We start from the raw sequence: 72089 nt of genomic DNA, 5'->3' as shown, positions 1-72089 counted from the left end.
AAGAAAGAAAGAAAGAAAGAAAGAAAGAAAGAAAGAAAGAAAAAGTTTGCAAAAATTTTCTCCCATTTTGTAGGTTGCCTGTTCACTCTGATGGTAGTTTCTTTTGCTGTGCAGAAGCTCTTTAGTTTAATTAGATCCCATTTGTCAATTTTGTCTTTTGTTGCCATTGCTTTTGGTGTTTTGGACATGAAGTCCTTGCCCACGCCTATGTCCTGAATGGTAATGCCTAGGTTTTCTTCTAGGGTTTTTATGGTTTTAGGTCTAACGTTTAAATCTTTAATCCATCTTGAATTGATTTTTGTATAAGGTGTAAGGAAGGGATCCAGTTTCAGCTTTCTACCTATGGCTAGCCAGTTTTCCCAGCACCATTTATTAAATAGGGAATCCTTTCCCCATTGCTTGTTTTTCTCAGGTTTGTCAAAGATCAGATAGTTGTAGGTATGCGGCGTTATTTCTCAGGGCTCTGTTCAGTTCCATTGATCTATATCTCTGTTTTGGTACCAGTACCATGCTGTTTTTGTTACTGTAGCCTTGTAGTATAGTTTGAAGTCAGGTAGTGTGATGCCTCCAGCTTTGTTCTTTTGGCTTAGGATTGACTTGGCGATGCGGGCTCTTTTTTGGCCTCATGCTGCTATAAAGACACATGCACACGTATGTTTATTGCGGCATTATTCACAATAGCAAAGACTTGGAACCAACCCAAATGTCCAACATTGATAGACTGGATTAAGAAAATGTGGCACGTATACACCATGGAATACTATGCAGCCATAAAAAATGATGAGTTCATGTCCTTTGTAGGGACATGGATGAAATTGGAAATCATCATTCTCAGTAAACTATCGCAAGAACGAAAAACCAAACACCGCATATTCTCACTCATAGGTGGGAATTGAACAATGAGATCACATGGACACAGGAAGGGGAATATCACACTCTGGGGACTGTTGTGGGGTGGGGGGAGGGGGGAGGGATAGCATTGGGAGATATACCTAATGCTAGATGACAAGTTAGTGAGTGCAGCACACCAGCATGGCACATGTATACATATGTAACTAACCTGCACATTGTGCACATGTACCCTAAAACTTAAAGTATAATAAAAAGAAAGAAAGAAAGAAAGAAAGAAAGAAAGAAAGAAAGAAAGAAAGAAAGAAGGAAAGAAAGAAAGAAAGAGAAAAAAAGAAAGAAAAAAAAAGAGAGACAAAGCATGGCCTGTAAGTTGACAACCAACGAAAGAATCACTACAGTCAGAAACTGCCCTCCAATTTGGAACAGTGTTGGTGGCTCAGACCATTTGGTTGCTTACCTGGGTTTCTACTAACTTTGACAGTGTGAGGTTTTCCATATACATGCACAACCCAGCTTCTCAGAGCTCTGAAAATGGTTTCCTTTTACAGTTTGCACTCTCTGCTCATAAGTTTTATAACAGACATAAATGTTCATGTCCTATGTGGCATGGTCAACAATTGTGCAATGTGTAATTTCACCATTTGCAAGGATACTCAGTGAGTGGAAATGTGAATTTATACTATTAATGTGCATTGCACCTGTTGCCTGATGTATTACTCAGGATAAAACAGAACTAATAGAATGTGTTTGTGTGTACATGTAGTTGACCCTTGAACAACACAGGTTTGAACTTATATGTGAATTTTCTTCCACCTCTGCCATCCCTGAGACAACAAAACAAACCCCTCTGCTTCATCCTCCTCCTCCTCCTCAACGTGAAGACAACAAGAACGGAGACCTTTAGGGTGATCCATTGAAAATGAAAGTTTAAAAAAAGAATATACTTGCTAACGTCATAAATAAATAACTAGTAAATGTATTTTCTCTTCCTAATGATTTTCTTACATGACATTTTCTTTTCTCTAGCTTACTGTGTTGTAAGAATACAGTATTGAGGCTGGGCATGGGGGCTCATGCCTGTAATCCCAGCACTTTGGGAGGACAAGGCAGGTGATCACTTGACATCAGGAGTACGAGACCAGCCTAGCTAACATGGCAAAAACCATCTCTACTAAAAATACAAAATTAGCTGGGCATGGTCGCACATGCCTTTAATCCCAGCTACTTGGGATGCTGATGCAGAAGAATCGCTTGAACCTGGGAGGTGAAGGTTGCACTGAGCCAAGATCATACCATTGCACTCCAGCCTAGGTGACAGGGTAAGACTCCATCTCAAAAAAAAAAAAAAATACAGTATTGAATACATATAATGTAAAAAAAATTATGTAAATCAACTGTTTATGTTACCATGAAAGCTTCTGGTGGACATTAGGCTCTTAGTAGTTAAGTTGTGGAGGAGTCAAAAGTTACTGGTGGATTTTTTCTTTTTTTGAGACAGATTCTCACTGTGTGTCACCCAGGCTGGAATGCAGTGGCGTGATCTCAGCTCACTGCAGCCTCTGCCTCCCCAGCTCAAGTGATTCTCCTGCCTCAGCCCCCTGAGTAGCTGGGACCACAGATGTGCACACCACACCAGCTAATTTTGTACTTTAGTAAAGACAAAGTTTCACCATCTTGCCCTGGCTGGTTTTGAATTCCTGAGCTCAAGAGATCTGCCTGCCTCGGCCTCCCAAAGTGCTGGGATTACAGGCATGAGCCACCATGCCCAACTGAGTTATAGGTGGATTTTTTACTGTGCTGCGGGGAGTCAGTGCCCCTAACCTCTGTGTTGTTCAAAGGTCAACTGTATATATAGTTATATATGCTTTTATATAAGTATACATATACATATGCAAATGTTTATACTAGTATACATATTTTACATATATATGTTTATATGTATAACTATATAAACAGTTACATATATAAATATATATGTGTTGTGTGTATATGTATATAAATAAGCGTATATGTCTTTGTATATATATAAATAAATATATATGCATGTAAATATAAATATATACATATAAATATATAATACATGTATATACATATATTTATATTTACATATACATACACTTACATACGTTTACATATACATACACATATATACTATATATGATATATACACACATATACTATATATACACATAAATGCACACATACATATTTTATACACACACACATATATATTTATTTACACACATGTACACAAAGTTTTGAAGAAACTGGCTTATGTGATTAAAGAGACTTGGTAAGTCCAATGTCTGCAGGGTAGACCAGCAGCAGGCTGGAGACCCAGGGAAAAACTCATGCTGCAGCTCAAGCCCAAAGTCCTCTGTGTGGAGGCAAAATTCCTTCCTCCTCCAGGGCCCACAGTCTTTTCTTGTCCTTCGGTCTTCAGCTGATTGGACAAGGCCCACATACCTCATGGTGGGCAATCTGCTTTACTCAAAGTCTATGGATTTCAGCATTAATCTCATCTAGAAAATACCTGCATGACAATGCCTAGACTAGTGATTGACCAAATACTTGGGTTCCATGAGCTCACCACACTGTCACATCAATTTAACCCTTGCTCTAAATTTTAAAATGTTTTGTATTGCAAATGTGCAATTTCTTTGCTTGTATATACGCCTCTATGTAGGACACTTGTGCTCCACACTCAATCCTGCAAACTGCACCTTGTACTCCAACGCCACCATGGCCAGTTGCCTGCAGCTTCTGCTGTGTTTGTCAGGTGTCTCATGGCTGGCCTGTCTCGGGTGTCTGGGTGGCACCTTCTCCTCCTGCCACCTTCCTTCTCTGCAGACTTTTGCAACCAAGCAAGAAAGACACAGAAGAGAAGAGCCTGAGATGGAGTAAGGACCCCTCTCTTTGGAGTCTGTGGGATTCCCCAGACATGGAAATCTTGAGTTCCTTGGAGGGAAATTCCAGGCATCTAGCTGGCTCTGAGAAGTCAATGAGCAGCCTGATAAGCAAGAAGGTAATCGTAGCTTAAAACAATTGCCAAGGAAGAAGTTAGAGTCACAAGATGCTTGGCTCCCCTACAAGAACTAAATATAACATCTTAGCAAGTGTCTCTGAGTTGTGTTTCCAGAAACCCAGACCCCCACCCAATAGATCTACCACCCTCTCTCCAGACTTCAAATAAGGGGAACTTGGGGTTACACTCTGAACACCATTCCTTGTTCTCAATTTCTTCCCGAAGGGCCTGGGTGTCACAGCCCTGGGTTAGGATGAACTGTCTTTCCTGCTGATCCCAAATTTTAAGACAAAGCTTCTCCTGCTTCATGAGTTACAATCAGAGAGGCTTTAAATCCACCTAGACCTGTAGGCCTCTGCTTTGGGGTTTCTCACCATTTTAGGTCAAACCAATATATAACCTCCATGCATTGACTTATGACTTTGCCTGTAACCTCTGCCTCCATGAATTAAGGAATTCATACCTTGAAGCCATCATGAAGGCCAGGGTTTAATCAAGAGCTGCCCAATTCTCCTTGTTTTGTGCCCTGCAAATAAACACCCTCCTTTCTCCCACTGCAAACCTCGCTGTATACATCTGGTCTTACTACACTGGGTGAGCAGACCTCAGTTCAGTTCCAAAACAAGGTGATGCAGCCTCTACACATTGAGAATTGCAGTGAACATCTGATAAGCCAAAATAATTGGGAATTAAAGAATGCAATGACTTGCACAGTGAAGAATGTGAGACCCAAAGTAAGGTGTTAGCTGTGAGACCAGCCATGACATGATTGTGAAATATTGGAGCTTGTGGTCTGCACTCAGAGGCGATTTGCAGCTTATATGGAAATAAAATTCACCATACGGTAGGGTCAGAATAGGTGGAGCATTTTGGATCATGGGGTGTATGTGTATGTATGTATGTGTATGTGTGTATATATGCACATACATGTGTATGTGTGTATATATGCATATATGTGTATATGTGTGTGCATGTATATATATGAGTTAGCATGTGTATCTCTACCCTACTAGGTCACAAACTTCTTGAGGCAAAATTCATTTTCACATATACAGAGCAGAAATATTATTCTCTGCCCACAAAGTCACCCACAGAATTCAACATTGCTCAAATATTGTGACCCTACCTTATCCAATTTTATTATTCACATAAGTTGGTTCACGCACTTCTATAAAGCAGTTCAAATCCTTAATGAATATCTACGTCTACACAAAGCTATACATACACACACACACATACATGCATCTACATCTAGACAGGCATAAATGCATATGCACATATATCACAGATAGATGATAGACAAGTAATAGGTATATAGATAATAGATAAATGAATAATAAATAGATAATAGATTGATACACAGATGATGTAATGGATACATAATACCTATATGAATGCATGATAGATAAAAAATGATAGCTAGGTAGATAGGTAGATGAATGGATAGATAGATGATGGATAATACATAGAAAGATAGATAACAAATGAATGGATGGATGGAAGATAGATGGAGTAAATATATAACAGATAGCTTGATAGATGGATGAGATAGATACATAGAAGATGGATAGATAATAGATAAATAAATACATGATAGAATAGATACACTATAGCTAGACAGATAGATGGTAGATAGATGATTGATAAATAGATACATAATAGACAGATAAGTAGGTAATAAAGAGATGGATAGATGAATAGATGATACATAGATAGTGGATGAATGAATGGATGAAAGATGGATACATAGGTAGATGGAATGATAATGGATAGATAGATAATAGATAAATGGTAGATAATAGATGAATAAATGGATGATAGAACAGTTATAGCTATAATAGCTAGATGGATGGATGATAGATAGCAGATAAACAGATGATATGTAGTCAGAGAGATAGATGACAGGTAGATAATAGATAAATGGATAGAGAGATGAATAAATAATACCTAGATAGATAGATAGATAGATAGGTAGATAGATAGATAGATAGATAATAGATAGATGAATGGATGATAAAATGTAGATAGATAAATAATAGACAAAAGATAGATAGATAGATAGATAGATAGATAGATAGATAGATAGATAGATAGATATTAAAATAAAATGCAATGTTATGTGCCAAATACTTAATGCAAAGAAGTGCGGGAGACAAAAGTGTCTCCTTGTTGGACTTCTGGGCTCTGTGTATATCAGATATTCTCTAAATTATGGGAGGGGGTGACCCAATTTCATATTAACTCACTCCTCATATGTTAATGCTTCCAACTCTCCACTCAAATTCATCTACCTATCTGCCTATTATCTACCTAACTATCATCCATCTATTTATCTACTCTCTATCATCTATCATCCATCCAGCCATTAGGGTATCTATTCTGTCTATCTATCATCCTTTTAGATGTGTGAGACAAGGGAAAAGGGAAGAAGACAGCAATGGTAAGCCCAACAAAACTCAATGAGAGCATGTTTGCAATAGGGGAAGCCATTCATAAGAAATTTTTTAACTTTGTTTTTCTAAATAAGCAAATGCATGAAGAGCTCTAGATTGCTGAGGCAAGGCAGGTGACAAAAGGAAAGGCCTGCTTAGAAAGAAAAGGTAGACAGAAAAAAATAGGGCTGCAGGACACCCAGAGATAAACTAGTCAAGACGCACTTGTCCTTAGGAACCAAGAAACACTCATTAATTTATTCTACAGCGACTGTTTCTCTAGCAAGTGGAGAGACAGCCATGATCCGCTGAACATGGCTCCAGTAGCAAGCCCAGCTCTGGGCCAAGTGACCAGGTGAGCAAAAGTTCCCAGAATGTCTACCTCGTCCTTTATGGGGACAGCCAGTTCCTCCACACCAAGCCTGTTCCTGCAGTTCTAAGTCTCCAACTACTCATCTCTCCTCCCAGGCATGTGCCATCCTATACACACCTGCTGTTCTTTTCTTTTTCTCTCTCTTTCCTTTTTCTTTCTTTCTCTTTCTTTCTTTTTCTTTCTTTCCTTGTTTCTTTCTCTCTCTCTCAATTTTCTTTCTCCTTCCTTCCTCCCTCCCTCCCTCTCTGCCTCCCTCCCTCCTTCCCTTTTCCTTCTTTCTTTCTTTTTTCTTTTTCTTTCTTTCTCTCTTTCTTTCTTTTCTTTCCTTCTTCCTTCCTCCCTCCCTTCCTCCCTTCCTTCCTTCTTTTTTCTTTTCTTCTTTCTTTCTTTTTCTTTCTCTCTTTCTCTTTCTTTCCTTCTTTCTTCCTTTCTTTCTTCCTTCCTTCCTTCCTTCCTTCCTTCCTTCCTTCCTTCCTTTCTTTCTCTTTCTCTCTCTTTCTTTCTCTCTCTCTCTCTTTCTTTCTTTCTTTCTTTCTTTCTTTCTTTCTTTCTTTCTTTCTTTCTTTCTTTCTTTTCTTTCTCTCCTTCAACAGAATCTAGCTGTGTCATCAGGCTGGAGTGCAGTGGCACAATCTTGGTTCAATGCAGCCTTTGCCACCCAGGTTCAAGCAATTCTCCTGCCTTAGCCTCCTGAGTAGCAGGGATTACAGGTGTGCACCACCACACCAGGCTAATTTTTTTTGGATTTTTAATAGAGATGGAGTTTTGCCATGCTGGCCAGGCTGGTCTAGAACTCGTGACCTCAGGTGATCCACCCACTTTGGCCTCCCAAAGTACTTGGATTACAGGCATGAGCCACCTTGCTTTCCAACACCTGCCTTCTGAGGCATTGAAGATTCACCATTGCCTGTATGTATTAGAGTTGCAGGACTAAATATAAGACTTCGGGTTAACTTAGGATTTATGATAAAAAATAATTGAAAAAATATATTGTAAGTACATCCTACATATTTAATAAGTTACACTAAAAATAATCCATCATTAATCTGAAACTCACTTTTAATTGAACATTCTGTATTTTCATTTGCTAGACCTGACAATCCTAATATAGAGCATTTTCATTTTGAGAAGTAAAAGATACGTGGATTCCTATGACTCCAAATATCTGCCCCTTTAGCATCTATATGTGTGTGTGTGCGTGTATGTATACATATATGTGTGTCTGTGTGTCTATGCATCTAGCTATTGTGTATCTATTCTATCATGTATTTCTTTATCTATTATCTACCTGTCATCTATCTATCCATTTTCTATTTATCTATCATCTATGTATCTATCGCATCCATCTACCAAGCTATCCATTATATATTTATTCCATCTCTTCAGCTATCTTCCATGCATTCATTCATGTATTATCTATCTTTCTATCTATATATCATTCATCATCTATTTATCAATTCATCTATTTTTTCTCTACCTATCCTCTATTTTTCTATCATGTATTCTGTTATATCATATGTGTATCGATCTATCATCTATTATCAATTTATTTATCTATTATCTATATACCTATTACTTCTCTATCCACCATCTATCTGTCATGTATGTGCATGCATTTATACTTGTCTAGATGTAGATGCATGTATGTATGTGTGTGTATGTATAGATATATGTAGCTGTAGATATTCATTAAAGACTTGAACTGCTTTATAGAAGTGTGTGAACCAACTTATGTGAATAATAAAATTGGATAGGTAGGGTCACAATATTTGAACAGTATATATTACTGGGATGACTTTCCTGTTTTCTTCAAATCCCACTTTGTTAGGAACTGCTAACAAGGTCAAGTGAGATTCCTGAGCTTTAGCCATGAGCTGCATCTTCCTTCTTCCCTGGGTCAGAAGATTCACAGATGATCCCTTGTGCCCACAGGAAACAGAAGATTTTATTTGAAATTAGAAATGCAGACAGAATGTATCTTTAGAAATTCATCAACATATGGTATGCTAAAATATTAATCTTATCCTCCTTTGATCAGCTTCATGTTTTCTAGTGGTTTTGGAATACATTTCTTTGCATTTGCAAACTATTACATGACTCACATTTGGGAAATAAAAGTGACATTAGTTCAAAAGATTCAAACTTCCTTATTTTGACTCTGAAGTCAGAAGTAACCTTTGGTGATCTATAAACCCTCTGGATTTTTATCCAACTATATACCAAGGGGAAAAAAACTGACATTTTTAAAGATGTTTTTATTTGAACTCTTCTTACAGAAGAAAAATCTGCATTTATTTTACTATAACAGAATATACCATCAGTGCAAGCATATAGCATTTTAATTGAGTATGCAAATGCTGCATGGTTATTCCAAACGGAAGAGAGGTGAATGGAAAAGAAGATAAACATGATTTATAGTATGTCAGTGCCTAAGACTGTTATCTTCTTAAAGTAACCAATAAAGAAGAGCAAGTGTACCTACTTACATAATTTTAGCGAAGACCTTGAAAACTGCAACAATTTAGAGCAAATGCATATTTGAGCTGTTATTATGCAGGTAGATTAAAAGAAGAAAATAGTGGTGGTTAAACACAAATATTGTGATCAGAAGCATTTAAAATTGAATGAAGCACATGACAAGCAGCCATCATTCTGCTGCTCCACATCTAGAAAGAAAAATGCCAAAATAAGGAAGCCAATTTCCAAAATAAAAAAATAAAGCTTTTGCTGAAAGAACGTCTCCATTTTTCTTCATTCTTTGTGAGTTATGCCTGTTCTTCCAGTTACTGGTTATCTGGGAATCTGTGGTTGCAAACTGTTAACATATAATTTCTTTCTAAGATACCACATGGTGCCCCTGGAATTAGAGGAGACATTCTTTGGGGGCTTAGCTTTGGTTTAGAATTAACAGCAACAACAAAAAATGATGAGCAGGTGGAGAATTTACTTTAAAGGAGGTTTAAGTTTCCTTTTTGGCTCCAAATTTATCCAGCATTAAATTAAAGGCCTGTGAGAGCAAGTAGCCACTAAATAAATCTTTTTTCAAACATTAAGTGTGTATGTCATATTTAGGCATATGAAGAGTTTCTGAGGTGAATGTGTTTCATGGATGGATTGCCTGGGAAGGGTGTCCTAATATAAAATTTATACTTTCTAATTTCAGTATGTATGGCTTTATTCATAAAGAAAAAGCAAACTAGAAAAATATGAGACATCACCCACAACCAGTGCTTCAGAAACTTCAATGTACATATGGATCTTGTTAAAATGAAGATTCTGGTGTGGGAGGTTGGGGCTGGGACCCAAAATTCTGCATTTCCAACAGCTCCCACGTGGTGCTGATGCTATGAGCCTATGGACCACACTGAGGGGCCGTGCCCCAGCCCACCGCACGTAAGTCACAATCTCCAGGAGCAGAACCTGCCACTGGATTCTTTTTTAAACTCTCCAGGGGATGCTACCATGCAGTCAGTGGGGATTATAATTCAACAAGAGATTTGAATGGGGACATAGATCCAAACCATATCATACACCAAAACTCTTCTCCAGATAGCTACAAGGAAAATTCCAATGAGAAAGCTTCTTTCACCAGGTAGAAGCTTGTTTCACCAGGTAGAAGCTGACTTACTTGCATTTGGAAGAATTTTTTATTTTTTCTGTGTGTGGTAAGTTTCTGAAATCCAGTGACACTTTAGGAAAAAGCATCTAACTATGTTTTCAAAAAGAAACAAACTAAAATACAATATTGTGGGGGTTTTTTTTGCCTAATTAATTTTTTAAATTCAGGTGGTGCATGTTTGTGTTTCTTTTATGGATATATTATGCAATGGTGAGGTTCCGCTTCTAGTGAACCCATCACCCAAACAGCGAACATTGTACCCAACAGGTAGTTTTTCAACCCTCACTCACCTCCCACCTTCACCCTTTTTGGAGTCCCCAGTATGTACTATTTTCATCTTCATGTACATGTGCACACATTATTTAGCTTCCACCTACTAGAGAGATCATGCAGCATTTGACTTTCAGTTTCTGAGTTATTTCACTTTAAGATAGTAGCCTCCAATTCCATCTGTGTTGCTGCAAAAGACATGATTTCATTCTTTTTTGTGGCTGAATAGTATTCCATAATATATGTGTACCACATTTTCTTTATTCAGTCCTACAATGATGGACACTTAGGTTGATTCCATGACTTTTCTATTGTCAATAGTGCTGTGATAAACATATATGAGTGCAAGTATCTTTTTGATATAATGATCTATTTTCCTTTGGGTAGATACCCAGTAGTAGGATTGCTGGATGAAATGGTAACTCTATTTTTAGCTCTCTGAGAAATCTCCATACTGTTTTCTACAGAGATTGTATTAATTTACATTCCCACCAAGCTCATGTAAGTGGTGGAAGATATTGATTAATAATGTACTAAAGGCTAACATATATTGAGCATGTGCTAATATCCAGGAATTTTCCAAACAGTTTTATGGAGTTAAATTCATTGACATGAGTAATCTCATTTTACAAATAAGGAAAAAGGGGCTTTGAGAATGCACACAACGAACCAGGGTTGCAGAGCTTGGGAAGTACTGAGCTGGCATTAGTCCACTGCTATGGGCTGAATTGAGTCCCTCCAAAATTTATATGTTGAAGCCCTAACCCTCAAAATGTGACTATATCTGAAAATGGGGTATCTAAAGAGGTAATTAAAGTAAAATGAGGTTATTAGATTGGGCCCTAATTCAGTATGACTGGGGTCCTTTAAGAAGAGGAGATGAGGACACAGACACACACAGAAGGACAACCCTGGTAGGATGCAGGGAGTAGATGGTGTCTCCAAGCCCAGGAAAGAGGACTCAGGACTAACCACCCCTGCCCACACCTTGATCTTGGACTTCCAGCCTCCAGGACTGTGGGAGAATCAATGTCTGTTGTTTACAAGCCACCCAGTCTATGGGATTCTGTAATTGCAACCTGAAATGGACTAAGACACCTCATAAGATGAGGAGATGAGGACACAGACACACACAGAGGAATAACTCTGTGAGGACACAGGGAGAAGATGGTGTCTACAAGCCCAGGAGAGATGCCTCAGGAGGAACCAGCCATGCCCACAACTGGATCTCAGTCTTCCAGTCTCCAGGACTGTGAGAGAAGAAATGTCTATTGTTTAAGAACCACCTAACCTATGGTATTCCATTACAGCAGCCTAAAATGGACTAAGGCATCCTGTAAAAAGAGGAGATTGGAAAAAAGACACACACAGAGGGATGACCACATGAGGACACGTGGAGAAGATGGCATCTACAAGCCAAGGAGAGATGCCTCAGGAGGAACCAGCCCTGTCCACACCTTCATTTGGGACTTCCAGGCTCCAAGACCCTGACAAAACAAATCCCTTTTGTTTAAGCCACCCATTCTGTGGGACTTCATTATGGCAGCCACAGAAGACTAACACATGAACATTGGGGTTCAGAGCCGTGTCTTAAAGCAATAAGGTCTGTTGCCTTAGTTAGATTAAAGGTTCATAGGATTAAAACTCCCAGAGCTATGACTCCGACTTGAAATGCATTCATCCTCTAATCCTCCTCACCTTTGACCAACCTGAAGAAGTGACGATATTGATATCTATGCAAAAATCTGTTCAACATTACTCAGGGGCTCAAAAGCCAGCCCCGAGTCTCAGGGCAATTTGGGGGCCATTTGTTCTGGCTCCTTTAAGCTGCCCAGAAACATTTCTTAAGTCCACACAACCTCTCTACTCAGCTGTGAATTCTTTTTCTCTTTCTTTCTTTTTTTTTTAATTATACTTTAAGTTTTAGGGTACATGTGCACAATGTGCAGGTTTGTTACGTATGTACACATGTGCCATGGTGGTGTGCCGTACACATTAACTCTTCATTTAACGTTAGGTATATCTCCTAATGCTAAACCTCCCCCCTACCCCCATCCCACAACAGGCCCCAGTGTGTGATGTTCCCCTTCCTCTGTCCATGTGTTCTCATTGTTCAATTCCCACCTATGAGTGAGAACACGCAGTGTGTGGTTTTTTGTCCTTGCAATAGTTTGCTGAGAATGATGGTTTCCAGCTTCATCCATGTCCCTACAAACGGCATGAACTCATCAATTTTTACGGCTTCATAGTATTCCATGGTGTATATGTGCCACATTTTCTTTATCCAGTCTATCATTGATGGACATCTGGGTTGGTTCCAAGTCTTTCCTATTGTGAATAGTGCCACAATAAATATATGTGTGTATGTGTCTTTATAGCAGCATGTTTTATAATCCTTTTGGTATATACCCAGTAATGGGATGGCTGGGTCAAATGGTATTTCTAGTTCTAGTTCCCTGAGGAAATGCCACACTGACTTCCACAATGGTTGAACTAGTTTACAGTCCCACCAACAGTGTAAAAGTGTTCCTATTTCTCCACATCCTCTCCAGCACCTGTTGTTTCCTGACTTTTTAATGATGGACATTGTAACTGATGTGAGATGGTATCTCATTGTGGTTTTGATTTGCATTTCTCTGATGGCCAGTGATGATGAGCATTTTTTCATGTGTCTTTTGGCTGCATAAATGTCTTCTTTTGAGAAGTGTCTGTTCATAACCTTTGCCCACTTTTTGATGGGGTTTTTTTTTCTTGTAAATTTGTTTGAGTTCATTGTAGATTCTGGATATTAGCTCTTTTTCAGATGAGTAGATTGCAAAAATTTTCTCTCATTCATGGGCAAGGACTTCATGTCTAAAACACCAAAAGCAATGGCAACAAAAGCCAAAATTGACAAATGAGATCTAATTAAACTAAAGAGCTTCTTCACAGCAAAAGAAACTACCATCAGAGTGAACAGGCAATCTTCAGCTGTGAAGTCTTGACACTTCACCGAGGATAAGTCTGTTTAGAAATAGATAATTGGCACCATAAAGAAAAGTCAGCATGGAGAAAAAGGATCTCTCAGCAAGGCAATTTTTACTTTCTGAAGAAAGGGTGTTCAATCACAGATGAAATAATGGCAAGAGCACATTTGCAAAGAAAAAGCAGACATATTTAACCCTTACACATTTAGGTTGCCCTTACTGCTGTGTCCTGCATCCACTGGCTGGAGGTGGACCTCACAGTCTTAAACTGATACCCAGTTTGCTAATAGCCTAAAACTTTCCTAAACAGGTAAGTGCAAGGGAGGACAAAGTAGGAGAGGAAGTTGCTTACAAAGGTTTAAGGAAGCAATAACATTTTCAAATAAGGAAGGGGCATAAGCTATAAACTAAGACTTGCCTATGCCTCTCTGGGCATGCCTGACTAAGCCAAAGCAATTAACTGGACTAAAGCGTAAGAACTAATAGTTGATAGGAAGCTTTAGAGTAAGGAACTATTATTTCTAGCATCTATTATTTCATTTTTAAACCAATATGAGCTTTGAAAAGGAACTTTTCAACTTTCTACAGTCTGTCAGAAGTATGTGACCCAGTGCAAATCAATTTTGAATAGGAGCTAGATAAAATGAGGCTGAGAACTACTGGGCTGCATTCCCAGACTTAGAATTCACAGGATGAGATAGAAGGTCAGCGCGAGACACAGGTTATAAAGACCTTGCTGATGAAACAGGTTACTCTAAAGAAGTCAGCCAAATCCCACCAAACTCAAGATGGCCATGAGAGAGACCTCTACTTGTCATCACTGCTGCCCCCCTACTAGTGCCATGACAGTTTACAAATGCCATGGCAACCTCAAGAAGTTACCCTATATTATCTAAAAAGGGGAGGCATGAATAATCTACCTTTGTTTAACATATCATCAAGAAATAACCATAAAAAGTGTTTCTCTGAGAAGGAAAGGCAAGGATGGGTAGAATGTTGAGTAAGCACTGTGGGAGGAGAGGGCATGGGAGGGAAGGATGAGAAAAGATGGGCAGAGATGCTTTGGGGCCAAGGAAGTGATAGAACAAGAGTAGGAAGAGAGAGGAGATAAGGGAGAAACCAACTGCAATTCTGACTGCAGATTTCCTGCCCTGCTGTTAGAGTTCTTCTTCCTCAGCCAGCCCCTGGGACTTCTGATCCATTTCCTTCCATCCTTTATCCCCCACAAGGGAGGCCAATTTCCTCTCCAGAAACTTGCTCCCTCCAGCAGCAGCTAAATTCTCACCTGCAACATTTCCATTGGCCTCTGAGAAACCAACAGACTACTAGGTAAAATCTCAGCCTAGCTGTGTTCCTTCAGGAAAGAAGAGTCTGTAACCACCTTCTGTGGGACTCCTCCCTGCTCTCACCTCGCTAGGTCACACTGTCTCTCTCCTTTCCCTTGTCCAGGAAGACTGACTGTTGACCACACACTGAACACCCAGGACAGTGGCCAGAGTATCTGGAGGAGATATCCTACAATGTGGTCTGGCCCCTTCATCCAGCTGAGGGTGGAAATGTCTTTTGCAGCTAGGCCTATGTGCAGAGAAATGCTGACATCCAGAGAAATAAAACTGCTTCCCACATGCAGGCTGAGCAGCTGAACAGGCTTGTTTTGCTCACGGGGGATTCTTCTGACTTCTTCTGGAATCTATTATAATTCTTTTTCCAACATTTTGAACATGTGTTTTCAGGAATGGTTCTGCTTTTCATAGGCTTGGTGACTTTTGGAAATTCTTAGAAAACTGACATTATCTATCTTTGCATATTAATTATGTCTGTTCCAGGATTTCAAAGACAGCAACAAAAAAACTCTTTTGAGGGAAGATAAGAGATATCTAGATTGTACTTCAGGTCAGGCCTCTGAGCCCAAGCCTGCACTTATACAACCAGGTGGCCTGAAGCAAGTGAAGAATCACAAAAGAGATGAAAATGGCCAGTTCCTGCCTTAACTAATGCCATTACCTTGTGAAAATCCTTCTCCTGGTTCAGAGGCTCCCCCACTGAGCACCTGGTGACCCCCACCCCTGCCTGCCAGAGAACAGCACCCTTTGACTGTAATTTTGCATTACCTACCCAAATCCTATAAAACAGCCCAACCCCTATCTCCCTTCACTGACTCTCTTTTCAGACTCAGCCTGCCTGCACCCAGGTGGTTAAAAAGCTTTATTGCTAACACAAAGTCTGTTTGGTGGTCTCTTCACATGGATGCACATGACATTTGGTGCTGAAACCCGGACTCAGCCTACCTGCACCCAGGTGGTTAAAAAGCTTTATTGTTCACACAAAGACTGTTTAGTGGTCTCTTTACACAGATGCATGTGACATTTGGTGCTGTGACTCAGATCAGGGGACCTCCCTTGGGAGATCAAACCCCTGTCCTCCTGCTGTTTGCTCTGTGAGAAAGATCCACCTACAACCTCTGGTCCTAAGACCAACTAGCCTAAGGAACTTCTCACCAATTTTAAATAGGGTAAGCGGCCTTATTTTACTCTCTTCTACAACCTTTCTCACTATCCCTAAACCTCTTTCTCCTTTCAATCTTGGTACCACCATTCAATCTCTCCCTTCTCTTAATTTCAGTTCCTTTCCTTTTCTGGCAGAGACACAGGAGACATGTTTTATCTGTGAACCCAAAACTCTGGCGCTGGTCATGGACTCAGGAAGACAGTCTTCCCTTGGTGTTTAATCACTGTGGGGACACTTGTCTGATTATTCACCCGCATTTCAGAGGCGTCTGATCACCCCAGGGGCACTTGCCTTGATCCTCCACCTTAGTGGCAAGTACCACTTTCCTGGGGGGCAAGTACCGCCCACCTCTTCTCTCCATATCTCTACCCTCTCTTTTCTCTGGGCTTGCCTCTTTCACTATAGGCAACCTTCAACCCTCCATTCCTCCCTTTTCACCCTTAGCCTATGTTCTCAAGAACTTAAAACCTCTTCAACTCACACCTGACCTAAAACCTAAATGCTTTATTTTCTTCTGAAACACCACTTGACCCCAATACAAACTCGACAATGGTTCCATAGCCAGAAGACAGCACTTTCAATTTCTCCATCCTACAAAATCTAGATAATTCTTGTCATAAAATGGGCAAATGGTCTGTGGAGCCTGACAGCCAGGCATTCTTTTACACATCGGTCCCTCCCTACTTTGTTGCCAGTGTGGCTTGTCCCAAATCCTCCTTCTTTCCCTCCTGCCTGTCCCCTCAGTCCAACCCCAAGTGTCAATTAGTTCTTTTAATCTTCCTTTTCTACCGACCCATCTGACCTCTCACCTCTTCCCCAGACTGCTCCTCCTCAGGTCACTCCCCACCATCCTGAATCAGGCTCCAATTATTCCTCAGCCTCCACTCCCCCACCCTATAATCCTTCTATCACCTCCCCTCCTCACACCTGGTCTGGCTTACAGTTTTGTTCTGCAACTAGCCTTCCCTCACCTGCCCAATCATTTCCTCTTAAAGAGGTAGCTGGAGCTAAAGGCATAGTCAAGGTTAATGCTCCTTTTTCTTATCCAACCTTTCCCAAATCAGTAAGTGTTTAGGCTCTTTTTCATCAAATATACAAACCCAGCCCAGTTCATGGCCTGTTTGGCAACAACCCTTAGACACTTTACTGCCCTAGACCCAGAGTGGCCAGAAGGCCGTCTTATTCTCAATATGCATTTTATCACCCAGTCAGCTCCTGACATTTAAAAAAAGATTCAAAAATTAGAATCCAGCCCTCAAACTCAACAACGAGAATTAATCAACCTCATCTTCTAGTGTACAATAATAGAGAGGAGGCAACCAGACTACAATACATTTCTGAGTTGCAATTATTTCCCTCTGATGTGAGACAAAACCCAGCCACACCTCTGGCATACAAAAACTTCAAAATGCCTGAGCCACAGCAGTCAACATTCCTACAGGACCTACTCCATCAGGATCTTGCTTCAAGTGACAGAAATCTGGCCACTGGGCCATGGAATGCCAATAGCCTGGGATTCCTCCTAAGCTGTGTCCCATCTATGTGGGACCCCACTGGAAATTGGACTGTCCAAATCACTTGGCAGCCACTCCCAGAGCCCCTGGAACTCTGGTCCAAGGCTCTCTGACTGACTCCTTCCCAGATCTTCTCAGCTTAGCTGCTGAAGACTGAGGCTGCCCAATCACCTGGGAAGCTCCCTGGACCATCAAAGTTGCTTTCGGTAACTCTTAGAGTACAGAGTAAGTCCATTGCCTTCTTAATCAATACACAGGCTACCAACTCCACATTACCTTCCTTTCAAAGGCCTGTTTCCTTTGCCTCCATAACTGTTGTGGGTATTGACGGTGAGGCTTCTAAAGCAAGTAAAACTCCCCAACTCTGGTGCCAACTTGGACAACATTCTTTAATGCACTCATTTTTAGTTATCCCCACCTGCCCAGTTCCCTTATTAGGTTGAGGCATTTTAACTAAATTATCTGCTACCCTGTGTATTCCTAGGCTACAGCCACACCTCACTGCTGCCCTTTTCCCCAGTTCAAAGCCTCCTTTGCATCCTCCCCTTGTACCTCCTCACCTTAATCCACAGGTATGGGACACATCTACTGCCTCCTTGGTGACCAATCATGCACCCCTTACCCTCCCGTTAACACCTAATCACTCTTACCCTGCTCAATGCCAATATCCTATCCCACAGCAAGCTCTAAAAGGATTAAAGCCAGTTATCACTCTCCTGTTACAGCATGGAGTTTTAAAGCCTATAAACTCTCCTTACAATTCTCCATTTTACCTGTCCAAAAACCAGACAAGTCTTACAAGTTAGTTCAGGATCTGCACCTTATCAACCAAATTATTTTGCCCATCCACCCCATGGTGCCAAACCCATATATTCTCCTATCCTCAATACCTCCCTTCACAACACCTCCATAACCCATTATTCCATTCTGGATCTCAAACATGCTTTCTTTACTATTCCTTTGCATGCTTCATCCCAGTCTTTCTTCACTTTCACCTGGACAGACCTTGACACCCATCAGGCTCAGCAAATTAGCTGGGCTGTTCTGCTGCAAGGCTTCATGGACAGCCCCCATTTCTTCAGTCAAGCTCAAATTTCTTCCTTATCCATTATATATCTTGGCATAATTCTTCATAAAAACACACATGCTCTCCCTGATGATCATGTCTGGCTAATCTCCCAAACACCAACCCCTTCTACAAAACAACAACTCCTTTCCTTCCTAGGGATGGTTAGGTTCTTCTGCCTTTAAATACCTAGTTTTACTATCCTGACTAAATCATTATATAAACTCACAAAAGCAAACCTAGCTGATGCCATAGATCCTAAATCCTGTCACCACTCCTCTTTCCATTCCTTAAAAACAGCCCTAAAGCTACTCTCACACTAGCTCTCTCTAACTCATCCCAACCCTTTTTCATTACACACAGCTGTAGTGCAGGACTATGCAGTCAAAATTCTTACACAAGAGCTGGGATGATGCCCTGTAGGCTTTTTGTCTGAACAACTTGACCTTACTGTTTTAGTCTGTCCATGATGTCTCCATGCAGCAGCTGCCACTGCCCTAGTACTTTTAGAGGCCCTCAAAAATCACAAACTATGCTACTCACTCTCTACAGTTCTCGTAACTTCCAAAAGCTATTTTCTTCCTCACACCTGATGCATATACTTTCTGTGAAAAGAGCTAGGCACATTCCTCAGCCCCGGGCTCAAAACAAACAAGCCTAGTACAAGCACATCCTATCCTCCTATCCCACCACATATTGCCATATATCTCTCAAACTTCCTGAGCCCAGTACAAACACCACCAGGAAAGTCTCTGATAAAGAGACAGCCATTCAAAGTTTTACTGAAAGAGCGGGAACCAAAAGAATTCCTTTGTTCCCCTGTAACTTTCAGGCTATAAAAAGCAAACACTCGCATTGTTCAGGGCCCTCTTGTATGCTGTGGAATGAAGGGACCAGGTTCGAACTTGTAGTAAAGATCCTTGCCGCTTGGCTTTGACTCTGGACTCTGGTGGTCTTCTTTAAAGAACAAACAGTCTAGGCATAACATCTGCTCCCTGGCTCCTTCAGCTATACTCACTCCTTGTTGCGTCTTCCACAATTACTACTGTTCCTGGCCTGGACTTCAATATGGCCTCCTGCATTATTCCTGATACCACACCTGACCCCCATGACCGTATCTCTGTAATTCACCTGGCATTCAGTTGATTTCCCCATATTTCATTCTTTCCTGTTCCTCACCCTGATCACACTTGGTTTATTAATGGCAGTTCCATCAGGCCTAATCGCCACTCACCAGCAAAGGCAGACTGTGCTATAGCATCTTCCACATCTATCACTGAGGCTACTGCTCTAGCCCCCTCCACTACCTCTCAGAAAGCTGAACTCATTGCCTTAACTCAGGCCCTTACTCTTGCAAAGGGACTGCACATCAATATTTATACTGACTCTAAATATGCCTTCGACATCCTGCACCACCATTCTGTTATATGGGCTGAGAGAGGTTTCCTCACTACACAAGCATCCTCCATCATTAATGCCTCTTTAATAAAAACTCTTTTCAAGGCAGCTTTATTTCCAAAGGAAGCTGGAGTCATTCACTGCAAGGGCCATCAAAAGGCATCAGATGCCATTGCTCAGGGCAACACTTATGCTGATAAGGTAGCTAAAGAAGCAGTTAGTATTCCAATTTCTGTCCCTCATGGCCAGTTTTCTTCCTCATCAGTCAATCCCACCTACTCCACCACTGAAACTTCCACCTATCAATCTCTTCCCACACAAGGCAAATGATTCTTAGACCAAGGATTCTTAGACCAAGGAAAATATCTCCTTCCAGCCTCACAGGCCCACTCTATTCTGTCATTTCATAACCTCTTCCATGTAAGTTACAAGCCACTAACCCGCCTCTTAAAACCTCTCTTTTCCTTCCCATCATAAAAATCTATCCTCAAAAAATCACTTCTCAGTGTTCCATCTGCTATTCTACTACTCCTCAGGAATTTGTCAGGCCCCATCCCTTCCCTACACGTCAGTCTTGAGAATTTGCCCCTGTCCAGGGCTGGCAAATTGACTTTACTCACATGCCCTGAGTCAGGAAACTAAAATACCTCTTGGTCTGGGAGATACTTTCACTGGATGGGTACAGGCCCTTCCCACAGGGTCTGAGAAGGCCATTGTGGTAATTTTTCCCTTCTGTCAGTCATAATTCCTTGGTTTGGCCTTACCACCTCTATACAGTCTGATAACGGACTGGCCTTTACTAGTCAAATCACCCAAGCAGTTTCTCGGGCTCTTGTTATTCAGTGGAAACTTCATATCCCTTACCATCCTCAGTCTTCGGGAAAGGTAGAATGGACTAATGGTCTTTTAAAGACACACCTCACCAAGATCAGCCTCCAATTTAAAAAGGACTGGACAGTACTTTTACCTCTTGTCCTTCTCAGAATTAGAGCTTTCCCTCATCATGCTACAGGGTACAGTCCATTTGAACTTTTATATGGATGCATTTTCTTGCTTGGCCCCAACTTTGTCCCAGACACCAGCCCTCTAGGTGACTATCTTCCAGTTCTCCAGCAGACTAGACAGGAAATTCACCAGGCTGCTAATCTTCTCTTGCCTACTTCAGATTCCCAGCCATAGGAAGACATCTTAGCTGGACGATCAGTTCTTGTTAAGAATCTGACCCCTCAAACTCTACAACCTCGATAGACCAGACCCTACTTAGTCATCTATATTACCCCAAGTGCCATCTGCCTTCAGAATCCTCCCCACTGGGTTCACCATTCCAGAACAAAGCTGTGTTCATTGGACAGCCAGGCTAATCTCTCCTCTTCCTCCTGGAAGTCACAAGTACTCTCCCCTACTTCCCTTAAACTCACCCACATTTCTGAAGTATACTAATAACCCTCATGAGTCTAATATGTCCCTCCATTCTATTAATTCTATTCATCCTTACCCTACTTTTTGCAACAGAGCTTTATGCTGTCACCCCCACTACTTCAACTATACCCCAAAAGCTTGTCATCCCTACTATCTTCTGTCTAGTCATACTCCTAGTCACCATTCTCAACTACTCATAAATGTCCTGCTCTTGTTTACACTGCTGGTTTACACAGTTTCTCCAAGCCACCACAGCTGATATCTCCTGGTGCTAACCCCAAACTGCCGCTCTTAACTCCCTCTTAGAGTGGATAGATGATATTTGCTGGCAGGGCGCCCTCCAATACTTTCCCCCTGATGAAGTTCTATTCTTTACTTTTATACTCACTCTTATTCCCATTCTTATGCCACCCTTTACCTCTCCCCAGCTATCTCCACCACACTATCAATCTCACTCACTCTCTTCTAGCCATTTCTAATCCCTCAGTGAATAATTACTGGCTTTGCACTTTCCTTTCTTCCTGTACCTACACAGCTGTCCCCACATTACATACAGACAGCACAACATCTCCTGTCTCCCTATAACTCTGAACTTCCTTTAACAGCCCTCACTTTTACCCTCCTGAAGAACTTCTTTACTTTCTAGACAGGTCCAGTGAAACCTCCCCAGACATTTCACATCATCAAGCTGCCGCCCTCCTCCACACTTACTTAAAAAACCTTTCTGTTTATATCAACTCTACTCCCCCCTTACACATATTTGGACCCTCACAACACAAACTACTATTCCTGTGGACACTCCTTTATGTATCTCTCAGCAAAGACCCACTGGAATTCCCCTGGGTAACCTTTCACCTTCTTGATGTTCCTTCACTCTTCAGCTCCAAAGCCCAACTACACACTTCACTGAAACAATTGGAGCCTTCTGTATCCACATTACAGATAAGCCCTCTATCAAATACTGTCAAACTTAAAAACATTAGCAGTAATTATTGCTTAGGAAGACACTTACACTGTATTTCACTCCATCCTTGGCTACCTTCCCCTTGCTCATCAGACTCTCCTCCCAGGCCCTTTTCTTGTTTACTTATACACAGCTCTGTAAATAACAGTAAAGGTTGCTAGTAAACACTTGATGTTTTCTCATACACCATGAAAATCAAACATCTCCCTTTACACAGTTACCCCATCAGTCCCCATTACAACTTCTGACTGCTGCCACGTTAGCTGGATCCCTAGGAGTCTGGGTACAAGACACCTCTTTTAGTTCTCCTTCTCATCTTTTTACTTTGTATTTCCAGTTTTGCCTTGCACAAGGTCTCTTCTTCCTCTGTGGATCCTCTACCTACACGTGTCTACCTCCTAATTGGACAGGCACATTCACACTAGTTATTCTTACTCCCAGAATTTAATTTGCAAATGGAACCAAAGAGCTTCCTATTCCCTTCATGACAGCGACATTACAAAAAAGGGTTATTCCACTAATTCCCTTGCTTGTGGGTTTAGGACTTTCTGCCTCCACTATTGCTCTAGGTACTGGAATAGCAGGCATTTCAATCTCTGTCACAACTTTCCATAGCCTCTCTAATTACTTCTGTGCTAGCAACACAGACATATCACTAATTTTATCAGTCCTTCAGGCCAAAGTTGACTCTCTAGCTGCCGTTGTCCTCCAGAACTCCCGAGGCCATGACTTACTCACTGCTGAAAAGGGAGGACTCTGTATATTTTTAAAAGAAGAGTGTTTTTTTTTACCTAAATCAATCTGTCCTCTTATATGACAACATAAAAAATGCAAGGATAGAGCCCAAAACTCACCAACCAAGCAAATAATCATGCTGAATCCCCTTAGGCACTCTGACTGGATGTCCTGGGTCCTCCCAATTCTTAGATCTGTTTTTCTCCTTCACTTCTTCAGACTTTGTGTCTTCTGTTTAGTTTCTCAATTCATACAAAACCATATCCAGGACATCATCAATCATTCTATAAGACAAATATTCCTTCTAACAACCCCACAATATCACCCCTTACACCAACATCTTCCCTCAACTTAATCTCTCCTAATGTAGGTTCCCATGCCGCCCCTAATTCCCGTTGAAGCAGCCTTGAGAAACATCGCCCATTATCTCTCCATACCACCCCAAAGAGCCCTCACTCGCTCTCAGCACCTCCTTGGCCTAGGCATCCACTCTGGCCATACTTGAGGAGTCCTTCTGCCCACCGCTGCACTGTGGGAGCCCCTCTCTGGGCTGGCAGAGGTGGAGCTGGCTCCCTTTGCTTGCCAGGAGGTGTGGAGGGAGAGGTGCCGGCGGGAACCGTGACTGTGGGCAGCACTCTGGGGCCAGCGTGAGTTCTGTGTAGGTGCTGGCTCAGCAGACCCCACACTTAGGGTGGCCAGCCCTGGGAATTGAGGTGCTTAGCACCTGGGCCAGCAGCTGCGGAGGTTGCGTGGGTCCCCCAGCATTACCGGCCCACTGCTGCACTCAAATTCACGCAGAAACTCAGCAACCTCCCCTTGGGGCAGGGCTCCCGACCAGCAGCCCGACATGCCGGAGCCCACCCCACCATGGGCTCCTGCACACCTGAGCCTCCCTGACGGGTGCCACCCCCTGCTCTGTGGCACCTGGTCCCATCCACCCCCCAAGGGCTGAGGAGTGTGGGCATGCCAGGTGGGACTGGCAGGCAGCTCCATCGGAGGCCCCTGCGCAGGATCCACTAGGGGAAGTCCCCCGGGCTCCTGAGTCCATGGGGATTTGAAGAACTTTTGTGCCTAGCTAAACGATTGTAAATGTACCAATCAGCACTTTGTGTCTAGCTCAAGGTTTGTAAATGCACTGATCAGTGCTCTGTGTCTAGCTAATCTAGTGGGGACTTGGAGAACTTCTATGTCTAGCTAGAGGATTGTAAATGCACCAATCAGCACTCTGTCTAGCTCTGGGATTGTAAACACACTAATCAGCAGTCTGTAAAACTGACCAATCAGCTCTCTGTAAAATGGACCAATGAGCAGGATGTGGGTGGGGCCAGATAAGGGAATAAAAGCAGGCTACTGGTCCCTTTCCAGGCTGGGGAAGATTTCTTCTTTAGCTCTTCACAGTTAAGTCTTGCTGCTGCTCACTCTTTGGGTCCCTGGCTTTTGTGAGCTGTAACACTCACCATGAAGATCTGCAGCTTCACTCCTGAAGCCAGGGAGACCAGGAACCCACCAGAAGGAACCAGCAACTCCAGGCATGCTGCCTTTAAGAGATGTAACACTCACTGCGAAGGTCTGCAGCTTCACTCCTGAGGCCAGCGAGACCATGAACCCACAAGAAGGAAATTACTCTGAACACGTCCGAACATCAGAAGGAACAAACTTTGGACACACCATCTTAAGAAATGTAACACTCAGCGGGAGGTTCCGCGGCTTCATTCTTAAAGTCAGCGTGACCAAGAACCCACCAATTTTGGACACGCTATCACAAAATACCATGGACCAGGTGGATTACAAACAACAGACATTATTCTCTCACAGTGCTGGAGGCTGGAAGTCTGTTATAAAGCTGTGAGCAGGACTGGCTCCACCTGAGGCCTTGGTCCAGAGCTTGTAGACACCATCTTCTCCCTGTGTCCTCACCAGGTCATCTCTCTGTGTGTGTCTGTGTCCTCATCGTCTCTTCTCATAAAGTGTATTAGTCCATTTCAGGCTTCTACAACAGAATACCATAGACTGGGAGACTTAGAAACAACAGACATTTATTGCTTGCGGTTCTGGAGGCTGGAAATCCAAGTTAAAAGCATGGCGGATTTGGTGTCTGGTGAGGCCCCACTTCCTGATTCATAGATGGCACCTTCTCACTATGTCCTCACATGGTGAAAGGGGTGAGGGAGTTCTCCGAGGTCCCTTTTGTAAGGGCACTCATTCCATTCATGTGGCTCTTCTTAAACCTTGGGATTAAGAATTCCAACGTTGAATTTTAGGGGGACACAAACATTTAGATGATACCATAAGGCCACGAGTTGTATTAAATTAGGGTCTGGCCTAATGAGCTCATGCAACTTAATTACCTCGTGAAAGACCCAATCCCCAGATACAACTATCTTCCATGGCACTAGGCATTAGGACTTCAGCCTATGAATTTCTAGGGAGAGAATTCAGACCATAATAAGTTCCTTCACCATCCATGTTATCATCTTTGCTCCCTAGAACTCAAGACATAACATCTACCCACCCACACCCATACACAAACACATACACACACAGAGAGAGATCCAAATGTCCATTGTGATACAAAGGACCTCTCAAGTTAGTGATAAATTATTTTTTAGGTTTGGAGATTCTACCTGCATTCCCCATTGAAGCTCACTCCATCCTCTGGGATATCTTGATTTAAGATGGTCACCAAACCAGTAATGCTACAGAGCCTGTTGTGACTGTTTGCAAATTCTTGTAGACATCTAATGGCCAGTTTCTCTTAGTTCGTCTTTTTGTCTTATTTTTCTAAGTATTTTATTATTTCTAAGTATCATATGGTATATACATTTGAATATCAAGCTTCAAAAGTAACTAATCAGCCAGGCACAATGGCTCACACCTGTAATCCTAGCACTATGGGAGGACGAAGTGGGCGGATCACTTGAGGTCAGGAGTTTGAGAGCAGCCTGGCCAACATGGCAAAACCCCATCGCTACTAAAAATACAAAAATTTTCCAGGTGTGCTGGCATGTGCTTGTAATCACAGCTACACGGGAGGCTGAGGCAGGAGAATCACTTGAATCTGAGAGGCAAAGGTTGCAGTGAGCCAAGATCATACCACTGCACTCCAACCAGGGCAACAGAGGGAAACTCTGTCAAAAAAAAAAAAAAAAAAAAAGTGTGGCAGGGTATAGTGGCTCTTGCCTGTAATCCCAGCAATTTGAGAGGCCAAGGCAGGTGGATCGTGAGGTCAGGAGTTCCAGACCAGCCTGGCTAAAATGGTGAAACCGCATCTCTACTAAAAATATAAAAATTAGCCACGTGTGGTATCTGGCAGCTGCAATCCCAGCTACTTAGGAGGCTGAGGCAGAGAATTGCTTGAACCCAGGAGGTGGAAATTGCAGTGAGCTGAGATTGTGCTGCTGCACTGCAGCCTGGGTTACAGAGTGAGACTCTGTCTCAAAAAAAAAAAAAAATCAATAAAGTTAAAGGTGACGATGTTGCAATAGATGCAGCCATTCAGTTATTTTTCAAAATAGCCTCACAGAATTCTTTGTCTGTTCAAGTCACATTTCCCACCTTTGTTTCTAGGGAAAGGTTATCCACATGAAAACCAAATACCAAATGTTCTCATTTAAAATTCCTTAAATAAATTTGATTGTGTGTATGTGAGGTTTACAACATGCTGTTATGGGATCCATATAGATATTATTAAAATAGAAATGTAACATACCTGTCCTCTCACATGGTTTTTTCCATGTGACGAGACTGCATTAGGGGTCTCTGTGCCTTATGGTTTATGGTGGTAAAGTTAAAGTCACGGGGGCTCTCCGTGAATTCCAGCTGGAGCCAGAGCAGCCATGAAGAAGTCACAGTCCATGAGAAATTACCCTGCTAGGGGTGCCTGTTTTCCACAAGTCAGTCATTCTGCTGCCTCCTCTCTTGGGCAATACTTTTCAAAAGGATAACATTCCATAAGAATGAAAATACATGTGGGCTTTCTGTATTTTTAGAGTCCTATTGAAAAGGTTAGGAAGTCTGGAAGGCTAATTCTCTGGCTTTCCAATGAATGATTGTGTAGGATGTGAGCATGGACACTACTATGCATTTGTAACTCTCATCCCTCCCACATTCCAGAAGGCAATCCATGTTTTGGACAGAAATTTAAGCAAAATATTTGCCACTAATTCAAGGGCACTCTAAGTATGTCTTGAGTGCATACCATTGATAATTAATTCCATTTTCGGTGTGATAATAAAGATTCTGCATCTAGGAGGCTCACCAGTTTTAAAGTCTCTCAGGACCCAGCTAAGACTTTAATTTAAGATCAATTACTCTACCAGGGCACCCTCCTCAAGATTATTCTGATGCCCCCTGGAATTCCAAGATGGCCAGAGCTAGAAACGTTATCCACAAGTGGCTCATGTCTCAGGCACTTTCTATTTCCCATTTATGCTGAGTCCTATCAATCACCCAGTAAGAGACCAATTGCAAACAGTTTACACTGAGGTTTCAGTAAAGTCACTTCTGTGATCTTTTCTTCCCCAAAACAAAGACAGTGGTAAGTAGCCTAAGTAAAGCAGTGAGTGTGTTCAGGACTGGCTATGCAGTCTGTAAACAGTTCTCTCTGTGTAAAAATACCACAGACCCTAGCTGTCCTGAGTACAGGGCCACACAAGACCATTGTATGAGTCAGCTGAGGTCATCATAACAAAGGTCCACAGACCAGGGGGCTTAAGAAATGACATTAATTCTCTCACAGTCCTGGAGGCTGGAAGTCCGAGAGCAAGGTGTGGGCAGGGCTGGTACCTCCTGAGGCCTCTCTCCTGAGCTTGGAGATGCCATCTTCTCCCTGTGTCCTCTCATGGTTGTCCCTCTGTGTGTGTCTGTTTCCTCATCTCCTCTTCTTATGTGACATCTTAGTCCATTTCAGAATGCTATAACAGAATACCATAGACTGGGAGGTTTATAAACAACAGACATTGATTCTCCCACAGTCCTGGAGGCTGGAGGTGTGAGATCAAGATGTGGGCAGGGCTGGTTTCTCCTGAGACTTCTTTCATTGGTTTATAGACACCATCTTCTCCTTGGGCCCTCACAGGGTAATCTCTGTGTGTGTGTCTTTGTCCTCATTGCCTCTTGTAATGAATTGTCTTAGTTCATTTCAGGCTGCTATAACAGAATAGCATAGACTGGGTGGCTTAAACAACAGACATTTATTCTCTCATAGTCCTGGAGGCTGGAAGTCAGAGATCAAGCTGTGGCCAGGGCTGGTCCTCATCTCCTCCTCTTATAAGGAAACCAGTCACATTTGATCAGGGTTCACCCTAATGACATCATTTTACCTTAATCACCTCTTTAAAGATCCTGTCTCCAAATACAGCCACATTCTGATGTTCTGGAGTTTAGGACTTCAACATATGTATTTTAGGGGGATACAATTTAGCCCATCACAGCTTTTTCCTTTCTGACTCCATCCTAGGGGACAGAACAAGGACAGGCCTTCAGTAACTTGCTCTGAACTTTTTCAGAATGGCTGAGATTTACCTGATGAAACAAACCAATCTAGGAATAATTTCTTGGGGCTCAGTGTGTGTAAAAAAAGCGGTGCAACAACATTAAATCCTACCCTCGTCATTCACTAGATCATGAATCCTAAACAGTACACAACATTATGGAGGCCAGGTTCATCACTCTGAAAATAGAGATGTTTCTGTCTGCTGGTAGAATTTTTCCAAGGATTAAGGATAAAAAGATTGCATCACATGAAAGTGATGTTCATTTTATTTCCTTCTTTTGAAAATGTAAGCTGATATGTGTGCCTTATTACTAAATATCTGATGCATCTCCCAGGATCCTATAAGAGTTTACTGTCAAATGAGCATGACATTATAACAAACATGCATAAACACACAGGCATATGCATAAACACACAGGCATGTACATAAACACACAGGCATGTACACTATACTACAAGGTAAAACAACAGCTGCTACTGTAAAACAGTGAGAGACAATAGCCTTATGATTCTCTTGAAATGAATCAATGAGTAGATATTTGTTAGGAAAAGATAGAACTCAAAGGCAGTACCAGCCATATAGGAGGTACAGACATAGACAAGGACTTAATAAAATGTGAAAGAAAACATAAAAACTCAGGACCTCAATTCACTCTTCCAAAAGGAAAAAACAAGGTCAAAGTTGAATCATGCAAGAAGATGCCTTTCCTTTCATTCCTAAGCAGATAGCTACAGGTAAAGGGTTAAACATCTCCACAGGTAGCTACATAAGCTAGGTTCACCTTATGCTGATTTCCTAAACATGAGAAAAATATATACTTGACTACTGTTGCTCTTGCTCCCTTTCTCTTGCAATTTCCATTCAGTAATGTGACCATACCCTCCCTTTTTCCCTTCAAGCCCACTTCTCCCCTTTAAACATTGAGGCCTTCAGAATCATCTTTGGAGAAAGGCACAGACCTCAGACTGTTTCTCTGATTCCATGTTTATTTCTGCTGGGCATGTCCTTAACCTTGGCAAAATAAACTTCTAAGCTGAATGGGATCTGTGTCAAATACTTTTTGTTTTATAGACACTTGAGCTAGTTTGAGGAATAGAAGATTGTCCAGTCTGCCAGGAACATACGGAAAGTATGCAAGGAAGAAGAAAGAAAGAATACTAGAAGTGGAGGTCAGGGTAATGTGGTTGAGGACATTGAATGTCAAGCTAAGAAGGTTGTGGAACACTCATGCCTCCCAAGCCATCAAAAGTGATTTGTATTGCTTTCTTGTTGAGAATGAGAACAAGAAAAGCCATGCTGGCCAACAGAGAAATGCAAATCAAAACCACAATGAGATATCATCTTATACCAGTTAGAATGGCGATCATTAAAAACTCAAGAAACAACAGGTGCTGGAGAGGATGTGGAGAAATAGGAACACTTTTACACTGTTGGTGGGACTGTAAACTAGTTCAACTATTGTGGAAGTCGGTGTGATGATTCCTCAGGGATCTAGAACTAGAAATACCATTTGACCCAGCAATCCCACTACTGGGTATATACCTAAAGGATTATAAGTCATGCTGCTATAAAGACACATGCACACGTATGTTTATTGTAGCACTATTCACAATAGCAAAGACTTGGAACTAACCTAAATGTCCAACAATGATAGACTGGATTAAGAAAATGTGGCACATATACATCATGGAACACTATGCAGCCATAAAAAATGATGAGTTCATGTCCTTTGTAGGGACATTGATGAAGCTGGAAACCCTCATTCTCAGCAAACTATCACAAGGACAAGAAAACCAAACACTGCATGTTCTCACTCATAGGTGGGAATTGAACAATGAGAACACATGGACACAGGAAGGGGAACATCACACACAGGGGCTTGCTGTGGGGTGGGGGGAGGGAGGAGAGATAGCATTAGGAGATATACCTAATGTTAAGTGACGAGTTAATGGGTGCAGCACACCAACATGGCACGTATATACATATGTAATTAACCTGCATGTTATGCACAAGTACCCTAAAACTTAAAGTATAAAAAAAATTTTTTTGAACATAATCTTCCTTTGAGGATTCAAAACTGCCTAGAAAAACTTTAAATCTGTGAATAAGGACCACAGCTCTGTGTTGTCCTATCTATACAAAGTTATTCAACAAAACCAGCAGGCTTAGAGCTAAAAAAAAAAAAAAAAAAAAAAAAAAAAAAAAAGAAAAGAAAGAAAGAAAAAAAAAGAAAAAGAAAACCCAAAGCAACTTTCAAGAATGCAGAGAAACCACTTAGATGTCAACTGCAAAAATGGAAATGGAAGTGAGGATTACCATTCAGGACCTAGGCATGGGCAAGGACTTCATGTCTAAAACAACAAAAGCAATGGCAACCAAAGCCAAAATTGACAAATGGGATCTTATTAAACTAAAAAGCTTCTGCACAGCAAAAGAAACTACCATCAGAGTGAACTGGCAACCTACAAAATGGGAGAAAATTTTCACAACTTACTCATCTGACAAAGGGCTAATATCCAGAATCTACAATGAACTCAAACAAATTTACAAGAAAAAAACAACCCCATCAAAAAGTGGGCAAAGGATATGAACAGATACTTCTCAAAAGAAGACATTTATGCATGCAAAAGACACTTGAAAAAATGCTTATCATCACAGGCCATCAGAGAAATGCAAATCAAAACCACAATGAGATACCATCTCACACCAGTTGGAAAGGCAATCATTAAAAAGTCAGGAAACAACAGGTGCTGGAGAGGATGTGGAGAAATAGGAACACTTTTACACTGTTGGTGGGACTGTAAACTAGTTCAACCATTGTGGAAGTCAGTGTGGCGATTCCTCAGGGATCTAGAACTAGAAATACCATTTGACCCAGCCATCCCATTACTGGGTAGATACCCAAAGGACTATAAATCATGCTGCTATGAAGACCCATGCACACGTATGTTTATTGTGGCACTATTCACAATAGCAAAGACTTGGAACCAACCCAAATGTCCAACAACGATAGACTGCATAAAGAAAATGTGGCACATATACACCATGGAATACTATGCAGCCATAAAAAATAATGAGTTCACGTCCTTTGTAGAGACATGGATGAAATTGGAAATCATCATTCTCAGTAAACTATCGCAAGGACAAAAAACCAAACACTGCATGTTCTCACTCATAGATGGGAATTGAACAATGAGAACACATGGACACAGGAGGGGAACATCACACTCTGGGAACTGTTGTGGGGTAGGTGCAGGGAGGAGGGATAGCATTAGGATATATACCTAATGCTAAATGATGAGCTAATGGGTGCAGCACACCAGCATGGCACATGTATACATATGTAACTAACCTGCACATTGTGCACATGTACCCTAAAACTTGAAGTATAATAATAAAAAAATTATAAATAATAAAAAAATAATAAAAAAGAAAGTGAGTGTATAAGTCTCCTATTTCCTGCTGTAACAAATCACTACAAACTTACTGGTTCAAAACAACACCAATTTAGTCTGGCAGATATGGAGGTCAGAAGTCTGACTTGAGTCTTTGTGGGCTGAAATCAAGGTGTCAGCAGGGCTGTGCTTCAGGTTAGGGCAGAATCCTTTTTCTCACCTTTTTCAGCTTATAGAGACCTTCTTTCTCCGTTTTCAAAGCCTGCAAGGTGCATCTGTCTGTGCCTTTTTTGGGTAGTCATATCTCCTTTGCACTCTCTTCTTTCTCCCTCTTCCACTTTTAAGGACTCTTAATGACATTGATTCTACCTGGATATTCCAGGATAATACTCTCACTTTTTAAAGTCAGCCGATTAGCAACTTTTATTGCATCTGCAGCCTTCATTCCCCTTGACATCTAATCAAGTCTATTCACATGTTACAGGGATTGTGATGTGCACATCTGATATGGTTTGGCTCCTTGTTCCCACCCAGACCTCATCTTGAATTGTAATCCCCACGTGTTGAGGGAGGGACCTGGTGGGAGGTCATTAGATCTTGGGGTAGTTTCCCCCGTGCAATTCTTGTGATATTCAGTTCTCTCAAGATCTGATGGTCTTATAAGTGGCACTTTCTCCCTCTTGACTCTCTCTTTCTTGCCACCATGTAAGACGTGTCTTGGTTGTCTTTCACCTTTTGCCATGACTGTAAGTTTCCCAAGGCCTTCCCAGCCATGTGGAACTGTGACTCAATTAAACCTCTTTTCTTTTTTAATTACCCAGTCTCAGGCAATTCTTTATAGCAGTGGGAAAATAGACTAAAACAACATCCTCAGAGAGCATTATTCTGTCTACCACTGAGATAAATGTCCTGATTAAGTGAGATTTTCCCAGCCATCCTGTTTTGAGGTAAGATTTTTTCTGGTTCTCAGAGGAACCAAGCAGGGGCTGGACCCAAAAGTTAAAACAGAAATAAAGCAATGCTTCTCAGGATGTAATTCCATCTTTAGCTCATCAGATCTTAGGGCATTTAGCTTGGTGGTAAGCAGAATAAGACTCACCAAGGATGTGCACGTTGCAATCCCTGAAACACGTGAATAGACTTGGTTAGACATCAAAGGGGAATGAAGGTTGGCAATGTAATTAATGTTGCCGATTGTCTCAGTTTGTGAGCACCGGATGGCTCTCCTTGCAACTGCATCTCTGTCTTGTATTCACTGCTGCTATTTCCAGAGAGACTCACTCTTCCTAGAATGGACTAGGAATGTGTGTTTCCAACCAAGACGCTGTGGAGAGTGCCAGAGAGCACTAAGAATGATACCTGAAAGCAGAAGTGAGAGCCAGGGCTGGCAAATGTACCTCTACCCCAACCTGGAGGACCCATGGCATGCCTTGCATCTCCTTTGGTCAGCTGCCATCAACTCCTTCCTCCAGATTTTGTTGATTTGTTTTCCTATCACCAGAATGCTATGTTGACATCAAAAATATGTGGCTCAGATGACCGCCCATGCAACAAAGAGGCATAGTTATGACATAATACTGATCTGATGCTTGAATTATCACCATAGCATCAATAGCAAATATCCCTAAGCCCTGGATCATGGATTCTCAAGGAAAAGTATTTCATCTTGCAGCATCTCACACATTTGAAAGTCTTTTTGTTGCAGTGAAATACATGCCAGTATTTCTTAGCAATTTCTAAGAATATTCACTATGCATCATGGAATACTATGCAGCCATAAAAAAGAATGAGATTATGTCATTTGAAGCAACATGGATGCAGCCAGAGTTCATCATTCTAAGCAAATGAATACAGGAACAGAAAACAAATACCTCAGGTTCTCACTTATAATTGGGAACTAAACACTGGGTAGCTCCCAATTATAAGGATGGGGAAAATATACATAAAGATGGGAAAATAGACACTGGGGACTATTAAAGCGAGAAAGGAGGGAAGGGGACAAGGGCTAAAAACCTACCCATTGGGTACTAAGTTCAGTACCTGATGATGGGATCATTTATACTCCAAACCTCAGCATCATGAAACATACCATGTAACACATCTGCGCATGTGGCCCCTGAATCTAAAATAAAATTTGAAATTGTAATAAAATAAAATTTGAAATTGTAATAAAATAAAATGGCATTGACTCAAAACATACTTCAGTGTGCATATATTATCCACCATGTTATGAAGTATTTTTTTTGTTTTTATTAATAAAACAAATGCTACCACCATAGATTGGGTAGTGGGTTACCTTCTAGGACATCTTGAGAAAAGACTTTCCCAGACTTTCCTTTACTTTTTTTTTTTTTTTTTGAGAAAAAGTCTGAGTCTGTCACCTAGGCTGGAGTGCAGTGGTGCAATCTCTGGTCATTGCAACCTCCACCTCCCAGGTTTACACAATTCTTGTGTCTCAGGCTCCTGAGTAGCTAGGATTACAGGTGCCTGCCACCATATCTACCTAATTTTTTTGTACTTTTAGGAGAGACGGGGTTTCACCCTGTTGGCCAGGCTTTTCCTAGCCTTTCTGTTTTGAGGTGTGCCTTTTTCTAGCTCTTGTGGGAAAGATGAGACTTTTTATTCTCTTTGATGGAGAAGCAGAGATTTTCTGTTGAGTGTTGAGGTGGGTGTTTAAGTTCAGTTTCCACCAAAAGCAGAGCCCAAGTGAGGGACCTGGGAGAGGTAGTTTATTTGGGAGGTTGTCTGAAGAAGGTGGAATAAGTGGGGAAAAAAAAGGAAGGAAAAAATGTTGGCCATTACAGCAGAGTTTCAGTCCCATTGTGGAAACTCTGCACATTTTTGTAGAATGAGCAACAGGACTATTTCTGCAAGGAGGAGGTATATATCTCCTCATCCCATTGCTTTTATTTAAGGATAATTTGAAAGGCATTCATCATCTCCCCAACCCCAAGAAAATAAAGTCTGAACTCTGTACAAATCCTTAGGCAGAGCAGCCTTGACAGCAAGTCTTTGAAGTCATCTGCATGCAATGGAACTGGAAGACCAGTAGTCCCTGTGGTCAGTTGTGACCAAAGGGTGGGCTGTCTAAGGAGAACAGCCCTGTGGGAATGTGGGAATTACCCCAAGCTGCCAGCAGCAAGAGATCAAGTTAGGAGATCTTCAAAGTTAATAAGCACAGAAATACATTTATTTTAACCAGAAAGAATAGAGAGAAGGTGAGTGTGTCTCCAGTGGATGGGTGGGATTGGTAGTAAAAAGGTGAAATTTATCTCATCTCACAGGATGTATTTTCTCTGTACGATTTAAGGCAAGTTTGTTAGATTAAACTGGGGAAGGGATATTTTGGTCTTAGGGTCAGTGATGGTAAGATGTAAAGACAGTAGTTCACCTCTTGTCTATGTGGGATACAATTATAACAGTATGCTGTAATGAACACTATAGGAATATGATCTCTTTGCACCCAAGTGATTAACAGGGAGGTAGTTTGTACAGCGTGGATGTGCTGGCAAAGCGATGATCCTGTCCCTGCGGCCACAGAGCAAGATGCTGTGAAACTTCATCATGCTTCTCATAACAGCATTCAATTAAAAACGTATGCGTTGTTCATTTCTGGAATATTTATTTTAATATGTTTAGACTGTGGTTGATCACAGATAACTGAAACTGTGGAAAGCAAAATCAAAGATAAGAAGGGGCTACTGTAATGATTTTAGAAAAGTGGGAAAAATAAATTTACTAGGAGAGAATGATACTACAGACAAATTGGCACCATGGTGTTTTTTTTTCCAGAAACATCTAGCTCAGGTGAGTTGGCAGATGGGATTGAAGCAGAATTGAGGTTGCACCCTGTTACCAGAGAGAGGACCAGAGTATTAAGGGTGTTTGCAGGGTAATGTGGTTTCCAGCCATGACATTGAAATAAAAGTGGTTTGGTCCATGCATCCGCACCCATATGGCACAGTGAACACCCTACAGAAAGTGAATTGGAAGGACCCAGAGTCTTGGTGAATTCTGAAAGCCACTATTTCAGATACGGTGATAATAGCAAATGTAGTATGATCACTGCAGGGAAGAAATTGAGAGACGTGAAGAGTAGGCGTATTTGTCATTTAGTAGATCAAAGATGACTTAATGGTATCATGCACGAGTTCTATAAACTTCAAACCTATTAGAATGTTAATTACCCAACTTGAATATCCTTTGTATGTTGTCATTTTAAAGTTCGCTAAAAGAAGACATAAAAATAATGTAATGCATTTGTATGTTACTGGAGAGGGAAGAATCTGTTTTCTTCATTCCTCTGGCATTTGGAGCAGACACAGTTTATGATTTGGCTGTAATTATATCTTAATATGCATGGAAGAAGATATATTTTTCTTCATGAAAATATATACATTTAAAATGACTTCAGTGACACTTTTGATCACAAAAATGCCTTAGGAGGAAAACCTTGTTAAATCATTTTCTGCTTTTATTTTTTGGGTATGCCTTCAGAAATAAAAGTAGTAGTAATAATAAAAATTGGGGTAGTTGGGGAGGAAAGCAGTAAAGTCAAGCCAAAAACTAATCAAAAATAGAAAGGAATGGTGAAAATCCCGTTTGGATTACATTTGCAATAAATTAATGCATATAACTTTAACACTTCCAGTCTTTGGAGAAACAGTTTCACTCTCCAAATATTTTTAATCCAGGAGGAGACAAAGGCAGGAATGTGTGAATCTCCATCTGGCTTAATTCTAGTTTAATTCTTCACATATAAATAAACCCTTTGGTTACAGGAACAGTTTTGGGAGGCAAGTTGCTTCAGGTGGTACAATTAAAATGGAGTGTTATTAAAAGATTAATCACAGTAAATATTTCCTCACAGGGCACAGTAGCTAAATCTCACTGATACCAGCAAGTCTGCTAGTGTAGGTTCCAGGTAAGCCCCATCAGACTCTGTGTCTTCTCCTCCACCTACCCATTCGTGGATTCCACAGACAGAACCCATCTCAGAAACAGAATCTTGTGCCACCCCCCAAATCTGACACATGCCCTCCAGAGGCCTTTCATCCATGGGACAGAAATTGAACCCATGTTCCATTAGAACCTTGAGATTGTCTCATTTACTCTCCTGTTTGGATTTGGCTCTTTCCTTCTACATGAAGCAAAACCATCACTTGGAATCCCCACTGGACCACAAACAATGGATAGTTTATCAGTCTGCTTGAGGCATCACAATAAAATACCCAAGGCTAGGGAGCTTCAACAACAGACATTTATTCTCCTACCATTGTGGAGCATGAAAGTCCAAGATCAAAGTGTGGGCAGGGCTGGTTCCTCCCAAAGCCTCTCTCATGGGCTTGTAGATGCCATCTTCTCCATATGTTCTCATGTGGTCATCCTTCTGTGTGCATGTGTGTGTCCTCATCTCTTCTTATAAGATGTCTTAGTCCATTTTAGACTGCTGTAACAGAATACCACAGACTGGACAGCTGAAACAACAGACATGTATTCTCTCACAGCCCTGGAGGCTAGAGGTCTGAGAGCAAGGTGTGGGCAGGGCTGATTCTTCCTGAGGCCTCTCTTCTTGACTTGCAGATGCCATCTTCTCCCTGTGTCTTCACAGGGTCATCTTTCTGTGTGCGTCTGTGTCTTTATCTCCTCTTCTTATCAGGTGTCTTAGTTCATTTCAGGCTGCTATCACAGAATACCATAGATTGGTCAGCTTATAAACAACAGACATTTATTCTCCCATAGTCCTGAAGGCTGGAAGTCAGAGATGAAGGTGTGGGCAGGGCTGGTTCCTCCTGAGGTTTCTCTCATGGGCTTGTAGACACCATCTTCTCCCTGTGTCCTCACAGGGTGGTCCATCTGTGTTTGTCTCTGTCCTCATCTCCTCTTCTTATAAGGACACAAGTCACATTGCATCAGGGCCCACCATAGTGACCTCACTTTACCTTGGTTATCTCTTTAAAATCCCTATCTCTAAACAAAATCACATTCTGAGGTCCCGGGTGTTTGGGCTTCAACCTGTGAATTTTAGTGGGATATAATTTAGCCCGTACTAGATGTTGAACAGGAACAGGTCCACATATTGTGGGATCCAGGTGCCCTGCTGAAGCCCTGAATCAAATATGTTCTGGCTGCATTCATGGTAAACTGAGTCACAGAGCTGAAAAGGACCACTGAGGGAGTACATGTTTTACCTGCCAGGGCCAGCTTGCTGACTTTCTCAAAAGAGGTCATTCTGAAAACCTCAGCAGCTGCATTCAACCACAAAGATTATTTCTGCCTCGCAGAAAGTCAGCAGGAACTCAAGGAGAATGCAACACATGAGGCAGCAAAATAAAGGTCTGTGGGACTGAAATTAAGTCCCTTCTACCTCTTTCTATACTCTCCTTTTGTAGCTGAGGAAATAGATTATGATACTGAGCTGTACCAGGTGTTTTTCTCACGCACAGAAACTCACACATGTGTTACGAGTCAGGAAGAGGAAATTTTCTCCCAAGAAGGCAGGTGGTGTCCAGGAATCTCTTGGGTCCCTATTGGCCCAGCATGCTGAAAGGCTTGTTGCTCAGCTGGTGGGAGCTAGAGACAAAAATGCAGACATCAAGTGCATTACTTGGGGTTTGCCAGAGAAGCAGAACTAATAAAATGAATGTGTTATATGATATTGGCTGACATGATTATGGAGACTAAAAAGTCCCATGATCTAATATCTGCAAACTGGAGTTTCAGGAGAGCCAATGGTGTGAATCTAGTCTAAGTGTGAAGACCTAAGACCCAGGAGAGCCAATGGTGTGAGTTCCAGTCTAAGTCTGAAGGCCTGAGACCCAGGAGAGCTAAGGGTGTGAGTTCCAGGCTGAGCCTAAAGGCATAAGATGCAGGAGAGCCAGGAGTGTGATTTGCAGTCTGACTCTGAAGGCTGGAGACCCAGGAGGGCTGAAGGTGTGGGTTCCAGTCCAAGTGCAGAAGCCTCAGTTCCAGAAGGAACAATGGTTTAAGTTTCAGTCTAATAGCAGGAGAAGACCAATGTCCCAGGTCAAGCAGTCAGGTAGAAAGAGTGAATTCTCACTTCTTTTTTTAAATTATATTTGAAGTTCTGGGGTAGATGAAGAACATGCAGGCTTGTTACATAGGTATACACATGCCATTGTGGCTTGCTGCACCCATCAACCATTACATATTTCTCCTAATCAACATTACATATTTCTCCTAATGCTACCCTCCCCTAGTCCCCAACGCTCTGACAGGCCCCAGTGTGTGATGTTCCCCTCCCTGTGTCTACATGTTCTCATTGTTCAACCCTCAATTATGAGAGAGAACATGCAGTGTTTGGTTTTCTGTTCTTGTGTTAGTTTGCTGAGAAGGATGGTTTCCAGCTTCATCCATGTCCCTGCAAAGGACATGAACTCATCCTTTTTTATGGCTACGTAGTATTCCATGGTGTATATATGCCAAATTTTCTTTATCCAGTCTACCATTGATGAGCATTTTAGTTGGTTCCAAGTCTTTGGTTTTGTGAACAGTGCCACAGTAAACATACATGTGTATTTGTCTTTATAGTAGAATTATTTATAATCCTTTGGGCATATATCCAGTAATGAGATTGCTGGGTCAAATGATATTTGTACTTCTAGATCCTTGAGGAATTGCCACACTGTCTTCCACAATGGTTGAACTAATTTACACTCCCACCAACGGTGTAAAAGCATTCCTATTTCTCCACATCCTCTCCAGAATCTGTTGTTTCCTATTTAATAATTGCAATTTTAACTGGTGTGAGATGGTATGTCATTGTGGTTTTGATTTGAATTTCTCTAATGACCAGTGCAGAGGAGCCTTTCTTCATATGTTTGTTGCCTACATAAATGTCTTCTTTTGAGAAGTGTCTGTTCATATCCTTTGCCCATTTTTTGATGGGGTTGTTTTTTTTCTTCTTGCAAATTTGTTTAAGTTCTTTGTAGACTCTAGATATTAGCTCTTTGATTGAAAATTTTTTCTCTCATTCTTTAGGTTGCCTGTTCACTCTGATGATAGTTTCTTTTGCTGTGCAGAATCTCTTTAGTTTAACTAGATCCCATTTGTCAATTTTGGCTATTGTTGCCATTGGTTCTGGTATTTTAGTAATGAAGTCTTTGCCCATGCCTATGTCCTGAATGGTATTGCTAAGGTTTTCTTCTAGGGTTTTTTTGGTTTTAGGTCTTACGTTTAAATCTTTAATCCATCTTGAGTTAATTTTTGTACAAGTTGTAAGAAAGGGGTCCTGTTTCAGTTTTCTGCGTTTGGCTCACCAGTTTTCCCAACATCATTTATTAAATAGGGAATCCTTTCCCATTTCCTGTTTTGGTCAGATCTGTCGAAGATCAGATGGTTGAAAACATGTGGTGTTATTTCTGAGGCCTCTGTTCTGTTCCATTGGTCTATATATCTGTTTTGGTACCAGTACCATGTTGTTCTGGTTACTGAACCCTTGTAGTATAGTTTGAAGTCAGGTAGTGTGATGCCTCCAGCTTTGTTCTTTTTGCTTAGGATTCTCTTGGTTATGTGGGCTCTTTTTTGGTTCCATAAGAAATTTAAAGCAGTTTTTTTCTAATTTTGTGTAGAAAGTCAATGGTAGCTTGATGGGGATAGCATTAAATCTATAAATTACTTAGAGCAATATGGCCATTTTCATGACATTGACTCTTCCTACCCATGAGCATGGAATGGTTTTCCATTTGTTTGTGACTTCTTTTATTTCCTTGAGCAATGGTTTGTAGTTCTCCTTGAAGAGGTCTTTCACATCCCTTGTAGGTTGTATTCCCAGGTATTTTATTCTCTTTGTTGGAATTGTGAATGGGAGTTCACTCATGATTTGGATCTCTGTTTGTGTATTATTGGTATATAGGAATTCTTGATTTTTGCACATTGATTTTGTATCTTGATACTTTGCTGGAGTTGCTGATCAGCTTAAGGAAATTTTGGGCTGGGACATTGGAGTTTTCTAAATATACAATCCTGTCATCCGCAAAGAGAGACAATTTGATTTTCTCTCTTCCTATTTGAATATCTTTATTTCTTTCTCTTGCCTGATTGGCCTGACCAGAACTTCCAATACTATGTTGAATAGTAGTGGTGAGAGAGGTCATCCTTGTCTTGTGCTGGTTTTCAAAGGGAATGCTTCCAGTTTTTGCCCATTCAGTATAATATTGGCTATGGGCTTTTCACACATAGCTTTTATGGTTTTGAGATATGTTCTATCAGTACGTAGATTACTGAGAGTTTTTAGCATGAAGCGGTGTTGAATTTTAATGCCTTTTCTGCATTTATTGAGGTAATCAGGTAGTTTTTGTCATTGTTTCTGTTTATGTGATGGATTACATTTACTGATTTGCATATTTTGAACCAGCCTTGCATCCCACGGATGAAGCAGACTTGATCGTTGTGGGTAAGTTTTTTGATGTGCTGCTGGATTCGGTTTGTCATTATTTTATTGAGGATTTTTGCATGAATGTTCATCAGGGATATTGGCCTGAAATTTTGTTGTTGTTGTTGTTGTTGTTGTTGTTGTTGTCGTTGTTGTTGTTGTGTCTCTGCAGGTTTTGGTATCAGGATGATGCTGGCTTCATAAAATGAGTTAGGAAGGAGTCCCTCTTTTTCTATTGATTGGAATAGTTTCAGAAGGAATGGTACCAGCTCCTCAGTGGAAATTCCATATGGGCAGAGCCCTCTGCAGCTTAGCAAAGCCACTGCAGCCAGACTGCCTCTCTAGATTCCTCCTCTCTTGGAAGGGCATCTCTGAAATAAAGGCAGCAGCTGCATTTAGGGGCTTATAGATAAAACCTTCATCTCTGTGGGACAGAGCAGCTGGGGAAAGGGGTGGTTGTGTGCGCAGCTTCAGGAGACTTAAACCTTCCGGCTCTGAAGAGAGCAGCCATTCTCCAAGAACAGTGCTTGAGCTCTGCTAAGGGACAGACTGTCTCCTCAAGTGGGCCCCTGACCCCTGTGCTTCCTGACAGGGAGACACCTCCCAGCAGGTGTTGACAGACACCTCATACAGGAAAATTCCAGCTGGCATCTGGTGGATGCCCCTCTGGGATTAAGGAACAGGCAGCAATCATTGCTGTTCTGCAGCCTTCACTGGTGATACCCAAGCAAACAGGGTCTAGAGTACCATCCAGCAAACTCCAACAGACCTGCAGCAGAGAGGTCTGACTGTTAGAAAGAAAACTAACAAACAGAAAGGAAAGGTATGAACATCAACAAAAAGGACATCCACACAGAAACCCCATCCAAAGGTAGATAAATCAATGAAGATGGGGAGAAATCAGTGCAAAACAGCTGAAAATTCCAAAAAACCAGAATGCCTCTTCTCCTCCAAAGGATCACAACTCCTCATGAGCAAGGGAACAAAACTGGATGGAGAATGAGTTTCACAAATTGACAGAAATAGGCTTCAGAAGGTGGGTAATAACGAATTGCTCTGAGATGAAGGTGCATGTTCTAACCCAATGCAAGGAAGTTAAGAACATTGAAAAAAGGTTAGACAAATTTCTAACTAGAATAGCCAGTTTAGAGCAGAACATAAGTGATCTTTTTTCTTTCTTTTATATTTAGACCTTCAACAGATTGGATCATGCCTATCTACACCAATGAGAGCAACCTGCTTCACACAATCCACCAATTGCTAATCTTCTCTGCAAACATTTTCACAGACATATCCAGCAATAATGTTTAACAAAATTCTGGGCACCTTGTGGTTTGGTCAAGTTGACCCATAAAGTTAACCACCACATCAAGTTGCCTGTTTCATTGAATCTCTGTTATTTCCTTCCTTCTTTCCTTTCTTCCTTCCTTCCTTCCTTCCTTCCTTCCTTCCTTCCTTCCTTCTTTCCTTATTTCTCCCTTTCTCCCTCCCTCCCTTCCTTTCTTCCTTCTTTCCTTTCTCCCTTCCTTCCATTCTTCCTTCCTTCCATTCTTCTTTCCTCCCTTACTTCCTTTCCTTCCTTCCTTCCTTCCTTCCTTCCTTCCTTCCTTCCTTCTTTCCTTCCTTTCCTCTACAGCTACCAAGCTTCTACTATGCCTCAGCCACCATGGTCCACGTTGGGAACATAATACCAACAGTAACATAGTTCCTGCTCTTGAATCTTTTCAATGCATGCCACAAGAGAGATTTTTCAACTTGTGCATAGGTTTTTTGAAATTAGATATATTTTCTAAAACAAAACCCATGAATTCAGATTCAGAGGGAGGAAAAAGCCATCTGGCCTCACAGAAAAATAAGGCCAATATTCTGCTGGCAAGTACGTTTGACCCTCTAACAATGTGTGCATTAGGGTCACTGATCCCCTGCCCAGTGAAAAATCTGCACATAACTGTTGGCTCCCCAAACTTAGCTACCAATAGCCTACTACTGATTGGAAGCCTTACTGATACTAACATAAGCAGTTGGTTAACATCTATTTTGTATGTTATGTGCATTATATTCTATATCCTTTCAATAAAGCAAGCTGGATAAAATTAAATCATAAGTAAGAGAAAGTATATTTGCTATTCACTAAATAGAAGTGGATCATCATAAAGGTCTTTATCATCAACGTCTTCATATTGAGTATGTTGAGGAGGAGGAGCAAGAGAAGAGGTTGGTCTTGCTGTCTCAGCAGTGGCAAAGGTGGAAGAAAATCCCCATATAAGTGGACTTCTGCAGATCTAACCTGTGGTGTTCAAGGGTCAACCGCACAGATAAAGTCATTGCACTTGTTTCCATCAGGGATCATTCTGTTTTGGAGATGCTCACATCCTCATTGATCAAGAGCCCAGGATATACTTTGAATAGTCATATTTGCAAAGACTTTGCATCAGATTTCAGAAACCCACAGGTCCTAGGATTGCAATGTGTAACAGGATAGCCTGTTTCATGTAGCTATTTAGATTTAAGTGAATTAAGTGAATTAACGTTAAATAAAATAAAAAATCCATTTGTTTATTCACCACTAGCCACCATATTTTCAGTGTTCAATAGCAGCTAGCTAGCTATTGAACTGTGCAGATTATAGCACATTTTCATGACTGTAGAATGTTCCATTGGACAGAACTGCTTTGTGACCTGGAGTATGAAGGTGAACCCCAGACACCAGGTGAGTGGTGACTAGGTCTGAGAATGTTCAAAGCTCTTCCAACATGAGGAAGTTTCCTATCTCTAACCTGAATTTCAGCAAACAAAAACAGATCATGCACAATAGCCCAATTAATGAAGGGAAAGACAGAACTTCCCCATCATTGGCCACATGACATCTCCTCATGCTAAACCTACAGTCTTTGTATTTTATGAGTTTCTACCCATATGCAGGACAGATATTACAGCAAGACATTGGGGACAGAACAACCTCCACAGGTCTCCTGTCTCTACTCCTCCAGTCAATGTTTCTTTATATTTTTACATTGTCATGCTCTGTTTCTGGTTTTAAGAGTTCAGATAGAGGCTAGGTGCTCTTGTTTATGCCTGTAATACCAGCACCTTTGGAGGTCGAGGCGGGCAGATTGATTTAGCCCAGGAGTTCTAGGCAAGCCTGGGCAACATGACAAAACCTACTCTCTACAAAAAAAAAATGAAAATTAGCCAGATGTGGTGGTATGTGCCTGTAGTCCCAGCTACTCAGTAAACTGAGGTGGGATGATCACCTGAGCCTGGGGAACTCAAGGCTGCAAAAAGCCAAGATCTTGACACAACACTCCAGCCGGGGCCACAGTGTGAGACTGTCTCAAAAAAAATTAAGATTTAAACAATTAAAGGGGGAGGAGCCAAGATGGCCGAATAGGAACAGCTCCGGTCTACAGCTCCCAGCGTAAGCGATGCAGAAGACAGGTGATTTCTGCATTTCCATCTGAGGTACCTAGTTCATCTCACTAGGGAGTGCCAGACAGTGGGCGCAAGTCAGTGGGTGCATGCACCGTGCGGCAGCTGAAGCAGGGCAAGGCATTGCCTCACTCAGGAAGCACAAGGGGTCAGGGAGTTCCCTTTCCTAGTCAAAGAAAGCAGTGACAGAGGGCACCTGGAAAACTGGGTCACTCCCACCCAAATACTGCGCTTTTCCGATGGGCTTAAAAAATGGCACACCAGGAGATTATAGCCTGCACATGGCTGGGAAGGTCCTATGCCCATGGAGTCTCACTGATTGCTAGCAGAGCAGTCTGAGATCAAACTGCAAGGTGGCAGCGAGGCTGGGGGAGGGGCGCCCACCATTACCCAGGATTGCTTAGGTAAACAAAGCAGCCGGGAAGCTCCAACTGGGTGGAACCCACCACAGCTCAAGGAGGCCTGCCTGCCTCTGTAGGCTCCACCTCTGGGGGCAGGGCACAGACAAACAAAAAGACAGTAGTAACCTCTGCAGACTTAAATGTCCCTTTCTGACAGCTTTGACAAGAGCAGTGGTTCTCCCAGCATGCAGCTGGAGATCTGAGAATGGGCAGACTGCCTCCTCAAGTGGGTCCCTGACCCCTAACCCCCAAGCAGCCTAACTGGGAGGCACCCCCCAGCAGTGGCAGACTGACACCTCACACAGCTGGGTACGCCAACAGACCTGCAGCTGAGGGACCTGTCTGTTAGAAGGAAAACTAACAAACAGAAAGGACATCCACACCAAAAACCCATCTGTACATCACAATCATCAAAGACCAAAAGTAGATAAAACCACAAAGATGGGGAAAAAACAGAAGAGAAAAACTGGAAATTCCAAAAAGCAGAGCGCCTCTCCTCCTCCAAAGGAATGCAGTTCCTTACCAGCAATGGAACAAAGCTGGACGGAGAATGACTTTGACGAGCTGAGAGAAGAAGGCTTCAGATGATCAAATTACTCTGAGCTATGGGAGGAAATTCAAATGAAAGGCAAAGAAGTTGAAAACTTTGAAAAAAGTTTAGAAGAATATATAACTAGAATAACCAATACAGAGAAGTGCTTAAAGGAGCTGATGGAGCTGAAAACCAAGGCTTGAGAACTACGTGAAAAATGCAGAAGCCTCAGGAGCTGATGCAATCAACTGGAAGAAAGGGTATCAGTGATGGAAGATGAAGTGAATGAAATGAAGCGAGAAGGGAAGTTTAGAGAAAAAAGAACAAAAAGAAACGAGCAAAGCCTCCAAGAAATATGGGACTATGTGAAAAGACCAAATCTACATCTGATTGGTGTACCTGAAAGTGACGGGGAGAATGGAACCAAGTTGGAAAACACTCTGCAGGATATTATCCGGGAGAACTTCCCCAATCTAGCAAGGCAGGCCAACATTCAGATTCAGGAAGTACAGAGAATGCCACAGAGATACTCCTCGAGAAGAGCAACTCCAAGACACATAATTGTCAGATTCACCAAAGTTGAAATGAAGGAAAAAATGTTAAGGGCAGCCAGAGAGAAAGGTTGGGTTACCCACAAAGGGAAGCCCATCAGACTAAGAGCAGATATCTTGGCAGAAACTCTACAAGCCAGAATAGAGTGGGGCCAATATTCAACATTCTTAAAGAAAAGAATTTTCAACCCAGAATTTCATATCCAGCCAAACTAAGCTTCATAAGTGAAGAGATAAAATACTTTACAGAAAAGCAAGTGCTGAGAGATTTTGTCACCACAAGGCCTGCCCTAAAAGAGCTCCTGAAGAAAGTGCTAAACATGGAAAGGAACAACCGATACCAGCCACTGCAAAATCATGCCAAATTGTAAAGACCATCGAGACTAGGAGGAAACTGCATCAACTAATGAGCAAAATAACCAGCTAACATCATAATGATAGGATCAAATACAGATAACAATATTAACTTTAAATGTAAATGGACTAAATGCTTCAGTTAAAAGACACAGTCTGGCAAATTGGATAAAGAGTCAAGACCAATCAGTGTGCTGTATTCAGGAAACCCATCTCACGTGCAGAGACACACATAGGCTCAAAATAAAAGGATGGAGGAAGATCTACCAAGCAAATGGAAAACAAAAAAAGGCAGGGGTTGCAATCGTAGTCCTTGATAAAACAGACTTTAAACCAACAAAGATCAAAAGAGACAAAGAAGGCCATTACATAATGGTAACGGGATCAATTCAACAAGAAGAGCTAACTATCCTAAATATATATGCACCCAGTACAGGAGCACCCAGATTCATAAAGTAAGTCCTGAGTGACCGACAAAGAGATTTAGACTCCCACACATTAATAATGGGAGACTTTAACACACCACTGTCAACATTAGACAGATCAATGAGACAGAAAGTCAACAAGGATACCCAGGAATTGAACTTGGCTCTGCACCAAGCGAACCTAATAGACATTTACAGAACTCTCCACCTCAAATCAACAGAATATACATTTTTTTCAGCACCACACCACACCTATTCCAAAACTGACCACATACTTGGAAGTAAAGCTCTCCTCAGCAAATGTAAAAGAACAGAGATTATAACAAACTATCTCTCAGACCACAGTGCAATCAAACTAGAACTCAGGATTAAGAATGTCACTCAAAGCCGCTCAATTACATGGAACTGAACAACCTGCTCCTGAATGACTACTGGCTACATAACGAAATGAAGGCAGAAATAAAGATGTTCTTTGAAACCAACGAGAACAAAGACACAACATACCAGAATCTCTGGGACATATTCAAAGCAGTGTGTAGAGGGAAATTTATAGCACTAAATGCCCACAAGAGAGAGCAGGTAAGATCCAAAATTGACACCCTAATATAACAATTAAAAGAAGTAGAAAAGCAAGAAAAAACACATTCAAAAGCTAGCAGAAGGCAAGAAATAACTAAAATCAGAGCAGAACTGAAGGATATAGAGACACAAAAACCCTTCAAAAAATTAATGAATCAAGGAGCTGGTTTTTTGAAAGGGTCAACCCCGCTAGCAAAACTAATAAAGAAAAAAAGAGAGAAGAATCAAATAGACACAATAAAAATTGATAAAGGGGATATCACCACTGATCCCACAGAAATACAAACTACCATCAGAGAATACTACAAACACCTCTATGCAAATAGACTAGAAAATTGAGAAGAAATGTATAAATTCCTCAACACATACACTATCCCAAGACTAAACCAGGAAGAAGTTGAATCTCTGCATAGACCAATAACAGGAGCTGAAATTGTGGCAATAATCAATAGCTTACCACCAAAAAGAGTCCAGGACCAGACGGATTCACAGCCGAATTCTACCAGAGGTACAAGGAGGAACTGCTACCATTCCTTCTGAAACTATTCCAATCAATAGAAAAAGAGGGAATCCTCCCTAACTCATTTGATGAGGCCAGCATCATCCTGATACCAAAACCGGGCAGAGACACAACCAAAAAAGAGACTTTTAGACCAATATCCTTGATGAACGTTGATGCAGAAATCCTCAATAAAATACTGGCAAACCGAATCCAGCAGCATATCAAAAAGCTTATCCACCATGATCAAGTGGGCTTCATCCCTGGGATGCAAGGCTGTTTCAATATACACAAATCAATAAATGTAATCCAGCATATAAACAGAACCAAAGACAAAAAACCACGATTATCTCAATAGATGCAGAAAAAGCCTTTGACAAAATTCAACAACGCTTCATGATAAAAAGTCTCAATAAATTAGGTATTGATGGGACGTATCTCAAAATAATAAGAGCTGTCTATGACAAACCCACAGCCAATATCATACTGAATGGGCAAAAACTGGAAGCATTCCCTTTGAAAACTGGCACAAGACAGGGATGCCCTCTCTCACCACTCCTATTCACCATAGTGTTGGAAGTTCTGGCGAGGGCAATTAGGCAGGAGAAGGAAATAAAACGTATTTAATTAAGAAAAGAGGAAGTCAAATTGTCCCTGTTTGCAGATATACATGATTGTATATCTAAAAAACCCCATTATCTCAGCTCAAAATCTCCTTAAGCTGATAAGCAACTTCAGCAAAGTCTCAGGATACAAAATCAATGTACAAAAATCACAAGCATTCTTTTACACCAACAACAGACAAACAGAGAGCCAAATCATGAGTGAACTCCCATTCACAATTGCTTCAAAGAGAATAAAATACCTAGAAATCCAACTTACAAGGGATGTGAAGGACCTCTTCAAGGAGAACTACAAATCACTACTCAAGGAAATAAAAGAGGATACAAACAAAGGGAAGAACATTCCATGCTCATGGGTAGGAAGAAAATGAAAATGGCCATACTGCCCAAGGTAATTTATAGATTCAATGCCATTCCCATCAAGCTACCAATGACTTTCTTCACAGAATTGGAAAAAGCTACTTTAAAGTTCATATGGAACCAAAAAAGAGCCCGCATCACCAAGTCAATCCTAAGCCAAAAGAACAAAGCTGGAGGCATCACAGTACCTGACTTCAAACTATACTACAATGCTACAGTAGCCAAAACAGCATGGTACTGGTAACAAAACAGAGATATAGATCAATGGAACAAAACAGAGCCCTTGGAAATAATGCCGCATATCTTCAACTATCTGATCTTTGACAAACCTGAGAAAAAGAAGCAGTGGGGAAAGGATTCCCTATTTAATAAATGGTGCTGGGAAAACTGGCTAGCCATATGTAGAAAGCTGAAACTGGATCCCTTCCTTACACCTTATACAAAAATCAATTCAAGATGGATTAAAGACTTAAACGTTAGACCTAAAACCATAAAAACCCTAGAAGAAAACCTAGGCATTACCATTCAGGACACAGGCATGGGCAAGGACTTCATGTCTAAAACACCAAAAGCAATGGCAACAAAAGCCAAAATTGACAAATGAGATCTAATTAAACTAAAGAGCTTCCACACAGCAAAAGAAACTACCATCAGAGTGAACAGGCAACCTACAAAATGGGAGAAAATTTTCGCAACCTACTCATGTGACAAAGGGCTAATATCCAGAATCTACAATGAACTCAAACAAATTTACAAGAAAAAAAAAACAACCCCATCAAAAAAGTGGGTGAAGGACATGAACAGACACTTCTCAAAAGAAGACATTTATGCAGCCAAAAAACATGTGAAAAAATGCTCACCATCACTGGCCATCAGAGAAATGCAAATCAAAACCACAATGAGATACCATCTCACACCAGTTAGAATGGCAATCATTAAAAAGTCAGGAAACAACAGGTGCTGGAGAGGATGTGGAGAAATAGGAACAATTTTACACTGTTGGTGGGACTGTAAACTAGCTCCACCATTGTGGAAGTCAGTGTGGCGATTCCTCAGGGATCTAGAACTAGAAATACCATTTGATCCAGCCATCCCATTACTGGGTAGATACCCAAAGGACTATAAATCATGCTGCTATAAAGATACATGCACACGTATGTTTATTGTGGCACTATTCACAATAGCAAAGGCTTGGAACCAACCCAAATGTCCAACAATGATAGACTGGATTAAGAAAATGTGGCACACATACACCATGGAATACTATGCAGCCATAAAAAATGATGAGTTCACGTCCTTTGTAGGGACATGGATGAAATTGGAAATCATCATTCTCTGTAAACTATCGCAAGAACAAAAAACCGAACACCACATGTTCTCACTCATAGGTGGGAATTGAACAATGAGAACACATGGACACAGGAAGGGGAACATCACACTCTGGGGACTGTTGTGGGGTTGGCGGGGAGTGGGGAGCAATAGCATTGGGAGATATACCTAATGCTAGATGACGAGTTAGTGGGTGCAGCGCACCAGCATGTCACATGTATACGTATGTAACTAACCTGCACATTGTGCACATGTACCCTAAAACTTAAAGTATAATAATAGTAAATTTAAAAAAAGAAAAAACAATTAAAAATAGATAAATAAATAAATAAATTTAAAAATGTTTCAGATAGAGAATTCTTGAAGCTGTTAATACTGGAGGTGATTTCCTGGGTATTAAAGGTCAAAGCCTCTGAGCTACGTCAGCTTAAGTGTATGGTTTTACATGGTTAAGCCTCAGCTTCTGCACTCCTTTCTCCCCCAAAAAATGGGGATGAAGATAAAAACACTTCCTGGGGTTGTGGTAAATAGCGAATATCTAACAGAGCTTTCAGAACATAGAATTGCTCAGTAAAAGTTTGATGACACTTTGTAAATACACTTGGTTTTCTCTATAGGACCTCAAAAACATTTCTGCCAGCCTCCTCTCTTTCAGAGAAGAGGAATTTTTCTTTTTCTTTTTCTTGTTTTTTATTATACTTTAAGTTCTAGGGTACATGTGCACAACATGCAGGTTTGTTACATATGTATACATGTGCCATGTTGGTTTGCTGCACCCATTAATTCATCATTTACATTAGGTATGTCTCCTAATGATATCCCCTCCATCCCCCCACCCCATGACAAGCCCCGGTGTGTGATGTTCCTTGTCTTGTGTCCAAGTGTTCTTATTGTTCAATTCCCACCTATGAGTGGGAACATATGGTGTTTGCTTTCTGTCCTTGCGATAATTTGCTCAGAATGATGGTTTCCAGCTTGATCCATGTCCCTGTAAAGGACATGAGCTCATCCTTTTTTGTGGCTGCATAGTATTCCCTGGTGTATATGTGCCACATTTTCTTTATCTAGTCTATTATTGATGGGCATTTGGGTTGGTTCCAAGTCTTTGTTTTTGCAGTGCCACAATAAACAAACACGTGCATGTGTCTTTATAGTAGCATGATTTATAATCCTTTGTGTATATATCTAGTAATGGGATGGCTGGGTAAAATGATATTTCTAGTTCTAGATCCTTGAGGAATAGCCACACTGTCTTCCACAATGGTTGAACTAATTTTCACTCCCATCAACAGTGTAAAAACATTCCTATTTCTCTACCTCCTCTCCGGTCCCTGTTGTTTTCTGAATTTTAATGACTGACATTCTAACTGGCTTGAGATGATATCTCATTGTGGTTTTGATTTGCATTTCTCTGATGACTAGTGATGATGCTCATTTTTTCATGTGTCTGTTGGCTGCATACATGTCTTCTTTAGAAAGTGTCTGTTCATATCCTTTGCACACTTTTTGATGGGGTTATTTGGATTTTTCTTGTAAATTAGTTTATTTTCAGTACATGTGAAGGTTTGTTGCATAGGTAGACCCATGTCCATGGGGGATTGTTGCACAGATTATTTCATCACCCAGGTATTAAGCTCAGTATCCAAAAATTATATTTTCTACTCCTCTCCCTCCTCCCACCCTCCCCCTTCAAGTAGACCCCAGTGTCTGTTGTTTCCTTCTTTGCGTTCATAAGTTATCATCATTTAGCCCCTCACATGTAAGTGAGGCCATGCAGTATTTGGTTTTCAATTTCTGTTTTAGTTTGCCAAAGATAATAGCCTACAGCTGGATCCATGTTCCCACAAAAGACATGAACTCATTCCTTTTTGTGGCTGCATAATATTCCATGTGGCACACATACCACTTTTTCTTTATCCAATCTGTCATTGATGGGCTTTAGGTTGATTCCATTTATTTGCTATTGTGAAGTGTTGCAATGAACATTTGTATGTATATGTCTTTATGGTAGAATGATTTTAATTCCTCTGCATATATACCCAGTAATGGGATTGCTGGGTCAAACAGTAGTTGTGCTTTCAGCTCTATTTATTTATTTATTTATTTGTTTGTTTGAGATGGAGTCTCACTCTGTTGCCCAGGCTGGAGTGCAGTGGCATGATCTAAGCTTACTGGAACCTCTGCCTTGTGGGTTCAAACAGTTCTTGTGTCTCAGCCCCCTGAGAAGCTGTGATTACGGATGTCCACCACCACACCTGGCTAATTTTTTTTTTTTTATTTTTTGAGTAGAAATGGGATTTCACCATGTTGACCAGGCTGGTCTCAAGCTCCTGACCTCAGGAGATCCACACTCCTCGGCCTCCCAAAGTGCTGGGATTACAGGCATAAGCTGCCACACCCAGCCTGCTTTTAGTTCTTTGAGGAATCACCACACTGCTCTCCACAACGATTGAATTATATAAGTCTTGGCCAATAGACCGGGGTGGACCAAACCTCTTTATAGACAATGAGGCTCATGGCTCAGCACAAGGACTTCATGAGTCATTACAGGAGAGAAATTGGATGACATGGAAATAGTCTACTGATAGCTAGGAAAGTCCCCACCCACAGCAAGCATGTGGAATGCTGGGGGCTTCACTCCCACTCACTTCCAGGAATGTGTCTACTCTGGAAGAGAGAGAAGAATAAAAGTCAGGAAGAGGAAGGAGGCCATATTTCATGTCCTGGAATCACTCAACACTGTGAACATTAATCCATGAAGTAAAACAAAACAGTACAAAAGATGATCATATTCATGTAGTTTTAAAATGTGCTTTGAGCCTTTGAGTAAATGCTTTTGATCAAAATTTTATTCATTTGCCAACAGTGGACTAATCTGATAAAAATGAAGCATTCTGAAGGAACATGCATAATCTAGAAAGAGTAGTATTGAAAAGAATCCAGACGATTCTTATCTTAATTTTTTAAAAGTATTAAAAATTATTTGAGAGGTGATGGAAAGATAGTCTTTGTATATTTATCTTGAAACTGCTACATTTGGAAACAGAGTCTTCAGACTTGAGGAAATAGTAATAAAGCATTAAATGCAATTCAATACCAGTCCCAAATTCAACTTACTTTAAGAGATGTCAGTTAGAAATACCAATGCATCGGTTATAGGAAAATTAATTCAGCACCATTTGCTTAGCAAATGATGGGATGATTGGCCCTAAAGTGAAATTATTAAACAAAAAATTTAAGAACCAAGTCTCTTTAAGTGCTTTGAAGAATAAGAAAGTTTGCAAAAGAATTGTGGTATGTTTTGGCTGTGTCGCCACCCAATTCTCATCTTGAATTGTAGCTCCCACAGTTCCCACATGCCATGGAAGGGACCTGATGGGAAGTAATTGGATCATGGGCATGGGTCTTTCACATGCTGTTCTCATGATAGTGAATAAGTCTCACAAGATCTGCTGGGTTTACAAGGAGGAGGTCCCCAGCACAAGTCCTCTCTCTTTTGCCCACCACCATGTAAGAAGTCCCTTTCCTCATCCTTCATCTTCTGCCATGATTGTGAGACCTCCCAGCCATGTGAAACTGTAAGTCCATTAAACATCTTTTTCTTTATAAATTACCCACTTTTTGGTATCTTTATTAGCGGCATTCGAACTGACTAATACAAATTCATTCTACCCTAGGCTAAAGCCTCAATAATTGTTTAAGTCTAATATGAAAACTCAGAGCCAATCCAGCCAAGTGATTTAGGAGAGGTCCACATTCTTCTTTCCATTTGGAGAGAAATGTAGTAATAACCACCCCAAGTGAGTGCTGGGCATGGGTCAGGCTAGGGTTAATTGCATCACAGCAAGTATCACTTATTCTCATAGCCACTGGCAAGATGGGTATAGAGTTCCTGTTTTTCAGTCAATAAAACTTAACCATGAATGGGATACATAAGTTCAACATACATGGCATTTCAAAAGAAGCCAATGTATGCAAATGCACATAGCAGAGAAAGATTATATTCTCCTGGAATCTGAAAATGTAGTCCCAAATATCCCCCTGATCCATGCCAGTATAGGTATCCTTGAAGTTTCACCTTATCTTTTATTGATACTTATTTTATTTTAGATTCAGGAGGTACATGTGTAAGTTTCTGACCTGAGCATATTGCATGATGCTGAGGTTTGGGCTCCTAATGAACCTGTCATCCACACAGTGAGCCTGTTACCCAATAAGTACTTTTTCAACCCTTCTCCTCCTCTTTCCCTTCCTGCTTTTGGAATCCCTAGTGTCTACTGTACCTATCTTGGTGTCCATGTATACTCAATGTCTAGCTCCCACTTATAAGTGAGAACATATGGTATTTGATTTTCTGTTGCTGGGGTTAATTCACTTAAGATAATGGCCTCCAGCTGCACCCATGTTTCTGCAAAGGACATGATTTCATCCTTTATCATGAGTGTGTAGTATTCCATCATGTATATGCACCAAATTTTCTTTATCCAGTCCACCATTGTTGGGCACTTAAGTTGGTTCCATGTCTTTGCTATTGTAAATAGTTCTGCAAGGAACATAAGAGTGCATGTGTGTTTCTGGTAGAATGGTTTATTTTCCTTTGAGTAGATACCCAGTAATAAAATTGCTGGGTAGAATGGTAATTCTATTTTTAAATATTTGGAAATCTCCAAACTGCTTCCCACCAGGGCTTAACTAATTTACATTTCCATCAGTACTGTATAAGTGTTCCCTTTCCTCTGCAGCCTCAGTAGCATCTGTTGTTTTTTCACTTTTTAAGGCCATTCTTGCGGCTGTGAGATGCTATCTCATTGTGATTTTGATTTGCATTTCTCTAATGATCAGTGATGTCAAGGCTTTTTTAATATGATTGTTGTATTCATGTATATCTTCTTTCAAAACTTGTCTGTTTATGTTCTTTGCTGATGTTTTACTGGGTTGTTTTGGGTTTTTTTCTTGTTGACTTCTTTAAGTTCCATATAGATTCTGGATATTTGTCCTTTGTCCACTGCATACTTTGCAAATACTTACCCCATTCTGTAGGTTGTCTTCTTATTCTGTTGATAATTTCTTTTGCTGTTTCACCTTGTCTTAAATATGCACCATTCATACTAGATGTCTTACAGTGTATCTGTTTGTTTAAACACTTACATGCAGTGAATTGGCTCCAGGTGGAAGTTCGCTGCCTTGGTCTTGATAGCCTGTAGGCTGCAGCTCATTCTATCTCTGGGGCATCTTTGTAGGTAGGTGAATGAAGGTGAGGCATGGACCTACATCCCATAAAGTTGATGTAAAGGAGCAGCTCACCAAAGTCAGTCAATGGAAACTAACAATGTAAGGAAGTCTTTCCCTGAGCATGGAGCATAAGTTGGCTTTCCCCACTAACTTTTTTCTCTGCCCCTCCCTTTGCTGGTATGAACAGAGGCTAACAAAGACTTTGTTGGAAGTGCTAAAGAGAAAAATGCAAGCTTTCTTTTGGTTTCATTTGGCATTTGTCAAATAATTTTTCCACTCTCCCGTAATAACTACAAGAGCAAGGGTTGCATTTTTTTCTTGATGGAGACAAAAATAAAAAGTGCATATTTCAGTGTGTCTGTCAGAACCTGACTTTCCAATGCAGATGATAGATTTTTGGAAGAAAAAATATCTCCATCTTCTGTTACAGGGTTAATTATGTGCCTGTAAAATGTCCATGTTGAAGCCCTAAGTCTCAGTATCTTAGAATGTGACTTTATTTGGAGATAGGGTATTTAAAAAGGTAATTAAAGTAAAATGAGGTGATTATGAATGGCCCTAATCCAATAAGACTAGAGCTCTTACAAGAAGAGGAGATTTGGACACAGATCTGCATAGAGGGAGGACCATGTGAGCACACAGGGAGAAGACAGTGCCTGCAAGCCAAGAAGAAAGGTCTCAGAAGGAACCAGCACTTCCCACACCTTCATCTTAGACTTCCAGCCTCCAGGACAGTGGGGAAATAAGTTTCTGTTGTTCAAGCCACCCAGTCTGTGACTCTTTGTCATGGCAGCCCTAGGAGATGAATACAGCCCCCTTATAAACAGCAACTTCCTGTGCATCCTGCTTAAATTTCCACCAACCCTGGACACACACACACACACTCACGCCCCTAATGGAAGGGGCTGTTAATGCATTTTTGGCTCAATATTTAACTTTCAGGACACATATACTTAACCAACTTAAATACCACCCAGGACTCTTCATTCCTGTGCAACAGGCTATGGTCTCATGATTCTCACCTTCTCTAAAGCCCTCTGGGTAGGAAGAATTCCCTCCCTATCTTCCACTCATTTTCCTCCTTGAAGTTGTCAAAATATCCCTGACTTCTTGGCCCTGCTTGTCTCCTGGGGGAGAAAACATTGGTCATCGCCAAAGAAAAGAGCGTTCATAGGACTTCCTGACAATGCCTTCAAGTGTGTTTTCATTCTGCAACTATTCAGTCATCAGTCAACTGCTCCAGACAAAAGGAGGGCACTTTTGAATGAAAATAAGAAATATATAAGCAATAGAAAAGGTATCAGAAAAGTCATGTGGCCGAGCACAGTGGCTCATGCCTATAATCCCAATCCCAACACTCTGGGAGGCCAAGGCAGGCACATCACCTGAGGTCAGGAGTTCGAGACCAGCCTGGCCAACATTGTGAAACCCCATCTCTATTAAAATTACAAAAATTAGTCAAGTGTGGTGGTAGGCACCTATAATCCCAGCTACTCAGGAGGCTGAGGCAGGAGAATTGCTTGAACCCAGGATGCAAAGCTGCAGTGAGCTATAGTTGAGACTACAGTTGCGCACCACTATGCCTGGCTAATTTCATGTATTTTTTGTAGAGAAGGGGTTTTGCTATGTTGCTCAGGCTAGTCTCAAACTCCTGGGTTCAAATAATCTACTCGCTTGAGAGTGCTGGGATGCCACTGCACCCAGCCCTATTTATTCATTTTTAATTGACAAATAAATATTGTATATTCTTTGCATCAGTGATAACATCTTTGAGAGCTGCTCCACGCTGTGTTGTTTCCATAAGCCCTATGTTATAATTGAGCACTTTTTGCATAGCAAAAACTGATTCAGGAGAACACATCTGTCTCCTTTATGCAGAAAGGACTATATTTAACAAGAGAAGAAAAGAGTGGGATTGAGTTTCCAGATCCATCTTGAGAGCACGGTGTGTTCAGACCTGCCTTGCAGACTCAGTTGTGGTTCTCCCATCATGACCTTAATGAGGAAAGAGAACAAGTCCTGACTGAGTTCCCTAGTTCCCTTTCAGATTGTGTGGGCCCTCGAGCTGTTCTCTTCAGAACCAGGGCTGAGTATATCTAAGTATGTTCAGAAAGATGATTTAAAGCAGGGGCGCTCAATCAGGTGTGGTTTATTTATTTATTTATTTATTTTATTTCAATAGGTATTGGGGGAACAGGCGGTGGTATTGGGGGAAGAAGTGGTAGTGAATTTACAAGGATAAGTTCTTTAGTGGTGATTTCTGAGATTTTGGTGCACCCATCACCCGAGCAGTGTACGCTGTACCCAATGTGTCACCTTTTATCCCTCACCCTGCTCCCACCCTTTCCCCTGAGTCACCAACATCCCTTACATCATTCCTATGCCTTTGCATCCTCATAGCTTAGCTCCCACTTATAAGTGAGAACATTTGATGTTTGGCTTTCCATTCCTGAGTTACATTACTTAGAATAACGGTCTCCAATTCCATCCAGGTTGCTGCAAATGCCATCATTTCATTCCTTTTTATGGCTGAGTAGTATTCCCTGGTATAGATATATCTTTTTACCTGTTGATTGATGGGCATATGGGCTGTTTCCATATTTTTGCAATTGCAAATTGTGCTGCTATAAACATGTGTGGGCAAGTCTTTTTCATATGGTGACTTCTTTTCCTCTGGGTAGATACCCAGGAGTGTGATTGCTGGATCAAATGGTAGATCTACTTTTAGTTCTTTAAGGAATCTCCACATTGTTTTCCATAGTGTGTGTAGTTTATTTAAAGCTGGTGGGATAAATCAGATGTGATCTATTTAGAGTATTCAGGGTCAATCAATCTGGTGTCGCTTTTTTAGAGCATTGGGGTCACATAGATGTGGTCTATTTAAAAGAGGTGGGGAAAAAAAATCAGGTGTGGTTCCAAGAAAGTGGGATAAATCAGATGTGGCCAATTTAAAGCAGGTAGGCTTCATCAGTTGTGGCTGATTTACCCAATTGTGGGGGTCAATTGGGTGTGGCCTTTAAAGCAGGTGTGTACCAATCAGGTATGGTCTATTTAAAGCAGGTGGAATTGATCAGGTGTGGTTTATTTATAGCATGTACAGTCAGTCAGGTATGGATGATTTAAAGCAGGTGGGATGAAGCCAGTGTGATCTTTTTAAAGCAGTAGGATTGATCAGATGTGTCTACATAAAGCAGGCAGGGTCATTCAGGTGCGATGTATTTAAAGCAGGCAGAATCACTGCGATGTGGCCTACTCAAAGCAGGCAGGGTCAATCAGGTGTGGTCTATTTTAAGCAGGTGGGATTACTCAGGTGTGGTTTATGTAGAGTCAATCAGGTATCGATGATTTAAAGCAGGTGAGATAAAGCAGGTGTGGTCTATTTAAAGCAGGTGAGATAGAACAGGTATGGTCTATTTAAAGCAGTAGGATTGATCAGATGTGTCTGCATAAAGCAGGCAGGATCAATCAGGTGTGGTGTATTGGTGGAATCACTGAGATGTGGGCTATTCAAAGCAGGCAGCGTCAATCAGTCATAGTCTATTTGAAGCAGATGGGATTGATCAGGTGTGGTTTACTTAGAGCACGTAGAGTCATTCAGGTATGGATGATTTAAAGCAGGTGGAATAAAGCAGTTGTGGTGTACGTTAAGCAGGTGGAATAAAGCAGGTGTGGTATACATCAAGCAGGGTCAGTTAGTGTGTGATCTGTTTAATACAGTGGGATTGATCAGATGTGTCTACATAAAGCAGGCAGGGTCAATCAAATGTTGTGTATTTAAAGCAGGTGGGATAAAGCAGGTGTGGTGTACATTAAGCAGGCAGGGTCAATCAGGAATGGTCTATTTAAAGTAGGTGGGATTGATCAGGCGTGGTTTATGTAGAACATGTAGTCAATCAGGTATGGGTGATTTAAAGCAGGTGTGGTCTACATTAAGCAGGCAAGGTCAATTAGGTATGCTCTATTTAAAGAAGGTGAGATATAGCAGGCATGGTCTATTTAAAGCAGGGGAAATAAAGCAGGTGTGGTCTGTTTAAAGTAGTGGGATTGATCGGATGTGTCTACATAAAGCAGGCAGGGTCAATCAGGTGCGGTGTATTTAAAGCAGGCGGAATCGCTGCGTTGTGGCCTATTCAAAGCAGGCAGGGTCAATCAGCTGCGGTGTATTTAAAGCAGGTGGGATTACTCAGGTGTGGTTTATGTAGAGCATGTAGAGTCAATCAGGTATGCGTGATCTAAAGCGGGTGGCATAAGAGAAAGCAGGCGTGGTATACATAAAGCAGGCGGGATCAATCAGGTGTGCTCTATTTAAAGCAGGTGGGACAGATCAGGTGTGGTCAATTTAGAGCAGATAGGTTCATAGAGAGATTTCTGGCCCAGAAACAGGGATGAGGTGTATCCTGTTCCCAGCTCTGCATAATTGATAAAAATCCATCCAATCTCTAGACAGCACAGATCTGTCCGTACTCCTAGAAGATTTGATGCAGTGGCCTACACAAAATACACAGGCCCCAGTTGAGCTCTGAAATTCTCTTCTCTCCAGAGCTCCTCCATGGATTCCTCCTAAATCCACCTCTGCTCAGACCTTGGTCTCCAAACCCGAGATCTCTCTTCTCCTTCCATGCAAATAACCATTTTGTTTTCGAAAAAAGGAAATACTTGAATACGCTGTTGTGGCGGTGGCTGCTCTTCTACAGGCATAAACACGATTTCTTCTTCATGAAGACCTCTCCCTGTGAATGTGTGAAGCTGATTTCAGATGAGCACAGAGTGTGTTTAATTAAGGTGCTTCCTTTCCTGGCCAGCGTGCGGGACCCAGGAGCCATGTGCGGTAGCTCGCTGGCCGGGCTCTCATCTCCCTCCCAAGCAGAGGGCGATGGACACCAAGCAGTGGGATGTCCGCAGCCAGGAAAGTTTGGGGAAAAGGCTCTGTCTACTGCCAGGGATGAGGCTTCCTGCCGGAGTCTGAACGGACTGTGGACGCCACATGGGAGACGGACCACGGTGGCGCGTGGTAGCATCACGGCCGCTTTCCACGCTGCGGTTTGGAGTTGTCCTTGTTTAGATTCCTTTAGGGAGGTTCCGGAAGGAGCTGGACGCTAAAGTGGGGTTGAGTGTCCAGTGGGCTTGCTGGACCATGGTGTGGAGGGCCATATAAGAGCCTTATGTTTTCCAGGTAGAGAATGAGTTTGAGAGCCAGGTAGGGTGTGGCTCTCTCAGGAAAGGGGAGACAGGGCCTCTGATGATCACAGGGCTGGGTGTATCAGCGGCATGTGGGATCCAGTTCATGTAAGGAGGGATGCAGCTGTAAGGAGGTCTGAAGACTCTGAAAGTACTGTTCCTCTTAGCAAAGATGGTGAGTGGCTAGGTGTGGGTGTCTGTGTGCCTCAGTGTCTGTTCTGTATCTGTGAGGTTTGGTGTGTGTATGCATGTGTATATGTCTGTGTATATGCCCCTGTATGTCTCTGTGAGCATGTATGTGTATCTGTGTCTTGTGTATGTGTGTGTCTGCATGAATACATGTGTGTGTGTGTATTCTTGTATGTATTCATGGGTGTCTGTGCATGGGTGTACATTGTGACAGGTGTGCTGTGTCTTTTTTATATATCTCTGTGCATATGCATGTATGTGTGTATGAGTATGTGCATATATGTTCTCTGTGTGTCTGTTTCTGACATAGGTATGCGTATATATATGTCATTGTGTGTCTGTGCCTATATAGATGCCTGTGTGTGTGCCCGTCTGTGTTTGTGTGCATCTGCATGTGTGTCTCTGTGTGTGTATATGTGTCTGTGTCCTGTGCATTTATGTGTGCACATGTATGTATGTGTTTCTGTATGTATTCATGTATGTCTGTGGGTATGTATGCATTGTGATAGTGTACTGTGTGTTTTATGTGTGTCTCTGTGTGTATGCCTGTATGTGTGGATGAGTATGTGCATATGTGTTCTATGTATATCTGTGGTTATGCATGTCTGTGTATATATGCATGTGTGTATATATGTCTGTGTGTCTGTCCATATGTGTATGTAGATGTCCATGTGTGTACCCAACTGTGTCTGAGTGTCTCTGTGTTTGTCTGCCTGTGTGTCTCTGTGTGCATGTTAGTGTCTACTTGTATATGTGTGTCTGTATATGTAAGTATGTGTGTTTCTGTGTGTTTATAGATACCTGTGTATGTGCCCAAGTGTTGCTGAGAGTGCCTGTTTGCCTGTGTGTCTCTGTGTGCATGTGTATGTCTGTATGTGTGTCTGCATAAGTAAGTCTGTGCATGTCTGTCTGTGTGTATAGATACCTATGTGTGTGCCTGAGCATGTCCAAGTGTGTCTCTGTGCATGTCCAAGTGTGTCTCTGTGCATGTGTGTGTCTGTTTGTATATATGTGTCTGTGTATGTATGTGTGTTTCTGTGTGTATTATAGATATCTGTGTATGTGCGAGCATGTCTGAGAGTGTCTGTTTGCCTGTGTGTCTCTGTGTGTGTCTGTATGTGTGTCTGTATATGTACATCTGTGCACATCTGTCTGTGTGTGTATAGATACCTGTGTGTGTGAGCATGTCATGAGTGTCTCTGTGTACATGTGTGTCTATTTGTATATGTGTATCTGTATATGTAAGTCTGTGTGTGTCAGTGTGTGTGGATACCTATGTATGCATCTGATTGTGTTTGAAAGTGCCTGTGTTTATCTGCCCATGTGTCTGTTTGTACATGTGTGTGTCTGTAAATGTGTATTTGTATATGGAAGTGTGTGCACATCTGTCTGTGTGTGCATAGATATCTGTGTGTGTGCACGGGCATGTCTGAGTGTTTTGGTGTGTGTACGCCTCTGTGTGTGTATATATGTTTGTCTGTATATGTAAGTCTGTGCACGTCTGTGTGTATATAGATATGTGTGTGTGTGTGCCCGAGCATGTCCGAGTATGTCTCTGTGTGTTTGTATATGTGTTTCTGCACATGTAAGTCTTTGCATGTCTGTGTGTGTATAGATACCTGTGTGTGTGCCTGGGCATGACTGAGTGTGTCTCTCTGCATGTGTGTGTGTGTGTGTACATATGTGTGTCTATATATGTAAGTCCATGCACATCTTTCTGTGTGTGTATAGATACCTGTGTGTGTGCCTGGGCATGTTGGAGTGTGTCTCTGTGTGTGTGCATATGCATGCATCAGTGGCTGGGTTTTCACTCTGCCCCGGGCTACTGTGATGAAACTTGTGGCTGTATTCCATGTGCACTTGCCCTGCTCACCCCTGGAACCCATAGGAAGAAACATAAGAGGAGGCAGATGCTTGCAGATCAGCATTACTCTGCCGACGAGTGAGCCCCAGGAGGTGAGAGGGAGAATCACACGCAAGGCAGTTCTAAACCTCTAACGCTTGAGTTGCTGGGACATGCAGTCCAACAAGACAAAGGCTGCCTTGCCCACCAGGGACTTAGTTCTTAGTGATGCTCTATGCCGGGATGCATCTGTCTCAGGCAGGTACCTGCACGTGAGCCCAGCACTCTAGGAGCATGCACGGGTCTGCAAAGCATGGTCAAAATTCCATAACTCAGGACTTCCTAGAAGGGTTTAAGGAGGCAGAGGAGTTTGGCTGGCTTGTTGTTCTCATGATTCAACCCACCCATTTTACCAGAGATCAAGATGAGCATAGATTCTCACTGTACCTGCTCAGCAGAGAGGGCAGCATCCAAACCTGTCGATCTGCAAGTGTGGCCTCTGCAAAAAGAGCCTCAGTATCACCTATGCCCATCTTAGCAACAAAGATGCCGACTCCACTCCAGATCCGATGGAGCAGAAACGCCGGGGACTTCACAGTAGCCAAGCTATGGAAACAAGCAAAGTGTCCATGGACAGAGGAATGAAGAAACCGTGCTCTATGCACACAATGGAATATTATTCAGCTTTAAAGCATTCTACTTTTTCCTGAGAATACTGCCCAGGCAGTGAGATGCATTTTTTTTTTCTAAACAGGAAATGTGTTAATAAACAAGAAGGGAAAAAGGAGACTCTGTCATTTTCTGCAACATAGATGAACCTGGAGGACATTCTACTTGATGCACACTAGTTGATGCAGTTTCTTCATAGTGCCATTGGTCTTTATATTTTGGTGGGTTTTTCAGTGGCTGGTACCTATTTTTCCCTTCCATACTTAGTGCTTCTTTCAGGATCTCTTGCAGGGCAGGCCTGATAGTAAAAACATCCTTCAGAATTTGCTGGTCTGGAAAGGATTTTATTTCTTCTTCACTTCTGAAGCTTAGTTTCACTGGATATGAAATTCTAGGTTGAAAATCCTTTTCTTTAAGAATGTTCAATATTGGCCCCTAATCTCTTCTGGCTTATAGAGTTTCTGGTGAGACGTCCACTGTTAGTCTGATGGGCTTCCCTTTGTAGGCGACCTGGCCTTTCTCTCTGGCTGTCCTTAACAGTTTTTCTTTCATTTCAACCTTAGGGAATCTGATGATTATGTGTCTTGGGATTGATGTTCTCATGGAGTATCTTAGTGGTGTTTTCTGTATTTCCTAAATTTGCATGTTGGCCTGTCTTTCTAGGTTAATGAAGTTCTCCTGGATAATATCCTGAAGTGTGTTTTCCAGCTTGTTTCCATTCTCCCCATCTGCTTTTGGTATTCCACTAAATCGTAGGTTTGGTCTTTTTACAAAGTCTTATATTTCTTAGAGGCTTTGTTTATTCATTTTCATTCTCTTTTCTCGCATCTTGTCTGCATGTCTTTTTTCAGCAAGGAGGTCTTCAAACTCTGATATCCTCTCTTCTGCTTGATTGATTCAGCTGTTGATGCTTGTGTATGCGTCATGAAGTTCTTGTGCTGTATTTTTCAGCTCCATTAGGTCACTTATGTTCCTCTCTAAACTGGTTATTCTAGTTAGCAGTTCATCAAACCTTTTATCAAGTTTCTTAGCTTCTTTGCATTGGGTTAGAAAATGCTCTTTTAGCTCAGTGTAGTTCTTTATTACCCATCTTCTGAAGCCTAATTCTGTTAATTCATCCATCTGATCCTCCGTCCAGTTCTGTGTCCTTGATGGAGAGACATTGTAATCATTTGGAGGAGAAGAGGCACTCTGGCCTTTTGGGTTTTCAGCATTTTTTTTTGTTATTCTTTCTTGTGAGTTTGTCTAGCTTCGCTCTTTGTGGCCACTGACCCTTAGATGGGCTTTTTGTGGGGGCTTTGTTGTTTTTGTTGTTGATGCTGTTGTTGTTGCTTTCTGCATGTTTGTTTTGCTTTCGATAATCACATCCCTCTTCTGCAGGGCTGCTGCAGTTTGCTGGGGGTTCACTTCAGGCTCTACTCATCTGATTCACTCCCATGCCTGGAGATGTCACTCAAGGAGGCTGGAAAAAGCAAAGATCATGCCTGCTCCTTCTTCTGGGACCTCTGTCCTTGGAAGGCAACAACCTGATGCCAGTAGGATCGCTCCTATATAGGCCGTCTGACAACCCCTGTTGGAGGGTCTCATCCAGTTGGGTGGCATGGGGAGCAGGCCCCATTTAATGAAGCACTTTGTCCCTCCGTGGAGTCAGTGTGCTTCACTGGGGGGAAACTCACTCATCTGGGCTTCCGGATTCCTCATGCTACCAGGAGGAGAGGCTAAGTCTGCTGGTCCACATAGACTGTGGCCACCCCTCCCACTAGCTGCTCAGGCCCAGGGAGATCCAAATTCTGTCCCTGAGCCTCTGGATGGAGTTATTGGAGATCCTGCAGGAAAGCCTCACCCAATGAGGAATGATGGGTCAGGGTTAGGCCTGAAGAGGCACTCTGGCCACAGATTGCCACAGCCAGTGTGTTGGGCTGTGGGGACAAGTCTTGGGACCAAACCATCCAGCCTCCCTGGCTCCAACAGGGGAAAGCACAGCCTGGAGCTATAGAAATGTGTGCCAACCTTCCCCTGCCCAGGGAGCTTAGCATGCTAGGCAGTTTCGAGTCGCAAAACCTGGCTGCTGCCTCTCACCCAAAGAGCTGGCTGCTGCCTCTCCCCCAAAGAGCTCAAATGGTTTAGACAGCAGACAGCCTAGACAGCAGGCAGCTGCAGCTGGTGCTGGTCGCCCCTCCCCCCAGGAGTTCGGTAGGCTTAAGCAGATTCCAGCTGAGAGGCTGTAAGAATCTGCCATTCCGGGGTTGAGACACTAGGTCCCGGTGGCATGGGTTTTGGGCTCATGAGTGGGATCTTCCGATCCATGGGTTGTATAGTTCTGTGGAGAGAGCACATTTTCCCCAGCTGGGTAGCAGGCTCACTCACCACCTCCCTTGGCTGAGGGGAGGGGTTTCCCCTTCCCTGTGTGACTCTCAGGTGGGCCGCCGCACCACACACTATTCTTCCTTCTCTCCGTGGGTCACACAGGCCTTCTAGTCAATTTTGATGAGAGAACCTGGGTGCCTTGGTTGTTGGTGAAGGATTCACATGCTTTTTATAGTTTTCTCCATGGGAGCCTCTGAACGCGGCAGCTTCTAGTCGGCCATCTTGGCCCCGCCCCCTCATCTTTAATGAAACATTTGTGTGATGATCGGAAGCTGAGACCATTTAGAAATATTCTTTCCTAACGTGAATGTGAAAAGTCGTGCAAAGCCTGTGATTTTATTCCTTGAGTGATTACTGAGGGTGAGGTAGGGTTGGGTTGTGCTTTCACTAAATACTTTTGGTAAGGACCATTTAGGATTGGGAGTTGTACCAAGGGCACCCCTTGTTCTTAGACCTTAGGATTTGGATTGACTTACACCACAGGTGTATTAGTCTGTTTTCATGCTGCTGATAAAGACATATCCAACACCAGGTAATTTATTTAAAAAAAAAAAAAAAAAAGAGGTTTAACGGACTCAAAGTTTCACGTGCCTGGGGTGGCCTCACAATCATGACAGAAGGTGAAAGGCACATCTTACATGGAAACAGTCAAGTGAAAATGAGAGCCAAGCAAAATGGGTTCCCTTACTAAACCATCAGATCTCATGAGACTTATTCACTACCATAAGAACAGTCTGAGGGAAACTGCCCTCATGATTCAATTATCTCCTACCAGGTCCCTCCCACAACACATCGGAATTATATGGCAGCTACAGTTCAAGATGAGATGTGGGTGGGGACACAGAAAAACCATATCGACCAGTTTATCTAGCTATTCAACTTGTAGAATATGGTGGGTGGGACTTAGCCTCCATATAATATGAGCCAATTCCCATAATAAATATCATCTGTATCTATAGCTATAGCTATAGCTATCTGTCCTGTTGTTTCGGTTTTTCTGGAGAACACTAACAAATATATCCCTTATCAGATATATGATTGGCAAATATAATGTATATTTTCATTCTGTATTTTGTTTTTTGTTTTGTTTTGGTTTGTTTTTTTTTTTTAACCTTTTGCTTGTGTCTTCTGATGAACAAAAGTTTTTTTTGCTGTTGTTGTTATTTTGTGCAGTCCAGTTTACCTGTTTTTCTTTTTGGCTTTTGTCACCTGCGTCTGGTGGCATGGCCAAGAAATTATCCTAAGCTTCCAAAACTTTTTCTAGACCATCTAATGTACATGCAGAGTGGAAAACATGAGGTCTTGTTGGGCCTTTCTCTGCTCAGGAATTTCTGGATGCAGTCAGCCATCCAGACAACTGAGTCCAATGGCACCTTCACCCTATCTGTACCCATGCAGAATGTGGGCCCCTGCTAAGACGACTGTATTTACGAGGAGGGTGACAGACAAGCCAATTTCGCAAAAACCAATTTGGCAAAAGCACACAAGTGAAGCCAGTGGCTTTCTCCAGCCAACCATCTCCAAAGGTGTTGCTGGCTAGCCCTTCATGTCCGAAAAGTGGCTTCACTAGTAATATCCTAAGAATAGCCCCAATACATTAACCATCAACAACCAGATTTTCCAAGGGTCACTTTGAGAAAATTTCCTGTTTTTTTGTTATCTTTTCCAATTTTTTCTCAAAGAAAAGTTTGTAAATCTGGCCTCCTGATGAGAGTCTCTTTGTAGATGCAAGAGGTCGTACTCAGAAAGTATGTGCCTGCAAAGGTTACATTTTTCAAGAATGTCCTTTATTTTTTCTTCTCCAGATGGTGACACATGGAGATTTTGCAGAGATGCTACAAACACCCCATCAGACGGCTTTTCGGGGGGAGAAAGGTGACAGATAAAGCCAATAAAGGATCTAAGATACCCTACCAAATGCCCACATACAGGGCAGTTTCTTATCCCCATGGCTTTCAGCTTTTGCCTGCAGGTTCCAGACTGCTGACATCAGCCTATGGAAGGATTGAGGTACAGGTGTGTGCCCAGAGTCCCAGAGCACAGCACAGACATCTTCCAGGATTATAAATTGAGCAGCATGTCAGCAGTTCTTATGCCTAATACCTGCACTGGCTGCTTCTATCGGCCCAGGGAAGGACTTATTTCTCTGCTATACTTTTATGGATGATTTCTTGGTTGTGGCAAGGGCTTCTCATGCATGTATCCCTCAGTTGCCCTAATCAGATAGGTGCTTCATGCACAATAGTTGTCACAATGACATTTGCATTTGTCTGTTCTCATGCTGCTAACAAAGATGTACCTGAGACGGGGTAAGTTACAAAAAAAAAAAAAAGAGTCTTAATGGACTCAGTTCCACGTGGCTGGGAAGACCTCACAATTATGGCAGAAGGTGAAGGACACGAAGGCACATCTTACATGGTGGCAGGCAAGAGAGCTTGTTCAGAGAACTCCATCTTATAAAACCAGCAGATCTCATGTGACTTATTCACTATCAAGGAACAGCACAAGAAAGACCCACTCCCATGATTCAATTACCTTCCAGTGGGTCCATTCCACAACATGTGAAAATTGTGGGAGCTATGATTCAAGGTGAGATTTAGGTGGGGACACAGCCTAACCATATCAACATTTTTCCTGTTCTAATCCTTAGGCAGCCAAATTGAGTTACCTTGAAAACTATCTCTGGGCAGAGAGTGTATTTATAATAAAAGCTATACTATTCTTTGGGAGAGAACCATCCATTCTCTCCAGGTTTGGACTTTAACCATATGTAAAATTTGTAAGCATAGAACTTTCTCAGAGGCTTCAAGAATCTGTATGTGTTTATGTGTGTATTTGAGACACAGTATATGCTTTTGAGCTACTTTCACTGGGGTATCAGTGAAAATATCCAATAAAATGTTCATGTTCTCAAAAGAAACCCTTTGCCATTATCCATCATGTCCCACTGATAGATGCAAAACACAAATGTGTATGTGTTTGTTGAATGCATTTTGGAACTTGATCTTTAAGTATGTAAGCAACCTGAAACTTATCAGTCAGAATTTTAGCTTGGTTAACTTTTTTTCTGTTGAAAGCCTGTTTGAAGATGTGTTGTAATTCAAGACTGATTTTAACATTAACCTCTATGTCTTATTTCACCCATTCAAAACTCTGTGTTACCAACATAGAAACAACATGCCATTTGGATGCACAATTTACTCTATAAAGAATGGATGTCCTAATGAGCTGGATCTCCGCATTCTTGGGAACTGCAGTTTACAGCGTGAGAAAGAATGCAGAAGAAAATGGAGATGAGGGGAAAGAGAGGATTGCTTTGGAGGACACACAGAGACACAGGTACATATACAAGCAGACACAGACACATGCATACATTTATACAGAAACACATGCATACATACAACTGTACGCGTGCACATATATACACACAAACACATGCACAGATAAACTTATGCAGAAACTAATGCATACATAAATTTGTATGCATGCACATATATATACACAAACCCATGCATACATAAACTCAAGCAGAAATCCATGCATACATACACCTGCATGCATGCACATGTATATGCACACATGCACACACTTATACAGAAACCCATGCATACATACAACTGCATGCATGCACATATACATATAAACACATGCATACATGCATGTTCTCATGCAGAAACTGCATGCATGCACATATATACACACAAACACATGCATATATAAACTCATACAGAAACTCATGCATACATTTACCTGCATGAATGTACATACATGCCCACAAATACATGAATTCATAATACAGAAACCCACGCACACATACACAGAAACACATGTGCATGTAAAAAAACACACATACATAATACACTCCTGCAGAAATGCATGCATTTGTGCATCTACACATACAAACATGAACACACAGAAACACGTGTGTACACAAATTCATACAGAACACATGCATACAGACACATAGACATACAGTCTCAAGGTGAGTCACCCAGGTCAGGGCCAGATTGGGGACATGGCTGAGACTCGTCTGACATTCTCAAATGTCAGATGAGGAACTTCCAAGCAAAGTTTCCAGTGGAGGAAGAAAGTGCACATGGAAGGAAACCTTTCCTTGTGTGTTACACAAGGTCTAAGAAACTAATACAGGCCTTTACTTCACACTATACACAAAAATAAGCTCAAAATGGAAGAAAGACTTAAATGTTAGTGGTGAAATTACAAAATTCTTGGAGGAAAACCTAGGCAATAAATCTTTATGAACTGGCCGGGTGCGGTGGCTCATGCCTGTAATCCCAGCACTTCGGGAGGCCGAGGCACTTTGGGACCCCTTGGCTGAGACTCAAGGGGCCCATATGGTTGGCAAAGGAGCCATGATCAGGTTAAAACCCCAGGTACACAGGCTGCAGGCTACAGCCCCAGTGCCAGCAACATGCAGGTGGATGAAGCTAGAGCAGGCTCAAGCAGCAGCTCAGCTATTCTTCTGTTGAGCCTCCCTGAACTCAAGGCCTTCTCTCCATGGTTAGGATGTATTTTGCTCCCAATATTTCACTTCCAGACCTCAGCTTGAAGAAGCTCTTGGTGATGATGGCTGAGGGCAAGACATGAAGAATAGGCCATGCATTTCCCTAGAAGGAACCATGAACCTATGGACACACCAAGTGGGTCTCTGCTTTGCACTGAATTTACTCCACCCCATTCTTCCAGCTTAGTGGGAGATTTGCAGCCCTTCAGATTATCGAACAGATACTAAGTGCGCACATTTTGCAGTTTGCATGCCTGAAAGTGAGTTCAGTAACCTTTGACACCTAACCCCATCAGGGTGGTCCAGGAAGGACAACTAATGTTAACAGTGACTAAAATGACTACCAAGGGCTGTATCCAATTGCATTTGCAAATTCAGCTTTTTTTTTTTTTTTTTTTTTGAGACGGAGTCTCACTCTGTCACCCAGGCTGGAGTGCAGTGGCACAATCTCGGCTCACTGCAAGCTCCACCTCCCGGGTTCACGCCATTCTCCTGCCTCAGCCTCCCAAGTAGCTGGGACTACAGGCGCCCGCCAACAAGCCTGGCTAATTTTTTGTATTTTTAGTAGAGATAGGGTTTCACCGTGTTAGCCAGGATGGTCTTGATCTCCTGACCTCGTGATCCGCCTGTCTCAGCCTCCCAAAGTGCTGGGATTACAGGCATAAGCCACTGTGCCAGGTCACAAATTCAGCTTTTATCTCAGTACCATAAACATGCAGCACTGTAACCATTTGTGTTATAACTAAATCAGTTCAGCACTTTTTCTATTTTAATTTTTGTTGAGCTCTGACTAGGTGCAAAATACTAAACTAGCCCATATGCCCACCTGGAAAAGAGCCCAGTGCTGGCAAAAGAGTAAGCTTATTTATAGGACTGCATTCTGCATTTCATCCTTGTGCAAAAAAAAAAAAAAGAAAAAAGAAAAATTGAAAACATAAAACTTGAGAAGGACCACCTGATACAGGTGATTCTTTTCTTTTTTCTTTTTTTTTTTACATTTGAGAAATATTTCACCAAATATTTCACCAAACCATTTATTAGACTAATTAATGGAAGGGGGACCCTACATTTAACACACAGAATACTGGCTCTTGGATATTTTCATCTGTTCAGGTCTGTTTCTGTCCCTTCCCCCCACATCCATATGACAAAGCTCTAACTGCCAGTGTGGGTGTATTTGGAATAATGTCTGTTAAAAGAAAAACCTTAGACAAATTAAATGTAACAGAGGATGATTGAGCAAAGAATGATTCCCAAATCAGGCAGCCCCCCCCAAAACCAGAATAGGTTCAATCTCCGGTGCTGCTGCATGGTCAAAGATTTATGGACAGAAAAATGAAAGTGAGGTACAGAAACAGCTGGATTGGTTACAGCTTGGCACTTACCTTATTTGAACACAGTTTGTACCATTGGCCACCTTTGATTGGTCAAATCTTGGTGGTTGGCACAGGAGTAGATTCCAGTCTGTTTGCACATTTGCACATCCAGTTAGGTTACAGTGCACTGTGTGCAGAGAAACTTTGATGCTAAACTTAAAATATGTGAGGAGGCAGCTTTAGGCTAAACTTAATTTAACAGG

Source organism: Gorilla gorilla, chromosome Y (assembly GCF_029281585.2).
Source record: "Gorilla gorilla gorilla isolate KB3781 chromosome Y, NHGRI_mGorGor1-v2.1_pri, whole genome shotgun sequence".
NCBI lineage: Eukaryota > Metazoa > Chordata > Mammalia > Primates > Hominidae > Gorilla > Gorilla gorilla.
This window is presented reverse-complemented; position numbering follows the sequence as displayed.